The 72089-nt window shown below is 32.0% G+C and overlaps 8 protein-coding genes across 11 annotated transcripts in view; 6 read left to right on the top strand and 2 right to left on the bottom strand.

Moving 5' to 3' along the window:
* Positions 1-2963: 2963 nt before the first annotated feature.
* On the top strand, positions 2964-3371 carry LOC122597635 (auxin-responsive protein SAUR21-like). The gene has a single exon (XM_043770208.1). The coding sequence runs from the start codon at positions 2964-2966 to the stop codon at positions 3369-3371; it is 408 nt and encodes a 135-aa protein (XP_043626143.1).
* A 24841-nt stretch (positions 3372-28212) lies between these two features.
* Positions 28213-30858, top strand: LOC122596530 (pentatricopeptide repeat-containing protein DOT4, chloroplastic-like). The gene has a single exon (XM_043769128.1). The coding sequence runs from the start codon at positions 28413-28415 to the stop codon at positions 30378-30380; it is 1968 nt and encodes a 655-aa protein (XP_043625063.1). The 5' UTR covers positions 28213-28412; the 3' UTR covers positions 30381-30858.
* Positions 30859-30926: 68 nt separating this feature from the next.
* On the bottom strand, positions 30927-32331 carry LOC122596531 (spermidine hydroxycinnamoyl transferase-like). Its single transcript, XM_043769129.1, has one exon. It carries the CDS (start codon positions 32324-32326, stop codon positions 30962-30964), a length of 1365 nt encoding a protein of 454 aa, XP_043625064.1. The 5' UTR covers positions 32327-32331; the 3' UTR covers positions 30927-30961.
* A 383-nt stretch (positions 32332-32714) lies between these two features.
* LOC122596398 (omega-amidase, chloroplastic) lies at positions 32715-37456 on the bottom strand. Its single transcript, XM_043768967.1, has 10 exons — positions 37167-37456; positions 36594-36710; positions 36205-36429; positions 35544-35637; positions 35254-35328; positions 34982-35060; positions 34654-34669; positions 33624-33704; positions 33404-33486; positions 32715-33066 (listed from the first exon to the last, which is right to left on the bottom strand). The coding sequence occupies exons 1-10, from the start codon at positions 37401-37403 to the stop codon at positions 32988-32990; spliced, it is 1086 nt and encodes a 361-aa protein (XP_043624902.1). The 5' UTR covers positions 37404-37456; the 3' UTR covers positions 32715-32987.
* Positions 37457-44615: 7159 nt separating this feature from the next.
* Positions 44616-51194, top strand: LOC122597883 (methyl-CpG-binding domain-containing protein 2-like). Of its 4 annotated transcripts, none has more exons than XM_043770464.1 (5): positions 44616-44699; positions 48381-49067; positions 49701-49754; positions 50118-50290; positions 50765-51194. In XM_043770464.1, exons 2-5 carry the CDS (start codon positions 48400-48402, stop codon positions 50938-50940), a joined length of 1071 nt encoding a protein of 356 aa, XP_043626399.1. In that variant the 5' UTR covers positions 44616-44699; positions 48381-48399; the 3' UTR covers positions 50941-51194. The 4 variants fall into 4 exon arrangements, with proteins under 4 accessions (XP_043626399.1, XP_043626398.1, XP_043626396.1 ...); XM_043770463.1 differs by lacking the exon at positions 44616-44699 and adding an exon at positions 47765-47849; XM_043770461.1 differs by lacking the exon at positions 44616-44699 and adding an exon at positions 47789-47868.
* On the top strand, positions 45748-47786 carry LOC122597882 (pentatricopeptide repeat-containing protein At4g19191, mitochondrial). The gene has a single exon (XM_043770460.1). It carries the CDS (start codon positions 45816-45818, stop codon positions 47763-47765), a length of 1950 nt encoding a protein of 649 aa, XP_043626395.1. The 5' UTR covers positions 45748-45815; the 3' UTR covers positions 47766-47786.
* Positions 51195-69043: 17849 nt separating the features above from the next.
* On the top strand, positions 69044-70493 carry LOC122597633 (protein ALP1-like). Its single transcript, XM_043770207.1, has 3 exons — positions 69044-69574; positions 69647-69878; positions 69964-70493. Exons 1-3 carry the CDS (start codon positions 69044-69046, stop codon positions 70491-70493), a joined length of 1293 nt encoding a protein of 430 aa, XP_043626142.1.
* A 582-nt stretch (positions 70494-71075) lies between these two features.
* Positions 71076-72089, top strand: part of LOC122594959 (auxin response factor 19-like) — a 7936-nt gene continuing 6922 nt past the window's right edge. Inside the window, exons 1-2 of the mRNA XM_043767243.1 lie at positions 71076-71343; positions 71426-71544. Of these exons, the coding sequence (XP_043623178.1) occupies positions 71283-71343; positions 71426-71544 (180 nt within the window). The 5' untranslated portion in view covers positions 71076-71282. The remainder of the gene's footprint in view (positions 71344-71425; positions 71545-72089) is intronic.

Genomic DNA, 72089 nt, shown 5'->3' with positions numbered 1-72089 from the left:
AGTACGCGGATATAACAAAGACATATATTAATGTTCAAAATAGACAAGATACTAACAAATAAATTATTTAACTCGTACAAATATTTAAAAGATATTTTTAACGAACCAAATTATTAAAGATAAACTTTAGATAAACAAAGATTAATTGGAAACAAATATAATCATACGATCAAATCAATATTTTCGCATTTTCATTGGAATATATATCAATATTTATCGTTATAAAAAAGACTACAAAGTTTCATATTTTTAAATGATATGCCTTTAGTACCCCTATAAGTGTTTAGCTCGAAGTTTTCATATCAAATTCTCATATATCAAAACAACTTTGTAAATAGAATTATGAAATTTTTATCGTACAATATCTCAAAAGTAAAGGTGTTTAGCTCGAAGTTTTCATATCAAATTCTCATATATCAAAACAACTTTGTAAATAGAATTTTGAAATTTTTATCGTATAATGTCTCAAAAGCTTTTTATTTCGAATCAAATATCCACGTAGATAAAGGATGTAGAAATAACTCTTTCCTACATATATATCTAAAATCAAATTTTCTATAAGATCTTTTAAACCATAATTAACATGATCAACTCTTGTCCAGTATAAAATATTCATAGTAATTCACAAGCTTGATGTTTATTTCATTACAAACGCAAATATATGGATGTTTCTTCAATAATCCTTACTGAATATCGACCATAGTCCATAGCTAATCCAATTCAAGAAGTAATGGAAGATTTCAATACACAAAAATCTTATCCGGCTAAATTTTTATCTAAGGAAAGATGAAGAATATTGAAGAAAAATTAATGAATACTGAGATGTATTGATAGCATTAGAAACCGCCCAAATCCTAAGAATGCAATGATTAAAAAGAATGGTGCCACACAAAGAAAAAGAATCTTGATACAAACAACTCGATTCATCCAAACCATATGGATACAACAAAGATTATTCCTTGATGGAACAAACATATATGACGATAAGAGCGTAACAAAAGACACAATCGTAAAATGAAATATTACGTTTAAACATTAGTATGTGATATCACAAACTAAATTTATTTCATTTGGGTTTTGATAAACTTAACTATTAGATACAATAATTAGAAAAGCTAAAAATAGTGAGTCATTTTCATTTTCATATTTATTTTATATTTGTTTTCCTAAAAGACTAAATTATGTGGATGACTTTCTTCTATTTAAAGAAAAAGAGTAAAATGTTCAAGCAATTTTGATTTGCGAATATAGTAAATTGATTTTCGAATTGCGAATATAGTAAATTTGGACGGTTTGTCAGAACGTCATTAAAAGAAAATTTTTGATTATTTGTAGCAATTAAATCTACGAATGAAATGGTGTAATATCTTTACGATATGTTGTTAGAGACTTAGAGTTATGGTATTGAGATATGAGTTTTGACTAGACCTAACAACAACAACAACTGTACCTAATTCCTGAGCGGGGTATAGGGGAGGTGAGCTGTAAACAGTCTTACATTTACCCAAAGATAGAGAGACTGTTTCCATAAGAACCTCCGGCCAAAAAGATGTAAAGCCGTAAAAGTAATAAACTGTTTATATCTGTCAGTCGAGAACATGATAAGAGTTTTGACTAGACCTAATGTGTATAAAATACTAAATTTTTATCATAAAATAAATGGATGGTCTTTTAATATTTACGGAGAAAGTATCCGTAAGTTGTAGCGGTGAGATGGTGAGAGTGAATGGTCATAGAATGTGATAAGTTATAGAGTGTGATAGTCAAATGCTTTAGTTGTACGGGCTTCGCCCACAAATTTAAAAATTTGTCGAAAATATATCGAATGACATCTCTAATGATATAGCTTGAAACTTTAAGAACACTCATATAATTTTATAATTTATCGATATACTGTTTTTGAGATAAAATATTTTGAATAAATTAGAGGAATAAAATAACTTATGAAGGAAAGAGAAAATTGAGATTTGAGGAGAGTGAAGAAAATGAGTAGTTGAGAATTAAGGGTATTATAGGTATATTGGGTAAACATGTTTAAATTAGTGAATAAAGAAGATGTGTATATTAGGTACTTCAAATCATCTTTTGAGAATTTAAAAAAGTTGTTCCTCCTTTAAAATGTACGAGAGAAAATACCCGCGCGTTACGACGGTAAGATGGTAGGGTGATAGGTCATTGGAGGTGATATGTCATAGAGTATGATTGTCAAATGTCTTAGCCGTACGAGTTCCACCCTTGGATTTAAAAAATCGTCGAAAGTATATCGAATGACATCTCTAATGAAAGAGAACATAATTTTAAGAACACGCACACAATTTTTATAATATATCGATGTTGAATTAATTAGAATAATAAAATGATTTATAGAGAAAAAAAATAAGTGGTTGAGATTTGAAGAGAGAGAGAAAAAAAAATGAGTAGTTGGAATTTAAGGATATCATAGGTATATTAGGTAGAGATATTTAAATTAGTGAATAAATAAGGGAGTAATTTAGGTAGTTAAAATCATCTTTTGAGATTTAAAAAAAAAATGCTTTATAAGATACTAGTATTAGTATAGATATAGATAGATAAAAATAATAATTTACAATTTACTAATAAAATAAAGGAGATGCTAAATGAAATTTTGAGAGATAAAAATAATAATTTACAATTTACTAATAAAATAAAGGAGATGCTAAATGAAATTTTGAGAGATTTAATTAACGTGTATAAAATTTTATAGTAAATGTATAGTTACTCAATGTATCTGATGTATATGTTTATCAAATTGAATCAGTTAAGATATTGCCAAATCACCGTTAATTAACCAAAACTTATAAATTTAAATCAGATATACATGCAATGATATGTATATATATAAGCACTTCTTATTGTATCACAACTCTCCTTTCTCCCACACTAAAAAAATCCCACCACTTTCCCCTAACTGTATTTACCGGTTTATTACATTGAAACACACGATGAAAACCGGCAACAAAATCAGTCAAATCGTCCGCCTGAAGCAAGTCGTCCAGCGCTGGCGCCGCCGCATCGCCACCGCGGGATCACTCGCCGTCTACGTCGGAACCGAACGGCGTCGTTTCATCATTCCAACACGTTTTCTTAACCTTCCTGTTTTCGTATCCTTACTCAACAAAGCGGAGGAAGAATTTGGCTTTCAATCTTCCGGCGGCCTTGTTCTGCCGTGCGACGTCGTTTTCTTCACGAATTTGTTAGACGTTTTGGAGAAAAACGAGCGCCAGTTTTCTGATTTTGATTTTGATGATTTCATGGCGATGTTTTCCGATTTGGATGCGACTGGTTGTCGAACCGGCGTCGTTTTTGATTGCCGGAGCTTTACTCCGTTGTTGCAGAATGCCAGTGTTTGACCACCGGTCAAATTCATTACTTTAGTGTTAATTTGTAGGGGGTTTTTTTTTGTTAATATTTTTTCAAGGATTGATTCGTTAAGAGTTTTTTTTATTTATTTATTTTCGATTACCCTTGATTAATTATTAACTAGGTTTTAATTGGATTTTTTTTTTGTAATATCCAATTTTTAGATTATTATTTTTTTTAAATTGCAAAAGGCAATGTATCACTCATTGTGGTAGTGATGATTGATGAATTTTGATGATGTTTGCTTTTGATATAATTTTATTAATAATCATTTATAACTTGTTAATACTCCGTATATAATGTATTTATGTTTTAGTCTTTTAGATGTACCAAATGACTTATATTTTATCATTTGACTTATTAGCAATTTAGCATTGAATATTAGTGTCTATACCTCAAACGAATAAAGTTTTTTTCCCGAGTATTTAGTTATTTTGGACGAACATGCTATCCATGCAATACGGTGACGGTAGTGGGCACGACGGTCTAGTATTGTCGATGACGATATTATTTAATATATTCATTTTACCTCTTTGTTTTTCTTATTTACGACGGTCTAGTATTGTCGATGATGGTAAAGTTGATCACATCTTGACATTTGGATTAAAATTAAAGGTCAAGATTCAAATATGATTTTTAAATCTTGGTTTTTGATTTAGTCCAATGATCAATATACCAATTTTATCAATAAAGTTGATTTTAACTTAACTTTAAAAATTGTCAATCCTTATTTTGGTGTTTCACTGTTTTGGCTAATAAACAATATATCAACCATTTCTGGTCAATTGGTCATCCACTAAAAATAGATTGTTATATGGTTTTACCACTGTATATATAGATAGATAATGATAATGAAAACGTTACGTATGTCTTATTTTGTGCGATATTTGCAATATTGATGTTGCTATTTTTTGTACTTACGTTTGTGTTTGACATCATAAATGAGTATTAGCTATGAAGGAATCTTGACAAATTAGACAAATGGAGACAAGGATGTACACACACCTTACAAGTTACAACTTATTTTCCAAATTGTCTTCTCATGTAATTTGCTTCTCTCTTTCTGTCAAGTTCATGGAATGGTAGCGGTGGTGTGGTGACAACGACGTCAAATGATGACGAGGAATGTACGTTATTGATGTAAAAAAAATGTTGTAATTAGGAGTGTTTATCGAACCGTCAAACCGCTTAATACGAACCAAATCGTGCTATTTGGTGTGGTTTGGTAGAATTGAATTGTTAAAGTCTGGTCCGGTGATCTAAGTTTTAAAAAACCGGGTTATTGATCCGGTTACAGTTTGAGCAAAAAAAAAACCGCGTAAAACCGGACCAGACCGTACTTTATACTTTCATAACTCGAGAAGAAAATTATTTTATCAAAAGTTATAAAGTTTAAACATTTTACGAAAATAAACACTTTTATACTCCAAATTCCTTAGAGTTTCATTATAAAAAGAAACAAACTTTTATTTTAAATATATAATTAATTATACATTTCTAATATAAACAAAATCTTTTTCAATTTGTGGGTGTTATACCTGCTATTAACATATGAATAAAGTTTTAACACAAAGTTCAAATACATTAAAACAAATAGTTTGACCCGCTAGTAATTCTTTTAATTTGTACACTTCTAATTTTAAGTATTTGTTATGGATCTTAATACAAATCTTGACAATTATATATAGAATTATATGAGAATAAAAGAAAGAAAAAATAAACTTGAAAAACCGTCAAACCGTCCAAACTGGACCGGCTTACATGGTTTAGTCTGGTTTGGTCAGACAATATACTTGGTTTGGTTTGATAGATGTTAAAACCGTAATTGTCGGTTTGGTTTGAGATTTAGTCAAAAACCGGACCAAACCGGTCCATGAACACCCCTAGTTGTAATTATTTAAGAATTAATGGATAAATGTTGTAAATGAATTTAATTAAAAATATTATACACAATTCAATTTTAGTTGATAGAGATTAGAAATACAAAGAGGTAACTTGAATATATTAAATTATTAACCGCTTTTTTCAAAAATTTAAGAGGATTTTAATTTAATAAGTACTAGATTTTAGACCCGTGTTTAATATTGGACACGAAATTTACAATATTAACAATATTAGATCTTCATACATTTAATTCATATAAGCTTACAAATTAAAAAAAACACGGTTTTAAGTGTTATATTTTGCAAGTTGTAGTACAATAATCATAGGTTCCTCACTGTCATTATTAGCCTAGACATATTGATGGAATAGTTTGTCGTAGTCATTCCACAAGGCACATGTTATATATAATAATTTCTCAATTATAAAATATTTTGAAACATATGTACTCATAATGTGATATTATTAGGAAAAATAATTAAGAATTAAAATATAAACATATTTGTGATCCTGTATTTGACATTCAAGTATATGTATTTAATCATGATGCGCGTTCATAACACGCATATGTTTATTTTCAATCACTTGTTCTATGATAATTTGATATCAATTAGGATTGTTTTTATATTTTTTGATAACAATTAGGACTCTTCTAATATTTGTTAATAAGTCATTATGTTTTCAAATTATTTTTTGTAGAAAATATTTCACATGTTAAATTTTTTTAATTAATTAAATGATTGTGAATTTTAAAAAATTCTCTCAAGTTGATGGCTAAAAATAAATAAAAATGAAGTATTCAGCGCTAAAAAGTGTAAATTATTGATGGAAAACAAGAAAAGTGTAAATTAATATAAATATTAATATAATATATATTTGGATAATGATTATTCTGATTTTTAATTTGTAGTTTATCTAAATGATGATATCATCAAAAGTTAATTTGATGAAATCGAACGATGTGATTGGTTAATTAATCATTAGCTTAACTGTCTTATAGTATATATTAAGATAAGATTAAGATTATAGATAACAAATAATAGGATAATCCAAATAATAAATTAGGGAATGGCTTTGAGAGGTATATATTCTCTACAATCTATGGGGTATTGTTAAAGTGACTATGATTAAAAGATACATTAATGTTTAGATATAAAAAAAAGCAATGAAAATTATACCAAAGGATTTCTTTTACATACTTTAAATCTTAAATGGAAATAATTGTATAGTCGCCTACATCTAACTTGCATCAATTTTAAAATGCATCAAGTCTTCTTTGCTATTTTGTTTTACGACAAAAGGATTTTAACAAATTGTGTCATAAACTTATAACAAACGGATTCAGTTCCTTATGTTATCATCAACTTTATTGAATATTTTGACCATTAAATTAATATAAATGATCAAAATTTAAAGATAAATTTTAAATTGTGACTCTTGATTTTAAAAGTCAAGATGTCTCCAACTTTATTAATAAAGTTAAAAACAACTTAAAGTAATCTTCGTCCATAACAAATAACGCCATAGCTATGTAGGTTTCATTTGTTCATACCCAACCTCTAATAATAAATTGAGTGTGAGAGAATTCGATTTGTTGTTATTGTTTGTTAATAACTACTTAAAGTATCTCCACACCCTACCTCATGTTTTTAGGGAAAAATTGCATATATATCCAAATATACTATCTAAAGTACAAATATTCCCAACCAAAATAATAAAATGTAAATATACCCAACATTTTCTATTAAATACACATATTTACTCATTTACATTAAGTTCATCAAATAAATTTTATGTCAATATCATTATACTCTTTGATTAAGATTCTTTAAAGTTATTATTAAATTAATAAATGAAGTTGAGAGAATTTTAAACTTTTGATTAAAATCAAAGATTAAGAATCAAAATTGATATTTGAATTTTAACCCTTAATTTTTTATCTAAAAGTAAAAATCATCAATTTTACATATAAAAGTTAATACAAACTTTAGAAAATCTCAATACTATACCCTTTCTTCATTTATATACAACAAGACAGAATAAGTCATCAATGTGGGCCCTATAGGTAAGAGACGAGACGTTCCAGAAAATAAATATGGATCTTTGCCTTTTGCTTTTATCCATCTATTTACAATTTCTAATAGTGTTCTACTATAAAATTCTTTTATATATTTAATATTTCATGTGTCTTACTATCGTATTTGAGTGTGTGATTCTTTTTGAACATTATTTGAGTGATGGCTTCAAAGTGGTGTCAAAACATTAGCTTACTATTGTGTGTACGTATATAATATGTAAATAAAGATGCACAACGATACATGTTGGTGATGATATACATATATAGATAAGAGCATCAGGTATGATTCTACAACGCAGAACCATCCAGAATGCTACATCAGTTTTATTTACTTTATCAGTTTTGAGCCGTTATGAATGCAAAACCATATAAAACACAGAACACCAACTTCTTTTTTATTTACTTTATTTACTCTTGTAAATTACATAACTTTTACTTTTATAAATATAAATTACTTTTTAAACTTCTTTTTAAATTTCGTTTATCTTATGATTTTAAGTCTCACAATTTTTTTAATTAATGTTTGTTAAAAGGAAAAAAATGGTAGGTAGAACTAGTTAAAACTAGACTTGTGTTTAAGACATTATCTCGAGACCCATTTTTACCCTAATACCATAAGGTTGGACGGAGTGAGAGTAGGCACCGACCGGTACCGGGTCGGTACCGGAAGTAACACCGCTCCGACTCCCCGGTACCGGTGGGGAGGGGAGCAGCGTGGGCACGGTAGTGCCGGTTTGGGTACCCAGTTTTGTGACCGTTGCAAAAAAAATAAAAAATAAAAAAATGGGGCCCACCTACTTTTTCTCTCTTTCTCTTCTCTTTCTCTTTTCTTCCTCATTTTTCTTTTCTTCTTCTTTCTGGCCGAACCACAGCCCCCTCCAACTTTCTTCTTTATTTTTTTTTTTTCAACCAAATCATCCATTTAAACTCTCAAAAATGAATAGGGGGAAGAAACTAAAAGAACCCACTTACTCAAATCTACCCAAAAAACGTAGAAACGCGCCACCGCTAAACAATCGCGATATTATGCCACCTCCTCCTTCGCAAAAAAATACGGCCGAAGATGTGTATAGGCCTCAACGTGTTGAAGATTTCTTGAATATTATGGATTCTGTCACGTCAAGTGTGCAACTGAATACCGAGTTTTCGGGTTTTGCGAATGAAACTCAAACCGGGTTTTCGGGTTTCGCGAATGAAACTCAAACCGGGTTTTCGTGTTTCGTGGGTGGTTCATCATCACACTTCGCGACTCAGCAGGTTGAAGATGAAGAAGAAGAAGAACAAGAAGAATAAGAAGAAGACGTGGAGGAGGAAGAGGTGGAAGCAATATCCGAGACCCAAGTCTCAGTTAAAGGTAAAAGAGAGTGTCGAAATTGGGGGAAGGATGAAGAGGCGTGTTTGGCAAAAGCTTGGTTAAACGTTTCTGAGGATCCATACGTCGGAAACGCCCAAACGGCGGGTTCGTTTTGGAAGAAGGTGAAGTTTCAGTTGGACTCACACTTGAACCGTGAGTCGGGACGTACCCCTGAAATGTGTCGGTCGAAATGGAAGGATTTGAAGCATAAGGTGTCGGGTTTTTGTGGTATTTACAATGTGAAGAAAAGTAAGATGTCGAGTGGCCAAAGTGACGAGGATGTGTTTAAGGCGGCCGTGGCATTGTATATGCGGAAATACAATAACAAGTTCGGGTTTCCGCATGTAGAGGCGTGGCAGGTTTTGAGGAGAGGACCGAAATGGTTGGAGGTTCTTACTTTGGAGGGGATTTGTGAGGAGTCGGGTAGCAAAAGGGCAAGAACGGAAGGGTCTGTCCATGTACGTTCATCAGGGGAGTCGTCAGTCCATATTGACTTGAATGACGACCACTTGGAGCAAGAAGAGGAGGGAGGGTACGACATGGATGATGCACCAGTACATCAGGCTAGACCCGTGCCACCCCGCGGTAAAGCTAAGGGTAAGCAGGCTACTCCTTCCGCCTCTACTACATCTGAGGAGTTCTTGAAGATGGTCGCGGAGTTGAATGCGACAATGAGGATAAAAAACGAGCTCGGGAGGAGAAGATGCAGATGCAGAAGGCGATGATGGATAGCTATATGGCGGCGGAGGAGGCTAGGAGGAAACGGGAGGAGGAGATGACACGGATGGTCCAAAGTCAGCAGCGACAGAATGATATGGACTTCATGATCAGGCCACACGATCACCTCAGCGGGCCGATGTTGGAGATGGTTTTGGCGCAGAAACGCGCCCTTTGTGAGCAGTACGGATGGCCGGCGCCTTAGTTGTATGTTTATGTTGATTAAGTTTTATGATTTACTTGTTTTCGTATGTTTGAATAAGATTATGTGTTTTATTTGTGTTTTTAAGTTGTATTAGTTTTAGTTTATTAAATAAAATGTTTTAGTTTTAAAAATAAATAGAAATGAAATTAAATAGAAAAAGGTGGGGAGGGGAGGAGAGAGGTGGTGAAGTGCTCCTAGGTTTCGGGGAGGGGAGGGGAGGAGAAGAAAAATCAGGGAGGGGAGGGGAGGAGCGGGGAAGCTCTCCCCCACCCTAACTACCATCAAATAAAAATAGAAACTAGTCGGTGGTCAACTGCTCGTCTTGCTCCTTTATACATATTTCCTTTTCAACATCTATTCTGCTAAATCTATACTTATTCTTCAACGTCGATTCACACCATCACTCTGCCATCCCTCATGCTCGCACTACCATGAAGTTACGATGAGCAACACCGCATCAACACCATCACCGTATAACCGCCTCATCTTATATCTAGTTTGTCGGTGAGTTATATATATATTTATATATATATAATATAATATACAGAGAATACTTAATATATGTATATTATTAGAACAAAGAAAATAATTAAAGGTAAAGAAAAGAACGCCGAGCATCGGCGTGCAGACGAAGAACCCCGAACCAAGGGTCGGCGCCGAGAAGGAGGGGAATGGTGAGTGGTCCGGTGCCGGATTGCCATGTAGGATTTGGGGTCGGGGTCAGCCTCCCATACCCTATGCTCTAAAGAGTGTGTATGTATGTATATATGTATGTAATTTAGGTATATTTTGTAACTACGGGTTTAACCCGGGATTTTAATACAAATTTTACTAATCAATAATCAATAATGTTTATTAAAACAATAATTGTAGGTTTGTTTCATTATTATATATGAAAAGTTGATATGTCAAATACTGAATCAAATAATGCAATAATAATTGAATATGATGTAATAAAAAATTTTAGCATTGACTATATGTCACATAAATGAGTACACGTGATAAAATAATACACGAGAATGAGAAAAAAAAAGAAAAAATTATAAGCATAATAATGTATTAAAACCTTTAAATGGATATCGGACAATTAACTTTCCATTTGCTTTACACCTTCAAGTTAAAGAGAATGAAGTTTTTTATGAAAATTATTACTTACTCATACTGTTCAAGAAGAAAAATAATTATAAAAGCTAAAAATTTCATAAAATAAACACAATTTCATAATTATATTCCTCAGTTAAGTTGCAATTTAAAAAAAACTAATAATTAAGCTACAAATTAAAATATAATATAACTATATATTATTAATAATAACATTAGCATAATTATTTAATAATCATGAATAACTACTCGTATAAACGAAAATTTGACATATAATTTGTGGTGTTTTGATTTAATTTGTTATTTGTGAGAGATATATTAATTTAAAAAGTAATTTGGTTTCCATATTATATTAAATTATATAAAGATCAAAAGAAAAAAAAAATAAAAAGATTTATGATGTCATGAAATTTTAAAACACTTGTAGGAAAGAATAAGAAGTTGCCACATAAGATTTTTGTCTAAAAAGCTTCTAGAAACAATTGTCTTTTATTTATATAAGAAATATAATTTTTTGGTTAGGGATATTTGTAATTTAAATGGTGTATTTAGGTATATATGTAATTCTCTCTTTTTTTAAAGGTGTGAATCGAAAATTTAAAAAAATAAATTTTTTTTTTGTCATCTTAATCTTAATAGTATATAAGACAGTTGAGCTAATAAATTATTAACCAATCAAATCGTTCAATTTTATCAAATTGATTTTCGCTTATGTCATCATTTATATTAACTATAAATTAAAAAACCTAATAATCATTATACAAATATCTTATTATATTGGTATTTATATTAATGTGTTGAAAAAGTCTCATTAATTTATATTTTTTTGTTTTTCATCAATAACTTACACTTTTTAACCCTAAATACTTAATTTATATTTATTTTTAGCCACAATTTGAGAAGTTATTTCTTGATTTTTTTAAAAACTTTACAAAAAGTATTTATATTTAATTTTTTAAAGTTACAATTGTAACTTAAATCAAAAGTCTTAATTGTTATCAAACAATATGAAAACAATCCTAATTATTATCTAATTATCATATGAAAGTGATTGGAAATAAACATATTCATGTTGTGGGTCGTATCATGATCAAACACATATAATTGAATGTCAAGTACAGGATCACAAGTATGTTTATATTTTAATTCTTAATAATCTTTCATAATATTATCACATTATTGGGTACAATTGGTTTCAAAATTTTATATAATAGAGAAATTGCTGTAGCATGTGTCTGGTGGAATGACTACGACAAACAATCACATCAATATGTATCAGCTAATAATGACAGTGACAAACATGTAGTTATTTTACTACAAATTGTAAAATATAACACTTAGAACCGTATATCATCAAAATTATAAGTTTTTTTTTATTAATTAAATATATGAAAATCTAATATTGATAATATCGTAAATTTCGTGTCCAATGTCGGACATGGTTCTAAAATCTAGTAATCATATTATGATCAATGTTAATAAAAGTAAGTAATTATGTTATAATCATAACTGTCTAAAATAGTATTTAAAGAATATATTAATATATATCTAAGAATAAATTTATTTCACAAATGAATCAAACTCTAAACAAGTTCAAACCTCTAAAGTTATCATGATCGAGCCAAACTAAAAGTTTATTAATACTCCCTCCGTCACATATTAAATGTCCAATTTTGACTTGTCAAGTCTTTTACTTGCAACTTTGACCATAAACATGTATTTTTGTCTTATATAATAGTTTACGAAAGTTATATCAATGGAACGTACATTGAAAACTCAATCCGTCCATATATTTTATATGAAGTATTGTATAATATAGACAAATATTTTTACGGTCAAAGTTTAAAACAAAAGACTTGAAAAATCAAATTTGGACATTTAATATGAAACGGAGAGAGTAAGATTTAAAAAAGCACAAACACTTTGAAAATAAAAAAACTCGAGTCGAGCTCGATTGGACTCATTTACAAAAAGCATAGCACAAGACACTACACAAAATTAATAAAAATGAATTGAAAAATAATAAATACGTCCCTTATAACTATACTTAACTTGCGTAAAAAAAATATACATTTTTATATTAAAAGTTCATCCGTGAATTTTATAATAAATATACAATTATTTAATGTACTTTAACGAAAACCAAGATACTTGTATAAGCGGAATATAGTATCCTTCATTGGAATCAAATTGTGTTTTACAAAATTCATAATCTAATGTTGACTTAGTCATACTTGAAAGGAAATTTCGTTAAAAAAGACTCGACATATATCTCAAGATTCCCACAATAGTTCTATCACACACTTGTTTTATCCACCACCATGAGATATGGACTAGTGAATCCCACACAACTAGACTGCAATATCAATTACAAATGTAATAAACTATGCTGAAATTATGTTGTAAAAAAGAAGTTGCAACCGTTCCGAAGGAGAATAAACATACGTGGGGCTCGTTAACGTCATCTTTTGTTAGATGCTTTAACAAAAGTGGGATTCAACTTTTTTGTTGGTGACTTCGTGTGGATTTTGTTTGCCTGAACAAATTAAGTAGCGGATTATATTTGAGAACTATAAAATGACCATTCAAAAAGTAATTGCATATTTTTTAGTTCTTAGTTTTTTACAGCTAGTTAAACTAGATTTAAGTGGTATGTACACGTGCATCAAAGATTAAATTACAGTGTTTTTTTTTTTAAGAGACATAAGAATTGACAACACTCTTTGAAGTTAGTGTACACCCCAAGTTCGAATCTAGTTAATGCAAGATTTGAGCCCTTATGATGAAACCCTTTTAAAAAAAAAATCCTAACCAGTAGACTCAGATTCAACGGTAAATATTAAATCAGTTAATAATATTTTAATATTAGTTAGCATATACTTCCATGTCTTTAAAGGGGGGTCCACGTTACGTTTTCTTTTTAGTATCCATTAGATCATTCGTAACCGTTCACCTTTTCACCTACACTTTTTCATGTCACTTCAACATCACCTTCTCATTTCTTTCCCTTTCCACTTTTTTCCCTTTAACCATCACTTATCATTTGGTCCCCACTTTTATTTTATACCTCACAATGTAGCCAATCAAAATAAAACAAAATAACACAAATAGTATAGATAAATTAAAGTTGACCCACATCAATCCTTTCACCTAGGCTAAATCATTCACCTATCTCCCCTTCACCTTCTCCTATCACCTATGTGCCTTAACAATTCACCTATCTATTATCTCCATTCACCTATATTCTTTACATTCCCTTTAAGAATGGTCTTATTAAAATTTAGTCAATTGCAAGGACGATATTTTATTGGTGTTCGATAACTTATTAACTTAATTATATAACAATCAAACAATGAAGTTATGAAAGTTAATGTTAGCGTTATATTTTAGTGGTGTCGAATTGTAATTATCCAAGTATGAAAGGGGTATTAGTGAAATTAGGATAATGTATAAATAACCCTTCCCACCTCTTTTGTACTTCTTCCTTTCACCCATTTTCTATACATATGCATATTGAAATATCTATCAAATCTACCTTTTATACCTTAATTCCTTCACAAATCCTATACAAACCATGCTCATAAACTGATTAAAGCATAAATTTATCTATTACAGTTAAACTAATCCAAAAAAGTTTTAATAAGTTATAAATGATGTACACATAGGTAGCAGTTAGATCCCCGGCCTGTAAGTTAGATGGGTTGCAAGTCAGAATGAGTCATTGATCAACATGAATTAATGATGCCATTTCTTGCAACTGATTAGCTGCAGAGACGTGCTCGACTCCGAGACAATAAAATCAAATATTGAATTATTTAATATTCCATACAACTTTATATATATTTTTTTTGAAAGGTGTATTTCGCTTTGGAACTTCGTGTCGCGATTCGACAACGGGAGGTCTAACATACGTTGTCTTAACCGGGTCCGCGTTAGAGAGCTCTCTCGAAGTAGAAATGTCTATTTCAAATACCCGATGGGGGAAAACCCCCTACTAATCCGCTCGAAGGCACGACGATCAATAGGGGTAAACCCTGCCTCCTCAGACTTGAACCTGGGTATACCCAAGCCAAACCTTCATAAAAAGACTTCCTATATACTTCCCAAGTCTTGAACCCAAGACCTCCTGCTTGTAAGACAGGTGCTCAACCACTTAAGCTAACTAGGAAGTACCATACAACTTTATATATAACTGTTTTTGGTTACTTTTAATTCATGGCAATAATTTTAGAATAACTGGGTAATCTCTTGAGGGTTGAGCTAGTTTGAGTTTTGGCTGGTGCATCTAGGGAGTTTTTTTTTTCTCTAGAGACGATATTCGGGGCTCGTAAAAAACAATCTAATCTACACAAAATGATTTTCATCCTTGTTATTATTTGTAGCATGACTTTTTGAATATATTTTTTTTTCTTCATGGCAAATTGGCAATCAATATTTCATGATGAAAATATTAATATCCCACATTTATACCTATTCGTATATTTCATGTATTTATATTTAGGGTAATTGAAATTTTAGAGTTAATGTCATCGTGCAGGATTGTGAAAGCAAATATAATACAATTAATTACTTTATTAGGAAAATGTAGCCATCGGGAAGTACGGATTCAATGTTCATCTTTGTTTTACATGTATATATTTAAAGACGAGTGACTCACATTTTGGACTAGTACTATTACTGCTATTTTATAAGTATAAATCTATTATATTCAATGATCGTGCACTAACTTATTTCTTAAACTGTCAATTGGATTAATTATTCGTAGACAAGTTGCAAATGACGGAATAATATATAGTGACAAAAATTTGTTCTTCCACTCTTAGTGGATATAGCGTAGCTATAGCTAAGACCCTCTCATCAACTTTGTATTTGGAGCTCTCTAACAACAACCCGGTTAAGATAAGGTGAGATAAGAACCTTCATTAATTTGTATTTGGAACTTTCTAACTCCAAATTGGTTAAGACAACGTATGTTAAACCCTACGTTGTTAAATCACGACACGTAATTTCAAATGAAATTCACCTTTCAAAATAACACCTGTAAAATAAACATGCTACAAAGAAACTATGTTTGGATTTAATTTTGGTGTTCAATATAAGGATAATCAGATAATTAGGATTATTGTTGCTTGGCAAATCATTTAATTTGGAGACTAAAACAAATAAAATGACCCAAAAAAGAAAATTTTATATTAGTGTTGAACCATCTAGATTTTAATACATAACGTCACTTTATGTGACATATAACACAAAAAAATTTTATAAACAAAAAATTCATAAAAGAAAATGTGTTTGATAATATACAAACCAACTGTGAGGGAATAGTAAAGCCAATAAGATGGCAAACGTATCACTCAAAAATTATGAAACAAAGGTGAAAGGTGTAATTGATTTTACAGATGTATCGGACTTTTTAATAAGGGCAATTCAATAAAATGAATAGAGGAAAAATGAATTCTACTTTTCACGTTTTGTATCAGTAAGGGGTTATAAGTTGCTTTTTGATAATGGAGTTTGAGCTTCAATAAACACAAATGATTTATTTCTATTGATAGTTTGTCAAACATCTAAAAAAAAATTATTTATGATTTCAAAACACTAGTAATCTAAAAATCATTTTGAAATAACAATCCGAAACACATTTAAAATGATGTTTTTTTGTCCATCAGCATTAGTTTTTTTACTTTAGTTTCTAGTTAGCTAAAATTTGTCTATTCAGTGCAACTGATTTAAAAATATTTATGCAAAACCACTTTTTACGTGAACAAAAGAAACCATAAACACTTTAAGTTATAATTAATGTAGTAGACTAGTAGTAGTAGTTAATGTTATAAAAATATAGAGTACTGGAATTACCTACTAGTCGTATATGTTTAGCTGACACATGTGCCTGATCAACTCTGAACGCAAAGCTGATACCATGAGAATTTTGATTGAAGACAGAAATCTATGTTTTTCATATATATGATCGATCATACATAATAAGTTTATATAGCCACATTCAACTTGCAGCTAAAGTCACGGATACAAAATAGGTAACAGATAAACTAGGAAAATGTTATGTCCTACAACTAAGGAAATAAAATAAGACGTCGTTTCTTTTACTCCCCCTCAAGCTGGAGTGTGAAGATTCCGAACACCCAGCTTGCCAAGTAAATTCTGAAGTGCTTGTGAGCCCAAAGGTTTAGTGAGAAGATCGGCCACTTGTTGTTTACTAGACACACACTTCGGAAAAATTTCTTGAGATTCGACTCGTTCACGAACAAAATAACAATCCATTTCAACATGTTTAGTACGTTCATGAAAAACTGGATGATTGGCTATGTGACGAGCAGCTTCATTGTCACAATAAAGAGGTGTAGCTTCAACGATATCGATTGCAAAATCTTTCAGCAACCATCTAACCCAAAGAACCTCGCTAACTGTAGCAGCCATAGCTCGATATTCTGCCTCTGCTGACGAACGAGAAACCACGGATTGTTTCTTTGTTTTCCAAGAGATTGGAGCACCTCCTAACAACAATAAATAACCTGTCCGAGAACGTCTAGAATATGGACATCCCAACCAATCCGCATCACAAAAGGCAACTAGATCAAAAACACCGGTTTTGGGAATAAAAATGCCTTGGCCAATAGTTGACTTGATGTATCGAAGAACACAAATCACAACATTCATATGATCTTCTCGAGGATCAGCAACAAATTGGCTCAAAATATTCACCGCATAAGCGATGTCTGGTCGTGTTGCTTGAAGATAAAGTAGCCGACCAATGAGACGACGATAAAGTGTTGCATCAACCTTATGACTGTCACTGCACTGATCAAGTTTCAAATTTTGTTCCATAGGAAAAGCACTAGGCGACATCCAAGTTGTCCACAATCAGAAAGAATATCCAAAGAATACTTATGTTGGCTGAGTACTATCCCATCGGCTGTATGAGCAACCTCAATCCCCAAAAAATATTTCAAGCATCCCAAATCTTTTATGCTAAAAATATCATGAAGATATGCCTTGATTTTGTCAATTTTTTTCACATCGTTCCCTGTCACAATCACATCATCGACATATATCAAAAGCATAACAAACTTATCATCTTCGCGATGAATGAAAAGAGAATGATCCGCCTTTGACTGCGTAAAACCGACTTGTAACAAAGACTCCGTGAATTTTTGATACCAAGCACGTGATGCTTGCTTCAAACCATATAACGACTTTTTCAAACGACACACTCTAGTCTCTTCTTTGTTGGAAAAACCTTGTGGAATCTTCATATACACTTCTTCTTGTAAATCACCATGAAGAAAGGCATTATTTACATCCAATTGATGTAACGTCCAATTTCTTTTTGCAGCCACAGTAATTAAGGCTCGAACCGTGACCAACTTAGCCACGGGGGCAAACGTGTCATGATAATCAACTCCTTCGATCTGGGTAAAACCTCTGGCAACAAGGTGAGCCTTGTATCTTTCAACTTCTCCAGTGGGTTTGTACTTAACTTTGTATACCCACTTCGAATCTATTGCATGTTTTCCCTCTGGTAGCGTTTCCAAAACCCATGTTTCATTGTCCTCTAAAGCTTGAATCTCACGCTGCATTGCATCTTGCCAATTTTTATCCTGCATAGCTTCCTTGAAAGAAGTCGGCTCATTTATTGAAGTAATGGCCGCTAAAAAAACTTTATGAGAATCTGAAAATTTTTCATAAGAAACATAATTGGCAAGAGGATGTACCGTAGAAGAAGTATGATCACGCACGGGCCTTGCATGGTCGATGGATGGTGGTAGCTCAACTTCACAATTTTGTAACCTTGTTGATGGAAATTTAGTCCTTGAAGTTCTTTGCATGGGATTTTCGTCTAGAACTACTTCATTTGTTTCATTTGTGTTACCACTGAGAAGTTGATCATTTGTGGTTTCAAAAATAGATGACGGTGCAACAGGGGTTTCTTGTGGTATTTCAACACCAATTTTTGTAATAGGTTCATAATCAGACCAACTCATATCAAAATTTTCTTTTATTGTGTCATTGAATTTAGGATGCAAAAAAGGAAGATTGGTTTCAACAAATTTAACATCCCGGGAGATTGCCATTTTTCCATATTCAATATCAAAAATCTTATACCCTTTAGTTCCTTGGGGATAACCCATAAATACCCCCGGTCTCCCCCTGAATTCGAACTTATCGCCCCCCGTTTCTATGCTACTATAATAAACCAGGCATCCTAAAGTTTTCATGTGGTCATAGCTTGGTTTTTCTCCAAAAATCATCTCATATGGAGTCCTATTTTTAATGACCTTAGAAGGAAGGCGATTTATGATGTAAGTGGCGGTTTCTATGCACTCACCCCAAAAACGTTTTGGAATATTTTCTTGGAACATGAGGGCCCGGGCAGTCTCAAGTAAATGTCTATGTTTCCTTTCTACAACCCCGTTTTGTTGGGGTGTGTGAGGGCAACTAGTCTCAAGTAAAATTCCATCGTTGGCATAAAACTCCTTCATCCTATTAGAAGTAAATTCCCCCCCCCCCCCCCCTTATCACTCCTAATCCTTTTTATGGATTTCGAAAATTGAGTCTTCACCATTTTGTGAAAATTAATTAAACAATCACTAGCATCACTTTTATGTTTAATAAGGAACACCCAAAGAGCTCTACTAAAATCGTCAACAATGGTTTGAAAAAAATTGGCATGCATTGTTGACGCCTTTCTATATTTTCCCCAAATGTCACAATGGATTAACTCGAAACAATCATTGGTCTTAATGCAACTTTTAGGAAAAGGGGTTCGAGTATGTTTCGCTTTAACACAAGAATCACAAACATAATCTCCAAAATTAAAAGAAACATCCCTTAAAAAATCTATATGCGACAATTTAGAATGAGATGCATGACCTAATCTTGAATGCCAAACTTTTGCGTCAACCTTGATCGCCATAGCCTTCCTTGCTTGTGCTACCATCTTCATCCGATAAAGACCATTTTTGCATTTGCCCGTGCCAATCAACTTCTTCGAGTGTAAGTCCTGCATGACAAAAAAATCCGGAAAAAAACTTACTACACATTGCAAATCCTTCGAAAGTTTACTAACAGAAAGCAAATTGCAATTAAATTCAGGAGCATATAACACTTTGTTAATTTTGTGTTCAGCATCCAAGGCACAAACTCCTTTAGCATGAATGGGTACACTATTCCCATCAGGAATCATAATGGGTATCTCTCGTGCAACAGGCAAACTACTTTCAAGAAACTCAAGTTTGTTGACTACATAGTCGGTAGAACCCGAATCTACGATCCAATAAGAGGTTTTATCAATCTTACCAGCCATATTTGCCTTACGCGTGATGTCGCCTTCTTCTTTTTGCTCGTTAAAATGCTTCATAAGCATTTGGTATTGCACATCAGTAAGTCCAGCAACACCAGATTCCTTCTCTACATGCGCCACCTTCGATTTCGACTTATCAATTTTTCTTTTATCTGGCCACCATTCGGGATATCCAATGATCTCGAAACAACTTTCACGTTTATGACCATCCTTTCCGCACTTGCTACAATGGTCAACCTTATCGTCGCCGTTTCGCTTAAAATCTCTGAGGTTACCTTTATAGTTCCTCTGTGAGTTTGAAGATCCATCTCGCCACCCCTGTGTCTTAAACGCGACTGGTTCAACGACTGTTCTTTTAGTTGAAGTAATCAATCTTTGTTGTTCCTCTTCGGAGGCAAGACGATAAGCCTCTCCAAGAGTGGGTGTCGTTTTCATTGAGAGAACATGGGTCCGTATAGTCGAAAAATCAGCATCCAGGCCCATCAAAAACTCGTATAAACGCTCCTTTTCTTGAAAATCATTCAATCTTTTTCCAATATCACAAGTACAATTTCCACATGTGCACTGTGGAATTGGTAAAACAGATCGTATTTCATCCCATATGCTTCGCAGCTTAGTGTAATAAGACGAAACAGAGGCTCCTTCTTGATGCGAACAGGAAATCAACTGCTTCAATTCATAAGCACGGGGTGCACTTTCTTTACCAAATCGTTCTTTCAAATCTTTCCATATCTCTGAAGACGAATTGGCATATCGAATGCTTGCTTTAATATCCTTATCCATTGCTGTCGTGAACCATCCAATGATCATAGCATCGCATCGCATCCAGTGCATATAATCATTAGATGTTTTTTCTGGTTTCGGGATCGTACCATCAACGAATCCCATCTTGTTCTTTGCAAATAAAAAATTGGCCATCTCCTTGGCCCAATCATTATAGTTTCCATCAGTCAAGATATCGTTAACATGTATTTGTTTTGGTAAATCGGATGGGTGTATATAGTAAGGAGAATTTGCGTCAATGACATTGTTTTTGCAACTGCCGCTGCCCTTTTCTCCGGTCATGTTGGCTTATGAATAGCGGTTCTAGATCGACTGCTCTGATACCATGAGAATTTTGATTGAAGACAGAAATCTATGTTTTTCATATATATGATCGATCATACATAATAAGTTCATATAGCCACATTCAACTTGCAGCTAAAGTCACGGATATAAAATAGGTAACAGATAAACTAGGAAAATATTATGTCCTACAACTAAGGAAATAAAATAAGACGTCGTTTCCTTTATTATTAACCTTGTGGTGCTCGCATATGTCTGGGTAATTTGGAAATGCTGTAATGATTGCATATTCTCAAACAACCAACCATCGATCCATTTCACTATTAAGGGAATTAAAGCAACAAGTTTTTTCTGGCTTTCAACTCGGTCCAGTAAACTCCGGGTCGATTGGAAAAAATGCAACTCCTTTAATCTATAGCTCTCATGATTCTTGTCTCAATTTCTGAATTTTATAACTTTGTTTCTGTACCCGTTGTATTTCCTAGCAGCTCGCTAGTTTTTCATCAACAAAAGTAAGAGCCTTATTTTGAATGTAAAAAAAAAAAAAAAGACACATGTGCCTGGTATCTTCTATATATAAAAAAAAGTGTCGCTAAAATCACGGAAGCGTACCATGTGCCTCGACAGTTTCAAAGCACCTCTATGCCAATTCCGCAGTCAAAAGTTTATAGTTATTGTATGTAGCGTTTTGTTTGTTGTCGCAATTGTAACTTGCAAGTATAGGTAGTGTCGGTTCAAAATATAACTAATCAAATTTTGAGGCCTAATTTATTGATATATCAATTAAAGTAAAAAAAAAAAAATCTCCAACTATGTTGTTGAACTATTAGTAAAAAACAATATATATAGAGGTTGATGTAAAACCAATGAAGCTATAACTGTAATGAAATGTATATAATGATATTTAGCCCAAAGTTCAAATATTAATTTTACCATACAAAAAATTGAGGCATTTGATTTTTAAAGGTTTAAAGCGATTGCTTAGTCCATAATTATAATAGAGACGACTGTGAGTATAGGTTTTGATAACAAGGGGATATCTATGATTTCGTTTTAGAAGTGTTTTTTAGTATTAATTAAAATGTGTTGGAAAATTTATATCTAAGGGAATGATGAGTTATCGAACTAATCATGATCATGATTTATAATAAAACAAGTTTCAGAAAATGAGACCATTGAATAAGTCTTTAAACAAAGTTATTAATTAAAGAGTAACACCAAAGCTAAAAGCGTTTGGCCAATACATATGACCTGTGAAAAGTTGTTTGCAAATATAAAATCGAACTTAGAACATATCCTATTTAAATAATTTTGAAAAATAATTGCATATAAAATAGTCGTGGTTCTTATTAACATGAACAGAATTTGAAGTGCGTGAAATAGTAGCACTGATATGCTTTGAATTGTTGAAGCATCGAAACATTATTGTGGTTTGTGTGTAGAAAATCATGACCTTTTTAGAATAAATCTTAAAAAAAACTAAATGCCGTTCACTTTTGAATTGGTAACACTTTAGTCATTATTAATAGGGTTATTCGCGAAACATGATGATGGACAAGATATGGAAGGTGAGTAGCGACTGGTGGTGGTTGTGATGATGATGGCGGATGGATGAAAAAATTACATGTACCTTAAATGACATTAAAGAAAAAAAAGATGTATAGATATTTGAGGATGTACATAAATGATGTACAATATATAAGAAAAGTATTTTTGACATTTCAAAGTCTTAACTTTAAGACATATTCAGGGAAAATGATCTATACTGTAGATTTTACCTAAGCTTACGTACTGTCACTTTAAAAAAAATTATAAATTAAACCTTTGAATTTGATAAACATACATAGCCCTCCCTAAATTTTACATAATCTCTCTTTGAATTTTATATAATCCCCTCTGTTTTACCTAAGATAGGTATTGCATGTTTTACCTAACATTTCCCCATTTATCAAACCTCAAAACCTGTTATAATATATCGATAGATTTTAGATAAGTATACACACGTTTCAAAAGTAGTAGGTGATTTCTAAAACATTGTTATTCGCTCGAAAACCAACTGCCATGAAGAATTAAATGTGGTCTATCAGTTAAACGTCTTAAACACTATAAGATAGTCACGAAAAAAGGTTTAAAGACAATCACCGGAATATCTCAATAAATTTTACATATATTTGAATCAAAGATCAGTCATTCTAATTTTCAAACATCCGAGTAGGAAAATTCACTTACTTATTTAATTGAAAACCAGTTAATAGTTAATTAATTGTGAGATGACTTTGGTAGATATAAACAAATTATTCTACTTTTTAAAAAATTTCCATTCTAGTTGCACCTGAGTTGTTTGATAGGAGAGAATCATAAAGAATGAAATGTAATAAAGAATGAAAACAGTGAGAAAGAGAATAAGTATTTAAAAAGAGAATGAATTCCGTTGTTTGGTACCCACAGAGAATGGATATATAAAAAATAAAACTTTCAATAATAATAAATTTAATATATATAACATCTTGAAAACAAAAAAAAAATTTTTTTTTCATTCTCACCCGTTCTCTACAATTTGTAGAGAATGTAATTAATTCTCCTTTCCCCATTATCATTCTCTTTATTCATTATAAATAAATAAAGAAAATCTTTTTCATTCTCTTTCTTCCATTTCCATTCTATTATACCAAATACCCAGTCTTAAACTAAAAGTGATTATAACTTTACGAGGCTACCCACGTGGTCCATATTTCATATCTCCCTTTCCTACTAAAGGAGCTTAAGTGATGATTTCACTTTAAACTTACTTGTCAAATGCTTAAGACACTTTTAAGAGATTATACACCTTTTATACGCCTAATTGCTTATGTCACAATGTGTTTATTGTATAAAGGTTTGTATTTATATATGTATGTATTTAATATAATAATAATATGAGGAAAGAGGTAAGAGGGAATGAGCGGGACAGATAAAAGAGAGAAAAATTGGGTGGGGTTTTAAATTTTTGAATAAAGTTGTATGTGGTAGAAGAGAGAAGCACTAACTTCTCCCATACACTACTTTTCCATCAATAATTCATTTATTTTCATTCCAAAATTCAAAATTAAACCCAAATCTCCATATCTCACTCTTCAATCGGCTGCTTTTTTTTCAAGGTAAGTATGCTGATTCTTATCTCACTCTCTCCGATGAATCCAGGATGAACAAGATTTGTTTTTTTATAAATAGCATTAGGTATATTTCCATCGAATATGTGGGGGTTTAATCTATATTTTTAGAAATCTTTAATCTGATAAATCAAAAATCTTTTGTTTCTTATTTGGTTTATATCTAAAACTGTTTTTTGTGTGTTGTTAAATCTTTAATCTTTTGATTCTTATTTGGTTTATATCTATCGAATACAACTGTTTTTTGTGTTTTTTGTGTGTTGTTAAAATGGGGGATTCATGCCCCTTTTAAAGGAAGCATGGATGATCAATATTTTATTTTATATTATTAATTGTAATATTGTTGTTATTGATAATTGTAATCAGACTATAATTAGGATAATTATTGTTGTTATTAATAATTAAAATCAGATTATATTTAGGATACATATTCTTCGTATATTTAGGATACATCTGAGCGTTTTCCTGAATTACTTTTCCGGTCATTTTTAGTTGCTTCGTTCATGTTCGTCGTTAGACTTTAAGACTTTATCATAGAATAAATGGGTTTTTGTTTTATTTGAGCTTTACGAGCCTTTAGACTTAAAAAAAATTGTACGTGGACTCGAGAATAGGAAGAATACTAGTTGTCTTGTGGAAATGCCAAATTAAGTAAAATACTTAAAAATTAAATCAATAAAAGATTTAATAAATAAATATAGACATATTTATAGTCGTTGGAAAACTATTGAAAAATTACATTCAAATATATCGACAAAATAAATTAACGAGTCTCGGGTTTTCTTGAATTGTCGGGTCAAACGAAGTATTGTAGGGGCCAAGTGATGGTCAAACTCGGTCAAAGGGAGTGGGAGCATCAAAACCCTAGCCTACACATCCTATCTTCTCTCATTTCTCCCAAACACTCTCCCTCTTTTCTCTCTCTCTTTGGCAGCCGTCCCCCCCCCTTCTCCCTCTCTCTTTTGCAGCCACGAACCACCGCGAACCACCACGAACCACCACCGATTTCTTGAATCTTCATATTATTCTTCATCTCTTATTTAAATATTGGTAAGATATGGCTAGATCTAACGTTTAAAGGCTTGTTATTCATAAAAAAAAAATTAATTAAGAATCTCATTCATATATACTTATATATCTCGGCTATATATATATGTATGTATAAATCCGATTTTGTCTTTGTACATGTATATTTTCGTTTAAATCCGAAAAGTTTTATAAAAATATGTATAAATCGGGTTTTCTTTTTCTTCCATCTATTAAGTCCAACATGTCGTATATTATATATTTATATATATATATATATATTTTCGGCTAAATATGTATATATTTATATCTGTATAGATCCGAAATATTTAAGTATGTATATATATATATTTTCCGAATTGTTTAGTGATTTTTGGTCTTGGAATCGTGATCTTAATCTTTGTTCTAACCGGATCTAATTTTGTTCTTCATTTTTGACTCGGTCAAACCGGCCGAATTGTACATTTTGGCTTCAAAAATCGATTTGTCATGGGTTAGGTGTTTAGATCTCGTGTTGGTGAGTTTGTTTTCCGTCGGTCAAAGTTGGTCAACGCCGGTCAATAGCGGTCAAAGGGGCAGATTCATAATTTGGTATTTTTGATAAATTAGGGTTTGGTTTATTGTGGTTTTGGTTAAAGTCAAATTGATTTCACATTTGATAAAGTCAAAATTAATGTTTCTAGTCAAAAGTGAAAATTGAGGTTCCTTGGTCAAAGTCAGATTTGAGTTTTGTCAATAAAAGTGGTGTTTATAATCCAATTTAAATTGCATGGACATATGTATATATATATATATATATATATGTAACGATTAATCTAATACGGACATATGACTAAATATAAGACTTTGTAAAGACTATATAAATTATACATTTGTATAACAATTGCCAATGACTTGCCGGATTTAACATATTTTATAATGACATACCATATAAAAATAGTTGACAAGATATAAACATTAAAATGTGACATTATTAAAACAAGGATCTTACATGGACAATTTATAAGGACAAAACGCTTATGTTATATATATATATATATACATTATATATCTTATGACATTGACAAGACAGAATGGCATTTCCTAAGACAGTAGTATAAGTCATGGACTTGTGCGAATAAGTAAGTGATTACTGGGTGACTTGTGGACAATGTAGGACTTTTGGACAGATAGTGAGCTTATTCCAAGTGTACTTGATTGTTCGTATTCTTGTTCGTTCATCTAGGGTACTTATACTTGTGCTGCTTTTAGGTGAGTTTCGTAGCCCCTTTTTTTATAAGTTTTTGGGGTGAAAAGTATAATTATTCTTTTTAAACAGTTTTGTCGATTTCTGTTTATGTTCAATATTGAGCCTGTGCGTATAGAGTTACTTATGCCATTTGATGTGCTTCTGTCTTGTTGTATGTGTGTGATTATGTGTTTGTTGTTGTGCTTGATGTCGTGCTTATTTGACGTGCTTTATATGGAGACTTGAGACTATGGATTAAGGCAGGTACCGTAAGGCCAGACTTTGAGACATTGAGACTTGAGACTTTTGGACTTATTATGGCGTAACTCTGCTCGTTATATATTGAATTATTACTTGTTTAGACATAAAAGAATCGACAAAAGACTTATTTCTTTTACTAGACTTTTGACATAAAACCTACGAACTCACCAACCTTTGTGTTGACACATTTTAGTATACTTTTCAAGTGCTCAGGCTAAAAAGGGATAAAGACTGCTATGTTAGGCTGGACTTCGGAGTTTAGTGCTCCTTTATTTATTGTCAGACTTTAAGGCTATAAGCCTTGGATTATTTCTTTATGGACTTGGTTGTAATAAGTTATTTTAGCACTGTTATGACTTTGAACTCATGTTTTTGGGAATATATTTATTATATTCTATTTCATTTAGCAGTATCTATGTAATTCCATGTCGTGTTGTACTTTTCATGACACCTCATGTTTCCGCCAACGGTGGGGTGTTACAAAAACCTACAAATAAAATCATAACACATAAAATTATTGAAAATCCCACGAACTAGCTGTTACTTTTATTCCACGAATGAGTATTTAGCCTTGCAAGGTGGTCCTTGCTGATTCATACGCGATTCCACGTGCCCCATGCTACTCGGGTCAGAGTGTAAGCTAGTGATGCTTTAGGCTACTGGACTTTCGCCATCTAGGGTGCAGCATTTTACTGCTTGGGGTAAAACCCTGCTCCTTCTGCAGTACTTAAACCTGCTTCTGGAGGACTTTATTTATGATATTCCTTCAAATGTGTTTCTCATGTCTCGAACTCGAAACCTCCAACATGTAAAGCTGCCAAACTGGTGCTCAACCATTACGAATTATTAATTTAATACTTATAGGTTATGTATAGTAACTCGTAGTTTTTAGGAATATAATATAGAAAAACTTAATTTACCGATTAGCATGAGATATTAACAACACAAGATGAAGAACGATATATATTTCCAAATTTATAAATAAAAATATACTAAGTAGAAGAATATTATGTAGTTTTTTTTTTGGAAAGTAAGAATACTATGTAGTTATTTCTCGAAGTGGATTATTTTAAAATATTCAATTAAACAATAACATATTGGAAAATAATACTGTAATATTTAATACTACAAGTTTATCACATTTATCTTTTGAAATATCTCGAATAACTTTTTACATCATCAATTATTAATATCACTCGACGTCTCATCTACCACCAACAGTCGCCTTCACCACCATACCGTCGCCGCCATAATCACCGCTGCATTGCGCGGGTAACTTGCTAGTAATAGTTTGTGTAAAAGGTTAAAGTCAGATTGTATGAGTATAATTTACGTCTCAAAATTTATTTATTTCACGGATGAAGCGTTTTATTCTTTCCATTTGGATCAACTATTCTTGCAAAATCAGAACATGTGATGATTGGAAGGTGCCGCTATTCATAAGACACTTCAAAAATCATAGGAAGGCCGTGTTCGACCTCGGGTAGCTTGCCATTAGGCAAAGAGTTTCATGGAGGGAGTGGAGTAAAGATTTTTTAAAGTACATGGACCAAAATGCAAAAAAGGAAACCTGGCCAATTCTATCATCACAACTGGATATGATTTGTTCATATATGCAAAAGCTAAAATCACAGAATCTGCAAAAGAAATGGATATGATTTCATCATCAACGCATTTTTTAAATGTCCTTGGAAATCTTAACAGACCCAAATCAAACTACAATTCAAGAATCTATGCATTGAAACTTAGTGAACCTGCATTGACCCACCAACTGTTTGATGAAATGCCTCACTCAAATGATTCTTTAGTATGGAACACTTTTATTCAAACCCATTTAAGAAACGCCGATTACCACAAGGCGGCGATGACGTATTGTGAAATGTTAACGCGTAGTGTCCGTCCTGATAGGCACACTCTCCCTCGAATGTTATCGGTTTGTAGACTATCTGGTAGCTTGTCATTAGGCAGACAGTTTCATGGGCAGGCAATGAAGTTGGGGGTGTGTAATGATATGTATGTAACTAGTGGTTTGATTGAAATGTATGGGAATCTTGATGGCATTGATGCTGCAAAATGGGTGGTGGATAATTCCGAGAGGAAGATGAGTTGTGTAGCTTGGACATTGTTGGTTAAGTTGTATATTAAGGAAAAGAAACCTTCTTTAGCTATTAAGTTGTTTAATGAGATGGTTAAGTTGGGTGTTGAGATGGACGCGGTTTTGGTAACTACAGCTATTAGTGCTTGCGTGCTTGAAAGGTCGCTGAAGGATGGTAGGAATGTTCATCAAACGGCTAGGAAACATGGGTTAGAGATGGACGTGTTGGTGAGTAATTCTCTTCTGAAAATGTACGTTGAATGTGGTAGTGTAAAAGATGCTCGTGAGCTCTTTGATCAAATGGCATCACGAGATGCCATTTCATGGACGTCCATCGTTCAAGGGTATGTGAAGAATGGGGAGATAAATGAAGGGTTGAAATTGTTCAGAAAGATGATACTTGAGGACAACATAAAACCGGACGTCGTAGCAATTTCTAGCATTCTTCCAGCTTGCGCAAGAATGGCAGCCCATAAAAATGGAAGGGAGATTCACGGCTACTTGATTAGGAATCAAATTCCGATGAATCTTAAAGTTGAGAATGCTTTGATAGACATGTATGCAAAATCAGGATGGTTGGAGTATGCTTCAATGATATTTTCAAGAATGAATTTCAAAGATATTATTTCGTGGACTGTGATGATATTAGGCTACAGTTTACACGGTCAAGGTAATATTGGAATTGATTTATTTCAGAAAATACCAACAATGGACATAGATGAGATTGGTTATGTTACAGCCCTTTATGCGTGTTGCACATCCCGCTTGGTTGAAGAAGGTATGCATTATTTCAAGTGCATAAAGTCACCTAAACTGGCACATTATGCTTTAATGGTTGCACTTTTATCTCGTGCTGGTAAATTCGACGAAGCAAGAGTCTTTATTGATGAACATGGGATATCGAGGCACACAGAGGTATTAAGAGCATTGATAGATGGATGCAGAATTCATAGGAATCTAACTACGGGGAAAAGATTAATTGAGAAGCTATGTGATTTAGAGCCCCTGATTGCAGATAACTACATTATGATATCAAATTATTATGCACAATATGGGAAATATGATATGGTTAATATGTGGAAAGAGACCATAAGGGACATGGATTTGAAACCAAAGGTTGCATATAGTTGGATAGAGCTTAGAAATAAAATTCACGTCTTTAAAACAGGGGATGTATCGCATCCAAGATCAGAGGGTATATATTGGGAGTTAGAGTGTTTGATGAAGACCTTTGAAAGAGAAGGATTACAATGGGTTCCAGATTTTAGTTTCCATGATATAGATGAAGAACGAGAGTGTATTCCAATTGGTCATAGTGAGTTGTTGGCAATTTCGTTCGGCTTGATTAGTACTAAAAGTGGAGCGCCTGTTCGTGTGACCAAGAATCTTCGTGTTTGTCATGGATGCCATGAGGCTGCAAAGTATATCTCTAAAGTAGTTAACCGAGAGATTATATTGAAGGATCCAAATCGTTTTCACCATTTCAAGAATGGCATTTGCTCTTGCCAGGACTTCTACTAGTTGGCTTTTGGGTGATTTATGTGAAATATATAACCTTGATATTGGTCAAAGATTGATCCAGCACGGTTTGGAGGGATGAGGAACAGCTGAAACAGTTAACTGCTGTGGTCCATGGCTGACCATGTGAGGCAAGGGTCTCGAGGAGCAGCTAGCATACTTGGTATGTAACAAAAACACTTTCAAGTTTTATTTCCTGTAAAATGATGTAGGTGGGATCTAAGGGGAGCACATTGAATGTCGATTGAGTTGTGGGTTCACAGCACGTAGTTGATCAATGTTGGTTGTGACGTGACATCTAGCGAGGCTGGGTATACAGAATCCCCATCTGGTTTTTGGAAATAAAAGTTGAACCAGAGTGAGCTCGATCTTGTTTAGGATGGTCATAGTAAATTTTGCATTTGTACCATATCAAAATAAATGAAACAAGTGTATCTGTGTATATATGTATAAGACTATGTACATACGTGTGCATTTTTAAGTGGTTTTGCCTGTAAATTTGCAAATGAAATATTTGTATCAAGTTGGGACATAAAAGTGTTGTATGCGTTTCCAATCAAATATAATGAAATGAAATAAGCAAATCAATCTTCTTCAATACTTTGATATAACACTCTTCTGAAATCCTCCATATGTCTGACCTGCAAACACAGAGCTAGAATCAACGACCCATCTCCTTCTTCCCCACGAAGAACCAAGAAATCACCATCTTCGGCATCGTCAGTGCCTGGACCAGTGAAAATCTCCTTTCCCCACCCAAAATCAATACCATACATTGGCAACGTTATCCAGCTGATTACACCCAGGTTTGGGTTCCCATAAAATGGCCCTTCATCATCTTTAGCCAAATGCAAATCTTGAAACTTTGACAAATCTTCCTGGTTCTTCAAGAAATCAATCACTGAATTCACAAACTCATCGTTCACCTTCTCAATTGCGTCTCGTATCTTGCTTGAAACATACCCTAACGTCTCTGAGACTATCTCACAGGAAGTCCCGGTGGCGATCATGTCAATGATGGCATTTCCAAAGTACTTATCCGGCAATGGTGGATTCATCCGGCTTCTAATGTCAATGCAAACACCAATTGAAGTTGGTTGCTCCGGTTCAAGATTACGAATCTTGCATGCTGTTCGCCATGCATGTGCTGTTACGACTTCATAACGTGTAAAATTACGACTGGATTTGGATTTTTTGTTTTTGTTAGCTTGGTGTTGTAGTTTTCTTACCAAGGTTTCAGTTAACTTCAACATTGTTACGGTGGTTTCCTTATTGCGTTCATTTTCATTGCTAGACTGACCTAGAAGGTTTGGTGGAGGACTACTTTGTGCATGTTGTTCAATACTTTTGTTAAAACTTGTCGCCGGAGGATCACCAGCACGCAAAACTTTTCTGTCAAGATAGGGGGGTGGACCCAATGGTTCCCCACGACAAACTCTGGCCCATTCTGACAGAAAATGAAGCGCGCTTTGCCCGTCCACGACAACATGTGATATACAAAACCCCAAAGACCATCCTCCACATTGAAATCGTGTAACTTGTAAAAGCAACAATGGCATTTCTTCAAGGGATGTATGGCGATAATCTACACTGGGAATAAGTTGATCAAAGATCGGATGCCGCATGAAATCATCTAAGTCGGCTAGTTTTACATCTGCATAAGCTTCAGTGAACTGTACACCGGCCGCATTACAGTTGAGTTCCAGACGGCCACCAGCGGTAGAAACTAGCCGACCAGCTAGAGGGTAGAAATGGACAAGCGTGGTGGCGACAGAATTTATTAGGGTTTGTAGGAAACTCTTCCAGTTCTCAGAGGATCTGGCATAGAAGTAGATAGTAGGGACATGTGTGGTCATACCCGTCTGGTCTAGTTCAGATAATGCAATCCGACCAGACCATGATTGCTGGGATGGTTTGACCATGGAAGGAGGGTTGGTAGTGACTCTCATTTTGATTGAAGAAAGAATGTCTTAATGTTTTAAACTATTTATAAACGAAAACAGGGAAGTGGTCATTAGAATGGTGTGAAACTTGAGTTACGGCAGAAAGAAAGGAGCATGGTTTTTAATTGTTTAATCTTCCATGAATAGAGATAGTTCATTACTCTAAGCCTCTAAGGCAGATAGTTTTAAAACTTTAACCTGATCTACAAATCAATTTATGTAACTTCTTGTAATTTTATCAGAAAACGCAACCAAAGAAATGTACAAAACTTCGCTCTTTTGTGTCGAAAAATTCTCTATTTTGTCTGCTCTTGTAATGCAACATAAGAGCGTGCTCCATACGTTTGGCCGTTAGCCCGTTAGGATAAGTTTCCAATGTTCCATGCCAGTAAAATATACAAAATTTCAATAGACATTGAACTCTTTTCTCAGAAACCATTTGAACAATCATATCCAACCATTTTAGCAAACAATCCCCCCACATTAATGTGCTATTGGGGATCCAGCATTTGCAAAGAGCCCACATCTAAGTCAACAGAGGGAAATTAATTGCTAACAGATAAAAAACAACACGAATGTAATCAGTTACAACACACTAGTTGTTCAGATAGGCTACATGGATCAAAGCTCCGATGATCAGATATGGCCCATAAGATACCTGAAGCATTCATTGAGAATTTAACCTTTGAACATCAACCAAGTTGTAAAGGTCACCACGGCGTTGCTTCTGTAGTGGGAGATTCATCCTGCACGTTTAGAAGCAGATTATTCTGAACAGTTAACGGTGGATGTGGCATAATAGGTGGAGTGGTGGGTTTTGTTACGCGTTTCAGAGGGGAAATGGGTAAATCTTACTATTTTAGTGTCTCAAATGATCACAAAAGTATGTTCTTTCAAGAATAATCAAAACTTTTAAATAGAGAAGATTAGGAGCTTTATCAATCAATTAATTAAAATATACATTGGGAGCTTTCAGCTTGTCCAACCCATTTTCATAAAGGCTATATCTTTTAGTTTACAATTCGATCTATATATCCATAAAAAGGGTCAAAATTGCACTACGTCGTAGTAGTAAAGTCTTACCTTCTAAGATCTAATTGTGAATAATCAATTTCAGATATGATGGTTGCCTCTTCGTGTTCTGTAGTAGCCAATACCTCTCCAAACTGTGGCAGATGATATTACTTCATGTTAAACCATTGATATAAAACACTCTTTTCATTCATACAATAACACAAATCACCCATATACAACATATAGAAGATTGTTTATGGAACTTTGAAACTGAAGATGAGAAACTTACTGGTCCAACAAGGGTCGAATGACCCCAGGCCACATACCCAGCTCCAGCTTCTCGAGCAGGAGAGCAAGTTGCTACATATAACTGTCACAAAAATTATACTCCGTAGTATCTAATATTTGAATGAAGAACTAAGAACTAAATATAGTACTGGTAATGCACTAATGCATGAAAACTAGAGGTGGCACACCAAGAAGGTTGAGTAGCAGACTAACAGGTCAAAATGGGTTAAAGATTTTACAGGTTACAATGAGTCCGGCTGGCTTGAACTGAAACACTTCACTGTAAGTTTTTATGCAAATAGTGTGTCAAGTAATAATAATATTACTTCTGAAAATAATCTTCCTTTATTGAATAGAACAATTATAGATGTTTTATGCATGAGAAATATATTTTGGCTGACTTTAGGCCCATTTCCTTTGCCAGTTTGACCTGTTAGTCATTAGAGATAAACCCAAACTTTGACCAGTTATAGATAAATGGGTTGAAATTATGGGACGTCTTATGTAGTTGACGATATTTAATCAGAAAAAATGGTATCATCCAAGATATTGGCATACCACACTATTGTACTAGAACGCATTGTAAATTGTCCATCTCAATAAACTAAATTGACTTCTTTTAGTTTAAATCCTACATAGTTCAGTTCTATGTGTTTCCAATCATATAACTGAATACGTGCAACACATTATTATATATTATAATTGTAACTTTAAGATCATAAATCAAACTAATCAATATTTTATAACAAACGCAATGTATCAATTGACAAATTTTAAGTTTTACTTATAAAGACTTAAAAAAGCAAAAAGTAGCTCTTGTGGCATTAATCTTATGTGTTTCTTACTTTTGCATATTTTGTTAAAAATAATTTCTGTTAACTAATAGTCATTTACATTATCCACTCAGAACACTAATCAGCATTCAGTTTTCATAATTTAGTAATTCCAGACAGGCTTCTAACCAATTCAGACCTTTTCCTCGGTCAATTTCAACAAATAGTCAGAACTTACAGACAGAGCTAGTAGCATACCTGATTATCAGCCGCCCTGCATATCAAACAAAGAAGTAAGGGAACCACAATAGATAAAATTTATCGTTTAAAGGTGAAAAAAAAAACATCATACAGATTACAGAGATACAACTTGTAATCTTTTTCACAAAAATACACCAATTGAAAACTGAAAAAAAAGTTCAAGTTTCTCAAGGTACAAAATTCCAATCATACATGCTAACTAAAATTCTTTCCATCAATATATTCTTTAACCTAGAAAGTCATAACATAATGCAAGTAACAGGCCTAGAAAATAGTAAGAAACCATGAAACATAGATGAGTAAAAACTAACAAGATTCAACATACCTTGCCCTTTGTAGTAACTCCCAATGCAGTGGACCAGTAGTCATGTTGAAGGCCCCAGGATAACAAAGTAGGTGAGCGCCTAATAGAACATTAATTAAAAATGAAGCAAGGTAAAATTTTATAGATTTTGAACTTAACGATTTAATTCTGTTAATAATCTATCTGACTGGTGTACAAAGTTTTGTTGAAAGATATTCCTAGTATGACTATTTTGGCACGCAACAACATATTATCTTAATGCAAAAAATAGAAGCTTGTGAGTTTAAGCAAACCTCTAGCTGCATATAGCATGGCCAATTCCTGAAATCGGATGTCATAGCAGATACCAATGCCTATGCGTCCTACATCTGCATAAAATTTGGAATGAGGATCTCATTAATTCAATAAATAATATTCCAACATACAATGACAACATATAAGGAGATTTGAATCCGCCCACATAAAACTAGTAGCAGAAGTGTCATGAATAACTAACTATTGTGCTATGAGAATCCTATGTTATCAACATCAAGTCTCAACTAGATGCCTTGATACACATGTGCAATATTAATTATTAGCAAACCTGTATCCACAACAGTAGGAGTTTCTCCAGCAGTCAGAGTCTTTGACTCCTCAAATGTAATCTTTCCAGGAATATTGATATCAAAAAGGTGTATCTGTCATGCAGTCATATCAAACTGCTTATCAGGATTTTGTCTACAAACAATCATGAGCCATCATAACGTATGCTACAAAACCCTTCTATAACTTAGTAAATAGTATCTGCTAAAGCAATTTGATTATCATTCCTATTTTAAATCACAACTCAAATTGTGATCATGATGACCTCAATAAATATACATATGACAGGACTAATTAGTAAAACATAATACATATCTCTGCACTGAGTAATTAAAACTTTGTCCATCTTCCGGAATGAGATGGTGTAATTAAAGTTCGCATTGAGAATAGACCAAATTTAGACCCAGAGGTGGCAAAATGCGCAGGTTGGGTAAGGAACCAACATACAGAAAGTATATTATATTAGTTTTGATCTAATTTTAACATATAGCGATTTCTGAGGTTCTATAGAGTTAAAAGACATGTTTGAGCCATTGTCACCAATTCTTTTTAAGCAAAATCTTTACTTTGGACTATTTGACTCATTAGAGATAAAACATAACCCAAATTAACACATTCACCAGTCAAAGATATGTACTTGCCACCTCAAATTACGACATTACCTTTCTGTGTTTCGCTTTCAGCTTTCCTTCAGTATCAAAAACGCAACATGTATTGTACAGCTTGTCCCCACATCTTTCCGGTATAGACCCACCAACTATCGTGATCTTCAAAGAACGAGCAACGTCGGACAACATTGCAGTTGAAGGAGATGAGTCTTTCCCAGCATCAATGTCCTCCGCATACACAGGGAAGCTCTCATTAGCATACGGACTGTTCCATATTTCCTGACATGGGAGATCAAGATTATGCAACTTGTTAAGCTTTCTAAGCTGACGCAAACTGTGAAGTAAATTAACAAGCAAAGAAAAAAAAATGAGATAGCATTAGCCCTTGTGTTGAGTACTTGGACATAAAGAAAAAAATAGTAAAAGTTGATATAGAAAATTACAGGCAGAAGAACAAGTTTGGCGCCCTTTTCTGCTGCATCCTCGATTGCTAGACGAGCATGGCGAATATTTCTCTCCTTGTCTGCTGTCACAGACAACTGACATAATCCAATCTTGAACTACAAAACGAAGGCAACAGAAGATGAAAAAAATACATCACTACATAAGCCAATAAAGTATCCAAATTGAGTTTAAAAATTACTTTTGTTCATGGATACCAAAACAATGCCAATATCGTATAACCATAAGAAAATGTACGCACAAGTTCCAAATCATGATTATATACAAGTATTCCCAACACAACAAAAGGTTCAATTCTAACTGATTAACATAATAAGGCCAGTCGGCCAGATTCTAATTCTATTCTAGAAAGAGTAAAATACTCGACCACTCGCAATCTCAATTATGTAAAGGATACATGTTTGCAATTACATACTGTGGATGTATATTTCAAAACGACAGTTGAATATATTTCCAAGCACATAAAAAGTGACGTCATCACAGATTACAAGTCATATAGAGGAGGTTAGATACATACAATTCTCGTATAAAGAATAAGAAGTAAAAATGGAAACCTTGGAGATAGGAGGGAGGGGCAAATCAATGGCAGGCGGAACCCTAGCTTTCTCAGGACTATGTGATGACGCCATAATCGATACTGATGATGAGGCACGAGTGATTATATTATTATTAACTGGAATTTTGAAGTTGCGTAGCGGTGGTAGAGGTGTGGAGCGAGCGACGGCGGATGATGATCGGAGAGTAGAGAGAGAAGAGGTGGAAAAGAAGGAGGAAATTGATCCACTTCTCATCTCATTTCTTACCGTCTATCACTGGGTCGGGGTGAATTGAAATTCACTCGCTCACTTTACTCACTACTACTATTATTTTCTGAATGAATATCTTTTATCATTATTTGATTTGTTGACCAATAATTAATTCTTATTTTTTTTATTTATTCTTTCTAAACATGTAATTAATTAATATATATATTAAAAACAAAGGTACAGAAATGCGTGTAAAGAATAGTAACAGGTCATTTTATTTGTTTGGGCCCATTTCCATTTTCTTAATGGGTTAACTTCATTTTATTTTGGACCCATCTTATATTCTTAATTTTGGGCTTGACAAATTATATTTTGATCTTTTAAATTGCTTCTAATTTGTTTACAAAGATTACTTATTTTAATTACATATTATTATTTTTTAAATTTGTAACATTTTAAAGATTATCTCATGTTATTACAAGTGAATTATTACATAGTATATATACAAATAACAGTAGGGTGTATGTTTTGAATATATACACCTAACCATCTCCGAAAAATTTGTTTGCAATACTTATTAGTTTCAATGTTATTTCGGTTGATGTTTTATTATTATGGATTATTTTTGTTTCACTTTCTATTTTCAATGATTTGAGAAGTTAGCTCTAATTATGTTTGTATTATTATGTTTCTATTTTTATTTTAAAAATTCTACTTTTATACTTATTATCTTTTAGAATTTATCTAATATATTAAACTGTAATAAAATTTTACTGTCGATTTTTTCAAATTTATAATTGCTTACTTATTAAAAAATCAATATCAACTCAGGTTTTGAGCTATATAATGTTTCTAAAAGCATGTAATAATTTTTATACAGTACGGAACACAATAAATATAATGTCTCCCGGGGCAACGCCCGAGTAACATATCTCGTATATATATTAAAAACAAGTCTCGAAAAACGTGTAAAAAATAGTATACTTTTTATTTTTTTTTATTTTCACCACATAAGTTTCAATCTTTACATTTTTAGCACTAAACTATAATACTTTTTAGTAAACTTTTTGTTCTATTTATTTTCACTACAAAACTTTCAATCTTTACACTTTTATTTTTTTTTCTTTTTACTTTCACTACAGAAGTTTCAATCTTTACACTTTTAGCACTAAATTATAATACTTTTTAGTAAACTTTGTATTCTTTTTATTTTCACCATAATATTTTAACTCTTTACACTTTTAGCACTAAATTTTCATAGTTTTTAATTTTTCTTTCATTTTAAGGTACGGGAAAGTGTGTACAGAATAGTATATTTTTTTTTTTTTTTCACCACAATAGTTTCACTTTTTACACTTTTAGAACAAATCTTTTATAATTCTTAGTAAACTTTTTAATCTTTTTATTTTCATCACAATATCTTAACTCCTTACACTTTTAGCACTAAATTTTTTATACTTTTTGATAATCTTTTTTTTTAACTACAACATTTTAATCTCTTACACTTTAGCAACAAACTTTTTAACACATATATTAAAAAGAAATGTACGGGAAAAGTTGTAAAGAATAATAAACTTTCTATTCATTTTATTTTCATCACAACATTTTAACCCCTTATACTTTTAGCACTAAATTTTTAAAACTTTTGCTTTTCTTTTATTTTCACCACAACATTTAAGTCTCTTACACTTTTAACACTAAACTTTTACGCGAACGACTTTCACTTTCACACAAAACTTTTACAGTTCATTTTTTAACTGACAAATGTCAGTTTTTAATAACTTGAAGAGTTAATTGCAAGAATCATCCCTGTGGTTTGTCCACTTTCATGGTTTACGTCCCTCTCCATTAATTTTAGTGAAATTGGTCCAAAGTTCATACTTTTATTGCATATTACATCCCTTAGTCCAATTCTGTCAATTTATCTCCGTTAGAATCTATCACATGTCATTCACGTGTGGACATTTTGGTCTTTTTACACAAGCAAGGACCATTCTTGCTTAAAAAAAAGACATTCTTATAGCTAAAAAATAAAATAAATAAATAAACATAAACAAATGTATTCTTTTTTAATCCAATTGTCATCATCAGTCATCACCTACAAATGTCAATCATACACTTCAAATCTAAAACAAAAAACTCATTATGCATATAAAAAATTATGGGTAGTGATTAATATTGTCACTAGGCACAAGAAAAATTGCAATGGCTTGTGTAGATACAGACGTAACAAAAAGAGAATGTCAATTACCTAGTTTCAACAGAAGAAAGAGAACTACGTGAACAAAAAGTACAAATCAAAACTTAGACAAGGTCGTTCTCCTAGTGGTGGTGGTGTTGCTTTTTTGTTTGAATGACAGATGGTAGTGTTTGTGTAAAGGTTTCAACTTTCAAGTGGTATTGGACCTTCTTTCTAAAAAACATTGACAAAAAAATCCATTAGATCCCCAAATTAACAATCGATTATTTCTAAAAAACATTAATCAATCAAACCAAAACACAAACCACAGTTGCTTCACGCCACCGATCCCAAACACACACCACCACAGTTGCATGACCGGAGTTAGAGTGGCGATAGTGGGGCATGCCACATCACAGTTGCTTCCCACCACCGAACCCAAAACACACACCACCGCATGAGACCACCACCAAACCCATCATTTTTTACCCATAAGATCTCTTATTTATTTATTCACTTCCATTTCTTGGATGTATATTTATGTATTAAGGAATCAAATTTGGGGAAATTATTATTAGTATTGGAGGGATGGGATGGTTGGGGCAATAAGATTAGGATTGTGGTTGTTTGCGGTGGTGAAAATCGATGGTTGTAGGATTTGGATTTTGTCTTTTTTCTCACAATGCATGTGTGTTTTCTTTAAAACTTGAAAGTATCTGCAGACAAGTTTTAAGAGGTATGTTTTTGTGAAAAATAAATAAACAATTATAAATATAAGTATTATATTATAATTTATAAAGATGCAAGAGTGGTCCTACTTGTGTAAAAGACTAAGATGCCCTCATGTAAGGGTCTCGTAATGCGTTTTAACAGAGATACATAGACGGAAACAGACTAAAGGATGTAACATGCAACAAAAGTATGAAGTGTGGACCAATTTCACTAAAATTAATGGAGAGGGATGTAAACCACGAAAGTGAACAAACCATAGGGATGATTATTGTTGTTAACTTTAACTTGAATAATACATGTTTTCTTTAAAAAGTTTATGGCACATTATCTCTTAAATAATATTTTTTTTCTAAATCGTTAACAAATGTGATGTCTCCTGGGGCAACGTCCGGGTGACATATCTCGTTAGACAACTATATATCAGGTATTCGCACAACGAACCGACAAATAGTGAATTCAAAATAGGAAGAATCCATGGATTGTATATTTTTCTAGTGTCAATATCCCATTTTTTGGGATAGTAAATTAGAAATAAGCTCTTAATGGAAAGACGAAAAAACATAAAAACAAATTGAAATATAAGTATGTCAATTTTAGATAAAAAAAAATTTATAATCGGCAAAATCTAGAGCATTAGTAATTGCTATGAGTTGAACAAGGTGGAAATGTAACCACCACCATTAGGTGGGTTGGTGTGAACAAGGTGAGTGTGTTAATCTAGGAAAATGCATGATTTTTTAAATTGTTTTTCTATTTATTTATTTTATTGATTTTTAGAACGTGTAAAGTAAAATTTTTAAGGATTATGGTGTCGGAATGTAACAAACTATGACTCAATAGTTATGTAATGTAGTGACCTTTTAAACTTACTATCTGATGTAAGTACCTTCCATTTTTGTTCTTTTAATGTATCCAACCAGGTAACATCCTATTTGTAACCGGTAATTTCACGTTTAGCGTAAGAAAGAATAAGGATTAAGGCACCGAAGTGTAACCAACTATAAGCAAATGGTTGTGACCTACGAAAGTGTTAAATTGATATAAGAACCTCTCTGTTTTGTTCACTCGATGTATGCTACCGTGTTACTCCGACGACTTTATACCTGGTCATCTTCTCCGGATAATTTCCGATACTATCTTCGGTAACAACAACTTTTTCTGGAGAGCAAATGTGAAACTGTAACTCAATGTCTAACTTCAATCTCGAACACAATTCAACACTAAATATAGATATATGCATATATACATTTATTGATTTTAGAACACGAATCAATAATAATGCTATAACTTCCATTTCTAAACTTTGAAACTAGATATAGAATGATGTATATATATATTTATAAACGCACTGTACGTAGCTATGGTCCCATTGCTTCCTCTTCGAGAATAAATCCCAAAACTTGTTCCTAAATTCAGTTTAATTTTATTTCTTTCACTTTTTGATGGTGACAAACCCCAACTCCCAAATCGGACTGTGTGATGATCATCCCATCATCGTTAACCATAAAGATCCAAACATCCCATGCCCACCTCTATCAAGATCCAACAAGATTGGTTTACAATAGGGTAAAAACTGGGGATTTTGACGGATGATGACGATGGTGGTTGTCTGGGTAGCGGCTGACATTTGTTTTTTTTATTTGTGGCTGTCAAGGGTGGCACATGTTCAGCTGTGGAGACGATGGAGAGATTGTCGCACCTCTTGAATAGAAGAAAAAATGAGACCGAGACCACCCAATACAACCTCGTCGGAGTCTAAGACCATCCACCATCCATCTCGTCGGAGTTTACAACTCACTACCGTAACCATGACCGTGTAACAGGTCAACCGGTACATGAAAAAAACAAAAATGAGAGGTTCTTACAACAGATAGCCAGTTTTAAAGATCACTGCATAACATAACCATTAGGTCATGGTTGGTTAGACTCTTGTGCCATAATCCCAAAGTAAAATTAACATTGTTACCGGCTACTTGTACAACAGGTAAACCGGTACATTAAAAGAACAAAAATGGAAGGTACTTACATCATGTAGCCAATTTAAAATGTCACTACATTACATAACCATTGAGTTATAGTTTGTTAATCTATAATATTCATTAATATTTTACTTGTATATAGTTTATTAAAATATTATACAATATGGTGGGTTAGTAAGTACACATGATATTAGTATCATTTTTTAGTTATTTAGGTGAAATGTCAGTGGCAAGACAGTCTCCTAATGAAGGGGTTTGAGCCTTATAATTCTAAATTCGGATTTTGGATGAAGCAATGGTTTACCCTTGTTAATTGTCGTGCATTCGGGCGAATTAGTTAGAAACTTCCCCCATCAGGTATTTAAAATAGGCATTTCTACTTCGAGAGATCTCTCTAACGCGCACCCAGTTAAGACAACGTATGATAGACCCCCTGTTATCGAATCGCAATACAAAGTTTTAAACGAAATTCACCTTTCAAAAAATATCATTTTTTTATGAAAATAATGAGATTGTGGTGTGGTAAATGGTAATAAACTACTAATAACCATAGTTGTCAAACTCGTATGAGCTGAGTCAAAATTAAGTGAAAACGAGACGACTCGATTGATGACTCAGATTTGCCACAGACTCGTAGCATGACTCGTGTTTTGTTGTGTGAATCTGTCCGAGTCATGTTCCAAATCACGAGTCACAAAATAATTTTTTTTTTTTAAACAACTCCTTTACATACTTTTAAATTATTTTATTTTAATAATGTTTTATATTTTTAGCTTAATATATCAATACAATGCTATATATATATATCTACAATAAAAACTTATATATAGTTATAAAATATATATTATCAAATATCCTGACACTTACGATTCAAGTCACGTTTTGAGTCATGAATAAAAAAAAAATAGATTTTGAGACGAGTCAAAAATACCGAGTCGATAACTATGCTAATAACATGGTAGTTATAGTTTGGTGTTGCAGCATTAGCATAATAGCATTAGAGTATAGGAAAACTTGTTGTATCTTATACCTCATTAATATATATATTAAAAACAAAGTGTTGGGATTTGTGTAAGAGTAGTAACTTTAATTTTCTTTTTTTAGGCCCCACATATCAATTATTTTTTGCAAAAGCATATTCAACAACCAAGGTTTATGGGGTCTCACCGTTAAACAGCGTTGGAGGGTCGTTAGCTTGAGAGGAAAAATTACTCTATGGGACTAAGGGGTTCCTAGGCATCTACCCTTTTTTCCCATTATTTTTTAATTATAACTTTTAACTTACATTTTTTATATGCTTAATTTTTTTCCTCATTATACATTTATTATTTTTGTAAATTATTTTATTTTATTTTTTTAAAATACATTTACATCAAAAACTTTAACCTCTTATATTTTGTACTAAGGATTCCATTTAGGGATGGCAACGGGACAAATATTGTCGGAGATCTCAACCTCATCCGCGTACTCGATTTCCACTTGTAATCCTCATCCCCGTCGGGGAATTAGGTTACATCCCCATACCCATCTCCATCGGGTTTCGGGGATACCATTTTGAATGAACATAAACTTAACATAGTAGAAGATAAGTAGAAGAATGTATATTTCGACACTTTTTACTATATATAAACTAATATATATGTTAGGTAAATGATTAATAAAGTATAACATATAAAAAATATTAAACAAAAGCTCTAAACTTAAAAATGATTATAATATATAGGAAAAAACATAAAGTGATTCTAATAAATATATATATATATATATATATATATATATATTGTTTTCGGGTTCGGGTGTGAGGATCGGGGATTTACGGTTCCCCGTCCCATGCCCATCGTGGAATAGAACTATATCCTCATAGCCGTCCCCATCCCCGGTCAACTCGGAGATTCCCCGGTCAAATCGGTGCGGGTATCGGATTCTCCATCGGGTACAAATATTTTTGCCATCCTTAATTTCATTTTAAATTGTAGACACCCATTAAACCCTTTTTTATTTCCATACAAACTTTTTAAGGGAACATGTATTTTGGTTAGCAAATGGTAGAAAGAAATTAATATATCAACGTCATATTTTTTCTATTATTATTTGTATTATGATCGTAACACATTTTGTCATTCTTATAAGAGCGTTGTTTCTGCATCATATTTAGATAATTTTTTCAAAAGAAAGACATCCACAAACATAATGTCTTTCAGGATAATGCCCGGTTGACACAGGAGGTTGTGTTTAAAATAAGAATATCAGGTTGCGTTTAAAATAAGAAAAGAAACCAACATATTTCGTTTTCCTCGTTCCAACTCCCAACTACGTACAAAGCAGACCAAACAGCAAAACAAAATAAAACCCCACTACCATACATAAATACATCCAATCCAACATTCTCCAAATCTTCTTTCTCCCATATGTCTCTCTCTTAGATATCTTTTTTATTTTATTTTTCCCTTTGTAAGTATTCTCCCTCCCCTTATCCAACAAATCCCTGCTTAAAGAATATACTATACTATATATATATATACAGTCTTTATTTTTATTACTCTAAAGTATGGAAACTGTTGTTCTTTATGTTCTATATATATTTATTGCTATGCCATTTTCATTATAAAGATCATTTAATGTTTGATTATTGTTTATGAAAGCATGTAATTTTAATGTTGTTATAAGCAAGACTCTGACTTACTGCATATTCTTTAAGGATCTGACATTATTCATAGTTCAATTACTCATGCAAGACTTTCCAAGATTTTTTACTTCAATTTTCTGGGTTTTATTTGTTACCAGTAATTGAAGTGATAGACAAAATTGGTAAAAAAAGAAAGAAAAGAAAAAGAATTGTATCTTTTTTGTTGACAAAATTGGTAAAAAAAAACATTGTACCTCTTTTTGTGTGTTCATATAGTAAGAGGAAGAATTAGGGAATGTTTGTTAGTAGGGTTGGTATATCAAGGGCTGAGATGAAAGCAATAGAGAATCCAATGCATGACATCTAATATCTTGGTTACTTCATTTAAAAACATCGTCTTAGATATACATTTGAGGACCCCACAAAATATAAATGCTTTATACATGTTTTATTAATAATTTTTGATACTGTTTAGGGTTATGGCCTATGGGCATTATAATTATAAAGAGATTGATATTATTTGATATAGGTTTCAATGTTTTATAAGTGTTATATTAGCATATACAGTTGAGTGTTACGTTTGATAAATGAGTGTGCTAAGAGAAAACGTGTATATACATATAGATATAAGAAAAAGTATTTCTCCGTTTTGGATGGTTGATGAGGTCGAATAGGTTTTCTTGTGGTTTCGATCGTCGGTTTTAGTGTTAAACAGGGTGTTTGGTGACATTGCATTTTTAGTGATTGTCACATGGAATAATCAAATAATCAGTTCTAATAAAACTGACGACACGAGATAGTCGGATAGTGTTTAGATGATTATTTTTTTTTGTAGTTGTTATAACTTTGTTTTTGTTTTATTTTAGTGGTGGTTTAAGGTAGGGGCTAGTTTTTATTTTTTTCTAAATTTGGATTTGCAGAAAACTTGATTTTTGATTACAATGATAAAGGAAAAACTCTCTTTGATTTCCCACCAACTTTCGAACCTCTCAACGGTTACTCAATGGAACTACACCCTCCGAGAAGCTATAGACCAAACCCGATATCAAAAAGCTCTATTTCTCTTTTGTCAAATGATACAAAAGAGTTTAAAACCTGACCATTATACCTTCCGAATTGTTGCAAAAGCATGTGGGAAACTTAATAATATACGTCACTCTAAAATCATTCATGCCCACATCGTAAAATCGCCATACATTGAAGATAGATACGTGCAAACTGCAACGATGGATATGTATATAAAGTGTGACCAATTAAACACCGCACATAAGGTGTTTGATAGAATGCCTCAAAAAGACACTGCTACTTGGAATGCATTGCTCTCGGGGCTAGTACAGTCGGGTGTCGTTGATCAAGCTTTGTTACTTTTTAAGCAAATGAGAATTGAAGGATTTCAACCTGATTCGGTCACCGTGATTGGGATATCACAGTTGATCACGGGTAGGGAAGGTGTTGGGCTTGTGAAAGCTATCCATGGTTTTGGGATCAAAATTGGGGTAGAAGTAGATGTTTCGGTTTCCAACACTAGGGTTTCTTCTTACGCAAAAGTTACGGACTTGGAGTCGGCAGAGAAGGTGTTTTCTGAGATTAGTCCATGCTTCATTACGGTTGTTTCATGGAATTCTATGATAGCAGGATATGCTTATTTTCACAAACATATGAAGGCTGTTAGTTTCTACAAAAAGATGCTTTATGCTGGATTTAGGCCTGACTTAAGTACCAATCTTAACTTGCTTTCTTCAATTAGCCAACATGGATCACTTTTTAGTGGTAAGCTGATCCATTGTCATGGTATCAAGATGGGTTGTGATTTGGACATATCTATATGTAATACCCTAATTTCCATGTACTCTAAGTGTAACGACCTTGATGCTGCAAGACACATATTTGACAATATGTTGGATAAGACTTGTGTTTCATGGACGGCTATGATCGGCGGGTATGCTGAGAAAGGTGATTTAGATGAGGCGTTGACATTATTTGACTCTATGCAAGCCACTGGTTTAAAACCTGATTTAGTTACCGTACTTAATCTCATTGCTGGTTGTGGAGAAATGGGAGCACTTGAGATTGGAAGATGGGTTAGAAACTTTGCAGTTTCAAACGGCTTTTCAAGTAATTTAATGGTCTTGAATGCTTTGATAGACATGTATGCAAAATGTGGAAGCTTAGAAGAAGCTCGTGAGATCTTTAATGAGATGTGTGAAAGAACTATTGTGTCATGGACTTCAATTATTTCCGGGTGTGCTTTAAATGGAGAATTTGAAGAAGCTTTGACACATTTCTATCATATGTTGGAGTTGGGACTAAAACCAAACCACATAACATTTCTTGCTGTTTTTCAAGCTTGTAATCATGGAGGTTATGTAGAAAAAGGATGGGAGATTTATGATCTTATGACTAAAGTGTACAAAATTATTCCAGGATTAGACCATTATTCTTGTATGGCGGATCTTCTTGCACGTGGAGGTAGGATTAATGAAGCTTTAGATTTTATTCAAAAAATGCCTATGAAACCTGATTTTGGCACATGGTCATCGTTGCTGAGTGCTTGCAAAATCCATTGTAATGTGGAAATTGGTGAACTCGCGGCTCATCATCTTTTTGAAATGGACCCACAAGCCGCAGCCCCTTATGTAGAAATGGCTAATATTTATGCATCAGCAGGATGGCGGGATGGAGTTATGGATGTTAGAAGATTGATGAAACACAATCAAGTAATAAAGTACCCTGGAAAAAGCATTGTTCAAGTCAATGGAAAGAGTTATGAGTTTACCGTAGAAGATCGGTGTCATCTTAATGGAACAGTTGTATATGAAGTTTTAGATGGTTTAGGTCTACAGTTGAAAGAAGAATTGGATTTATTAACATTACAAGATGTTTTACCATGACAATGAGCTTGGTTTGCAGTTTCTCTTGATTCCCATACACCAGAGTACAAGTTAAGAAAAAGAAAGAAAGATCATTATAGAAAAGTAGGAAGAGAATCACTTGGTATTTATGCTTCTAGTTATATTTAAAAATATATATGAATTACTTGGTATATATGTATGATGTATCTGGTTATTGAAGATATAGGATGGCTTCTCACAACCGTAACCTGTGATTATTCACCTTGAATATATGTGATATACTCTAGGGATAAAAATTTTTAAATTCACATTGAGACATCAGGGCATAAATTTGAACTAGAAGTCATGTCCTATGCCTGTTAGATAGATAAAAGAGACACAATAATGTGCAAAAGCAAATTCCTCTTCTTTAATACGGAGTATTAGAAGTATGTGCTTACCGTATTTATCTTTTCTGTATATGAACTATAAGTTGATTATAGCCATTTAAATTATAGACTTGTATTATACACAACGGCGTAGAAAGGAAAACCTATCATTGCAAAAGGCAACCTTCCTGATAATTTTATATTTACAAATATACATGTTTCACTTTTCTTGATATGAAACGATCGTCATTATCTGAGTTATTTAATCATTGTTCTCTTTCTGTAGGAATTTCAGGTCTAGCCCGATGCAGGCTTGTGGTACTGAACTTAGTCTTAGGGTGAATGGGGGCACATGTGAAGTTGTTGGTTCTGCTATCCCTAGTCATCAAGCTAGAATAAAGGAAGAGCCTAATGACATGCATGATTTTTATTCTCTGCCAATGAGGAATAGGAAGAAAAAAGATCACGAAAACGTCAACACTTCATTTCACATGGACCTAAGCAACTTCAATGACAATTATATCAACTTATCCTCCTCTGAATCAGAAGATGAAAACACCCCATTTTCTGATGATTCCCAGAAACAGTTGGTACTTTATGATCCTTCTGTTAATGGTGAAGACCCAGTTGCATCTGTCCCACTTCCGATTTCGTGTCGACCTCCGCCACTTTTTCCAAGAGTACTACCATCTATAGGTGCTTTTACGGTACAATGTGCTAGATGTTTTAAATGGAGACTTGTTCCGACCCAAGAGAAATATGAGGAAATACGGGAGCACATTACAGAAAACCCATTTGTGTGTGAAACAGCGCTTGAGTGGCGCCCTGATGTTTCATGTGATGATCCCGCTGATATTGAGCAAGATGGAAGCAGACTTTGGGCCATTGATAAGCCCAATATAGCACAACCCCCTTCTGGGTGGCACAGAGAACTAAGGATCAGGGGCGAAGGAAGCTTAAAGTTTGCTGATATGTATGAATCTTTTCAGGTTTCCTAGAGGTGGCTAAATGGGTCTAGGTTTAGATGGGCAACTTCTCTCAGGATGGGTTGACTTGGGTTTACCTGAGATACTTCGTGTCCAAAAATTTCAACCAGTTTTATAATGTAGGGTTATTTTATTAATTATGATTATCAATTTATCACAACAGTTAGTTAATAAAACAGATTCGAGTCAAAACGGGTAATTTTGTGCACGGGTTGGAGCTGACCCAAAACACTTGTTATTTCCTTTCTAAACTAAAAAGTATTTCTATAGATAATTAGTGTGGCAAATATGATTACAAGCCACAATATCACAACGAGAATATAAATTTTTGATTAAAATGACTTTGGATATTCTATCCTTTAAAAGCTTTGATTTGGTCTGACTGCCTATCCAATGGGCTATTTCCTTAAAACCATTGTGTATCTTACCCTTAGAGATAGAACATACCTATAATTGAGCTATTCAAGAACATATAAATGGTTCGAAATTGCCACCTCTTTTTGTTTTTTTTTTTTTTTGCTCTACTTTGGTTATTTGTATTCTTTTAGAGAGGCTAATAAAGCTTTTATGATAATTTGTTATTTAACTAATTTTCGTGGTTTTTTTTCTATGGTAATCAGATATTATACATCACCGACAGGTTCTAAACTGCGATCAATACCTGATATTGAAAAGTAAGCTCTGTAACCATTTATGTTTGATGCTTCATGATATGATACTGTTCATTAGGTACATCAAAAGGGTACTTTTTACACTAAGTTAGAGTGAAGGTACATAAAAGCACTCTTCAATTTCTACGCTAAATCGACACGCTATCTTAGTGTGATAAATAGTAATTGCCAAGTTATACCCAATTTGGTGTAACACTATTCATCTTACTTTTCATGTATATAATTAAAGTTTTTTGTTTTTTTTATTACATTTTAAACTTAAATATTTAGTATATGCATTGGAAAAAAACTTCAATGCAAGTATTTTTTAAAAGTTTCCTTCTTTGAAGTAATCTAGTGTACATATTGGAAATTCTTGTTCTACAGGTACTTGTTTAAGCATCCAGAATATGTGGCACAAGGGGTGACAACTGCACAATTTTCTTTTCAAACTCCAAAACCATTACAGAAGAACTATGTGAGAAAGCGTACTGCTCGTGTGGCAGCTGTGCCAGATGGTAATTGGGTGTGGATGCCCAGTTCTTTTAAACCTTTCCCAGGTTAGAGTCTTAGAGAGCTCTTCTGCAGATGTATTACTCTAATATACGTGCTACATGTGGCGAGCTGGGTAATGGGTCTAAAACTCTAAATGACTAAATGGGTCGGATCAAATTGGTAGTTTTTTTTATACAGGAGTTAATCGAAACACTTTTTTGTCCTAATGTCACATGTGACAATAGCTATATTTATTTCAATGTAATCTGCTTGTCTAAAAAAATATTCTATGATGTTAAATAAATTAAACGTGCACTTCGCCCTTATTTGACCCATGTTCTTTTTAAGCTTAATATTTTCTTACCCACCTGTCCTTTTAGAGAGAACATAATCTGAACTGAGTCTATCAGACTTGAATAGGTCGATATTGCCACCTCGCTGCAACTTTTTTCGCATCTTCTTTTCAGTACCTCAGCATGATTAGTAGATATGGGTTTAGGTGATTACTTGTAAGTGATTTTTTTTTTTTGTTGTTGCAGAAAGTCCACTGGCATTACCAGATCCAGAGCAGAACACAAATTTGCAGCTCGGTATGCCAGGGTTCTCTACTCCATGTACGTCCAGTCCTGTGAACCCCTCATCAAAGAAGCCAAGGAAATCTCCAAGTAATAGGAGACACGGTTTCAATATGACATATAACTATCATGAAATGTAGGCTTGGAAACATGGGTCAGTATTAAAACCAAAACCACATAATTTTGGTATTTGTTTGGAGGATAGGTGTCTTACTGTCCTGTAAACAAATTTATGTGGAATCAGCCGACTTTTAGCTATGAAAATAGGTTATTTAGGTCACTGGGGAAAGATGATGCCATATTATTGATAGTCCTCGTTGGAAATGGATATCAGGATATGGAAAAATGAATCATGTTATCAATATTACATTTCAATGTTGCTCCCTTGATCTGATGTAGTTTCCCATATAGTCTACGCCTCTACGGTATTGTGTCTTACTGGATTGATTTTTGTGGGGTGGGGGTCCTATAAGCTTTTTTTTTTTTTGCAGGCCAAGATGGGTTAAACACGAAACACCCATTGTTAAAGTGTTTAATTTAGTAATAGGATTAAATGTTATTACATAGTTATATAGTCTTTAATAAAAGTGACCTGTTAAGTTGTCTGCATTTAAGTTGCGTAGTATGTGGCCCTTTAACTTGTTTGTTTTATTTTCTTATTAGCTAATATGTGAAAGGAAAATGCCCAGTTGACATGTTAAAAATAGAATATAATCTAAATCTACCCATATATTGACACCTCCGTCTTGCTAAAACCCCATGTATGATTTGCTTGAATATGTCAAAGGAACCTTTCATTTTCTCTCAACTTTTTTCGGTTTAAAGTTTCATGCTGAGTTACGTTTGATCGAGGAATAGAACAAGACTCAGTTTTGGGACAAGTGCTTTTATACGGTGATCATATAGCGCTTGTCATTAATGTATATGGTTCGTATGCTACATATCTTTTTGGGATCAAACTGATATGATTTGTTTTATTAATTTGAAAGCGCTTTCTGGAATATTATGTTATTTTGACTTCAAAAAGTGAATATAGCAGCAACAAAAAATAAAACTAAAAAGAGGTGGTCAAGAAAGTACATAAGTTGCCAAAGGCTAACAAGAAAGGGCCTTGCAACCACTCAAGATGGACCACTTTGTTTAGAATTAGGCCTGTTATTAGGGATATGTAACTCTCATAAATTACTCTCTCTTAAAAAAGTGTCGTTTGTTACTACGTAACTTGTGGTTATTTAAAGCGACACACTATAAACATGAAGATAAATCATTGATTACAATAAACTTTATATGGATAGAGCGAACCCATTACCCATAGTCGTATTCACTTCCATTTTTATTCTATTGAATTTGTTTCATCTCTATCTCTTCTTCTAAGACAGTTGAACTAATGACTTATTAACCAATCAAATCACTCAATTTCAAATTAACTTTCGCATATGTCATAATTTAAATAACTATAAATTAAAAATTCTAATAATCATTATCCATATATAATATTATATTAGTATTTATATTAATTTATAGAAAAAGTTTCATTAATTTATATTTTTTTTCCCTAATCATTAATTTACACTTTTTAACCCTGAATACTTAATTTATACTTATTTTCAGCCATCAACTTGAAAAGATTTTTTAAAAATCTTTTTTAAAAGTTACAAAAAGTATTTATATTTAACTTTTTAAAGTTAGAATTGTCACTCAAATCAAGAGTCTTAATTGTTATCAGATAATACGAAAACAATCGTAATTGTTATCTAATTATCATAGGACATGTGATTGAAAATAAACCTATTCGTGTTATGGGTCCACATCATGATCAAATACATATACTTGAATGTCAAGTACATGATCACAAGTATGTTTATATTTTAATCTTAATTAACTTCCATAATAATATATTTTAATCTTAATTAAATTCCATACTAATATCATATTATAAGTACAATTGGTTTTAAAAACAACTATAATGGAGAAGTTATTGTAACATATGTCTTGCGGAATGATTAGACAAACAATTTCATCAATATGTCTCAGCTAATAATGACTGTGACGAATTTGTGATTATTGTACTACAATTTGCAAAATATAACACTTGGAACCATATATCTTCAAAATTATAAACTTTTATGAATTAAATGCATGAAAATCTAATATTGATAATATTGTAAATCTCGTATCCAGTATTAGACACGGGTCTAAAATCTAGTTTATATCTATTTGAGGGTGGACTCTTATGGGGAAAAAAGTTACCCATTAAAAGTGTCTTTTTAAAATTTTCAAAGTTTTTATTGTCAAATTTTGATCGCAAATATATTTTTGTGTTATATTATTTTTGATAAAAGTCATTCCAATGAATAAATCCAACAATTAAAATATTATTGACTTAATGACTTTATAGATTATGATCATTAATCAATACTATCGAACACTTTGCAACAATTTACAAAAAATATTATACTTAACTAGGTTTGAGATTTGTATAGATATAACCATTTAATGTTTGAGAGACTAATATGTACTATTGAAGATTTTGTTAATTTAGAAAACAATAATTGTAATTATATAATTTAGTTATTATTTTTGTGACACATAAATCAAATTGATAGGTTAAAGGAAGTTTTTTTTTTTCTTTTTGAACAGTTGTGTTTAACTTGGAAGGAAAAATATTTTGTTATTTACTAAAAGAAAAAATAAAATATTTTTTTTATTATAATTTTTTAAATAAAGAGTTATTAACGGAGACATTTATTTTAATAAAATAAAGGGGTTATTAATAAAAAAAAATTAATTTATTTTTGGTTAAAAAAGAAGAGTTGATAATCATACCATTACTTTTAAGGAAAATGATAAATCCTCCTAAAAATCATTCTAATATAGGGTAGAGATTCCCTCAAGTTATCACAACTTGATTGGTAAAGTTGCAATGATATTGATCATTTGATCAAAATCAATGGTTGAGATTTAAAGATGAATATTGAATCTTGAACATTGATTTCAATCTAATGGTCATAATCCTCTTAACTTTACCCCTCAAGTTGAGATTAACTTGAGGGAATCCTCACCCCTTAATATATTCACTTATTATTACATGGAATCCACTAATTCTCTTTCCTTATTCCACCTCTGATTTTCCACATGTCACAATCCTATTAATTAGGAAGATTTTTAGTATAATAATTTAGAAGTATTGATCATTACCCTACTTTTAATTAATGTAACATAATATACGAGTTTACTACAAATGTTTCATTAGTTAGTTTAGATGCAAAGAAAAGAGTTTTTTTTTCTTTTAACAAACGAGTTGTTTTATTAACTTGATTAAAGAAAAAGAACTAAATGAATTTAGATAGAAAAGTTTTTTATTGATCATTTAGTTGTTTTATTTTTCAAAAATGCAATTCTTAAAATTATATTATTAGTTGAGATATAAAGTATTATATTAGGCCGGTGCTTATGGCATCTTTGACGCTCCGTCCCAACACACCAAGACGCAAAACGCTATAGGCATAGAGCGTCTAACTAGTTGGGTCCCAAACTTTAGTCCTCCTGACGACGATGAAGAACGCTCCTTTGTGGGCCACGAGGATGCTTTTTGTTTCTTTTTTCTTTTGTGTGGTTTATATACATATGTATGTATGATACAGATATATTTATGTATATATCTTTGTATCGTGTGTGTGTTTTGCAGGCTGAGGACGTCGAAGTTTTGCAGGTGGAGGCTGATTGTTGATGAAGATGAAGTGGGTGTTATGATATATTATATTATATATATATATATATATATATATATATGTAATTTTTAAATCTAACCCTTAAATATTAACACATTGACAATAAGTTTGCTAGTTTTATAAACTTTAAATATAACCTCCAAAATTAATTAGTCTTTTACTTTTTGTACTTTTAAAATTTTACTAATTTATATGTTATTTTATCATTTATAAAGTGTTTTAATGTTAAATAAAAATTTTGGTTAAATATATTTAGGGAAAAATAAATGATAAATTATTTGATGATGTGGTGAAAAAGTTTCAAGAAGCTTGTGTTATAGGCAAGAAGAGTCTTGAGGGGAGTCCTAAGAGGAGTCCTGCTAACGTGGCAATGAAGAAACTGGAGGACTCTAGTCCCTATAAGCACAAGCCTTATATTTTACGTATTACAACAATTTCATATCATTTATTTTCACTTTTTGCTGTCTTTTGGGATTGATATTATAAACTCTAAAGCAAAAAGTCTCTGGTTAAAGATGAGTGGAGATTTCCTCAAGTTACTATTAACTTGAGGGATAAAGTTAGGAAGATCCCAACCCTTGAATAACTTGAGAGATAAAGTTAGGGATAATTATTTTTGAATCTTAACTCTTGATTTTAATTCAAGGCCAAAATCATCTCAACTTTACCCCTCAAGTTGGGATAACTTAAGGGGATCTCAACCCATTAAAGATTTGGGGATCTTTCAAATAATGCTTTTGAAAATGATTTGGATATGCTTGAAAGTTTGTCAAGCGTTGCATTGTTGGCCAAATAAAAGAATGCTTCATCTCCAGTGATCCAGTCTATCAATGAGGTTTTTTAGACCCTTTAAATTAAAAAAAAAAAGAGTTTTAGTTATACATAAAAGTGCATGTAAATAACTAGTTAATTATTATTATTATATTCTAAAGCTTTATGCTGATTAACTTGTTTTTTTATTAAACACCCCAATAATCCATTTAAATGTAAGTTTTAAATTATGATAAAATATCCAAAGTTTAAAAAACTTAACTTTTGATCATCAATCTCATTGACTATTTAATTACTATTTAGTTAGAAACAATTGTTTTATTCCTTAACCTACATCTATCGACGTGTCATCATTCACCACCACCACGGTCTATATAAAAAGTTATAATCTATACGTAAAAGTCTAATTCCTGAAATTTTTGAATAATAACTTTTTTATACATGCGATTAATGATTACCGATTAAGACAAGTGTTTGAATAATATATATATTAATAATAGTCTTATTGAGAACCAATAATAATAAGCGGCATTAAAATGTAAGATGTTTAAGATGCCACCAAAGGGTATGTCATAATGCACAAAGGGTACCCTACTCGCAACATGAGTTGTCTTTATCACTAACACAAGGCATTATTGGATGTGTGTGTATCCATAATGGGTTGTCTTAGTACCCAATAAATTCAAAATTTATTGATAGCTTGTTTAGTTTAATCTCAATGCATCTTCAACTTTTTTTCTTTTTAACTAATTAGGCTTTTGCTACTCATAGTTTTTTTTTTAAAGTTACTACAAACCATATTATATCAAACACTTTACTGCACCTAATTAACCCTTATGAATAGCAAATTAACTTCTTTAATTTATTTATTATTAGTAGTAATCAACTACGGAGTATATAATACTTTATCATTTTGTTTCAGTTGTTACTTTTTGGGGAATTATATCAGAAAATCCCACCAAATTAAAGGATTGTACGCAGCTAGCTAGCTAGTTGATCAATTAAGTCACTTTAATTAAACAAGTTTTGATCATATAAACCAAATCTTTATTTTTGAACTCTATATCACCATTACATCAGTTTTTTTTTTTCTTTCTAATTTGGTATCTTTATTATCTAAGCGACAAAATGATTGTCGCGGTGTTGGATTGTTGGAAATGGCTATATATGTTGCGAACCTCATATATCCTCCCATATATACGTGTCTTCGAGCTACGGAAGGACCTACCTAATTTGCGAAATCTCTCGAAGACATTTTCGTCTTGAGGGGGGGACACTAATTAAACCAATTAGTCACAAACACAATATTAATTAATTAGGTATAAAATTATGTAACACCAGTGTGTGATCCATAATGCATTAATTCATGCATTATCATAGACAACCCATCTTTTCGATCGATCAACATTGTGATAAAAATGCAAAGGTGGTGGCCATATATATCTTTCTTTTATATCTAGCCTTACATTATATATGAATATATGGGTCCAAAAATACGCGTATACATATTATTATATTGAACAAAACGACATGTATGTATATATATAAACTTAATTAATTGTGACAGATATATACATAAATTATGGAAGTTATTATAAATATATTATTGCATTTAATGCTTAATTTGTTTGGCTTATATTTCCCATATACTAATGCCAAATCCACAATTAATGGTGTGATATCTCTACTCTACCTTCTTTGTATTTGTGTGGCTTCCTTTCTTTTCAATCAATCTTCTTCTTGTGGTTTGTGGATCCACTAGTTAGGATAGATAGAATGTGATGCTATCCAATTTTCATTTTCACCATAAATCTCTCACATTAATTAATTAAGGTCCTTTCAGCAAATGAAAAATGATGTCAAATCATTTAAAAAAGAGAGAGAGTAGAATGTATGGGTTTCAAGAAGACCAAGAAGATCAGTATTCTTGTTGATGCTTTTTTTTTCTGTTGTGATTTGTTGGATACTATATACGAGGTTTGATTTTAGATATATATTAAAGTTATTCCAAAGTCCAAACACATCTTAACCACTCGAAGTATATTGTCAAAATTAGCAAATTAATTGGAATAAAAACATATGAAGTGTGAATGTGAACTACTCATCATGTCTCCCTGCATTATGCCATATGTTATTTTCTATTTAATTTGTTTTTGAACTATCTCAATTCAAGTATTCGAACAATTTTATAAGCTGGTTAAATTGTGTTGTGAGGATATCACTTCCCATCAATTAATTAACTGCCAATAATAATAGTGTAAAGTTTAAATAAATGTTTAGGGTCAAATCTGTCATTAACATAAACTTGAGGTAGTTTTGGTACTAGATTCGTGGAATTAGGCAACTTTCCATTAATCAAACGACAGATAAAACAAGTGAGAATCCCTTAATGGGCCATCGAAATTTTATTTAATGTCGGCCATCGAATACCAATTTTTATCTGATGGTCATATCAGTTGTGTAATTAGATATGGCTAGCACAAAAAAACTAGTTGATACTAGTGTGGTGTCAAATTAATGGTTCGTGCACCAGGGTCGACTTCAAAAAAAAGTGTGCCGTGGTTATCAGATATGACCCGTCTCAACACCTTAAATAAGGATCGATCAATATATTTAACTATTCTTTGAAGTCTAATTAGTCTTGAACTCGTCTAAAAGAAATTATCTAGGTAGCTCTATATTTAATGGAGCTCGATCGACCAATATAACTAAATTTAATGATATAAAAAGTTTCTTTTTTGTTCAAGTTATCGAACAAAAACCTTTGACTCTTTTTGTGACTGTTTCCAAACTTCTTTTCAGACAAATTTAAGATGTTTATCTAAAAGATTTCAAGTTGAAATAATTAATCTCTTACGAGGACATTGACACATCTGACTACCAGACCAGTTTGATGGTGGTTTGTATAATTGAAGTATTTGTGTCTATTAAATATTTTCGAGCTATTTGATATTTTAAAAAGCTATTTTTAAAAATCTTTCAATGGTCAAACCCGTCAAACGAGTTAGGCATATAATTGTTGTTCATAATTTGCGTACTTTCCGCATTGTCTTTTAGTTTTTTGTGCTTGTATGCAAGCTAAAATGGTTATAATATAATCGTAGGTTATTATTTTGTATGATATAATAATACAATCCCATATGGAATGAAAATATAAAATTTCGAAGTGATATATTGTTGCTTTTAATAAGAATTAAACGTATAAAAAGGTTCCGATCATCTATACGGTTATACCATAGCTAGGTTGAGCATATCTTTGGGACAATTATTCTACAACAATTTGCTTTTGCTTTCAAGGAAATTCCTCATGTAATTAAACAAATATTTTTCACTCAAAAAAAGTCAAAGAAGATATATTAAAATTGAGTTTCAAATGACAGTGAAATAAAAACAAATATAATTAATTACAATGGCCCAATTGAGTGCCACTGCCCCAACTATGTTGACCTTTTATGGGACATAATGACCCGTTCAATTAGGACGTGTTTTTATGAAGAGGGGCATATTCTCCAAAACAATAACATTTTTATGAAATATTGTTATATATAATTATATGAAGGAAAAAAAATGTATAAATGCATTTTTATGAAATGTTGTTATTGTGATCTACATTGGACAAACATGCTCTCAACAATGGTATCATCAAGTCTACACATATAAATTATTATTGATGATATGATCTGGTCACTACGTACTCCCCCTTTATACTAGAGACGGTGATTGTGGACATGGGCGGTACTAAAGGAGGCAAGGGGGTCCAATGTCCCCTTCAAATTTAAATTTTATCATTTATTTTTAATATTTTTATAAAATTTTAAAAATTTTCTATAGGTTTTTAACATTTTGCTCCCTTTTAAATTTATTTTTCATAAGTTTTCTAAGTTTGCCTCTTTTGAAATTTTTTCCTGGTACCGCCTCTGATTGTGAAAGAAGACAATTGGTAAACTCCACTATTAGAAAATTAATTGAAGGTTTAGAGTTTTTCAAGTGGAGATATAATCTGTATATTCGAAACTTTTAATTGAAGTTTTATATTTTTCTCGAGTGGCGATATATAGTCTATAATATATAGGTACGTCGTTGTTGATGACAACTTGATCAATCGAGTATAAGTCGTAGACAAACGAAGAAATACTGATGGTAGTACCATCGGTATTGATGGTGAGGCAGATAAAGATAAGTAGCTAGTCTGAAACAACTTAAAATTATACATCACTAGCTAATAACCCGAATTCAACCCGGGTATATTAATAAAGTTTTGTAAAAATATACCGTCGTAACTGAATTTGCCACGAAATTGATTGAGCCTATTCATATATATATATATATATATAAATATCTAAAATATTTTTTAGTTTTGATAAATAAAATACATATAGCTATCTTTAAGTTTTTGTATCAAATATACTTATTGTGTGTGTAAACAACAAACATAATTATGTTACTCATAAACTCGTGATAGCGTACCTTATGATTCAAGTAAATATAGTTAGCTTATTAACCTGTATATTGTGAGGATAATTTAAAATGTGTTACAACAAAATTGTATGGATAACGAAAATGTAAAACACCGTATATGAATGCATGATTAAAGCTTTAAAGAAAGGGAAATGCTAAATACAGCCCTAAGGGCTGTATTTAACGTGCATAAAAACACTTGTACCTTCCATATTAAAAGCTCACCCCTTGATTTTCATGGTAAATGTACAAATAATTTATACACCTTAAATACAGCCCTTAGGGCTGTATTTAGCAAACCCCTTACAGAAAATATAACTATTTTTGTAAAGAATTATCACATCAAAAAATAAAAATTAAAAGTAAAACTAATTTTAATTTTAAAAAAATTGTTATGACATCATAATCAAATAAATGAGAGGAAAATAATTTTTGAGAGGAGATTTGGAAGAGCCATATAATCAATTTTTATAAAATGCTTATATCTTCACAATCATGTTTTATTTAATATCTACCAATAAATTAAAACAGGATCGTAACTTTCTTTTATCGACACATGGCAATATATTAAAGTGACAAATGTCTTTTTAATCATATATTTATTTTTTTTAAATCTATAAATTATTTACTTATTTGAGCCCTATATGAACTATCCGCTTCTGTAAGGATCAGTGATTATTATTCTACATAGCATATCCGTATTTAATTAAATTAAATATAATATTTGAATGAATCTTAGATGATAATCTTTTTCCGTTGCCAAAGGTACCTAACTCCGATCCGTCTAAAGTTTTCATGTTTTGAGATTTCCAAAACCTATCAACCAATCTACCAATAAGCTAAAACAGGATTGAAACATTTTTAAAATGACACGTGACGTAATCCTTGATCGACACGTGTCATTTTAATTTATTTATTTTATTATATTAGCTTTTTTAATTGTATATGGATTCAATTTTCTTATTAGACTTAGTATTAAACTCTAACTCTTGGCTTATAAATACAAAACACATTATAACCTTATTTCATTGATATTTTTTCATTAATAAAATTGTCTTTTTTTCTTTCTCAATTCTTTAACTTCTATTACTTAATTCCTTATAATAAGTTACTAGATTTTAGACTCGTGTCAAATACACGGGTTTACAAAATTATCAGTATAAGAATTAATATATGGAACAGGAAAAAGAGTTATACGTTAAATGTAAAAATATATCTAAAAAAAATTGACATGTTCAAATGTTAATACTGAATGCTAGGTCATATCAAGGGTGGATGGTGTAGCAGAATTTTTTTATACAAACTCTTTTAAATAATCAATACCATAACTTTTATTACACAATTGACCGAGATTTCATTGATTTCTTGCAAAAAAAATATTTTATTTTCGTTAGTCATGGTTATTAAGAACAATAAAAGTAACAGGTGGTTCGTGGAGTTTTCAATGATTTTGTGTGTTGTGATTCTATTTGTAGGATTCAGTTTATAAAAGAAGAATTTGTATCCTAAGTATAGTTTAATTCAATTACTAAAAAAATAATGATTAACCTAATAATAGTCCGATTATAATTACCAATAACAACAATATTACAATTATTTTTATTACAATTACTAATTGTAATCAAATTTGGTTAGATATTTTTTTTATATTAATTTAATCAGTTGGATATTTGTGATAAACATAAGTTTTATATTTTATCTATTTTATTTTAATAAAATTATTATTTTAAGAAAAAGGTTTAAAAGTGTAAATTGGTTATGGAAAATCAAAATGTGTAAATTAATTAAGACATGTGCCGATTTAATTAATTTTGAGAAATTGTGAGATTTGATTGGTTAATTGAAGCTAGGTTAGTTGCCTTTTAGTATATATTAAGATTAAGATTAAGATTAACATAAAAGCTTCAAAATTTTGAGTTTACGATATGAAATTATAAGACTATTTACCGTCATCCACTATGCTTACAAGTTTTAATTTTGATGTGATTGTATAAATTTAAGGTAATTCAAAAACTCTTACTAAACATATAATATAACCATCATTAGTGTTTATTATAATACAACTTCGATCATCAGTCTACTTTAATCACAATTTATTTTATACTCACGAATCATGTATGTGATATATTTAAATTTGTTTATGATACAATCTATATAACTATCATACATCGTACGGGTATTAGGACTAGTAAAGATATATATATATATATATATAGAGAGAGAGAGAGGCAAGATAATATGATACGTATTACATGTGTAGCTTGTTATGTTGGCAATATTAATGTATAAAAATAATCTTATGAACAAAATGCATTTTTAGTCCCTGTGTTATCACACCATTTGCAATTTTGGTCCAAACATTTGCAAAGTGGCGATTCTGGTGCCACAAATGAAAAAGTTTCACAATTTTAGTCCAGTTTTAAGTTTCCGTCCATTTGCCTCTGTTTTCTACCCCATGTGTGTGTCACGTGCAATAAAACTTTACGAAAACACCTGTTGTCCCAATCACCCCTATTTTCCCCCAAAAATCCAATCTAACTTCTTTTTCGTTCTCAAAAATCAATCGATCATATGTTTTCCCCAAAAATCAATCATTAAATCAGTCAATATACAACCTTAGATCATCTACAAGTACCATTGGATCCGTTCCCAACTCATATGCGTCTTTTTCGCCAAAGAAATCAAACGATAAAAAGTATAAAAATCTCATCATCGCCATTCATCAAACAACAATAAAAATTATTTTTTTCATAATCGTCAAACAGAATATCTATTTATTCTATCATCATCATCATCATTATCATCAAATAACATAAATTAGTATCCCTCAACCTTTTTTATACAGCCATCGTTTATTCAACTATCATCATTAAAGACCCCAAATCCAATCACAAAAACAAAAGACAATTTGATGTGGTGGTGTTAGTTCTGAAGGTGGCAGCGGTGGGGAATCTGAAGGGTGGCGGAGGTGGCGGTGAATGGTGGTCGCGGTGGCGGATTTGATGGGAGATGACGGCGGTGGTGAATGGTGGTCGCTGTAGCGAATCTGAAGGGCGATAGTGGTGTTGTAGCGGTGGTGTTCTAGTGGTAGGCTGTGATTTCAGAACTAACTGCTACTGTTATTCGAGTTTCTAGGCTGAATTTCGAGCCTTGTGATGTATAAAACTTATATAAGATGATACAAAGGGTAGAGGTTTATTTGCTAGCAAGGATCTAAGATGCAGTGTGTTTCTAGTTGGATTGTATTGCTTGATTTTCTATTGTGCTGGTGTCCTAAAATTAGAGAAAAGGATTTTGTTATTTCTCTTTTCTTATGATGGTGAAATTAATTATGTTTATGATTTGTGTTTGAAAAAAGGTTTTAGTTGCAAAAGTGGTCCTTTTTTGTGTAAAAAAGACTATATTACCCATGCCTAGCACATGGAGTGCCTAACGGAGCAAAATAAACAGAAAGTTAAAAATGGACCAAAATTGCAAAACTTTTCCAATTGTGGCACCAGAATTACCACTTTGCAAATGTTTGGACCGAGATTGTAATTGGTGTGATAACACAGGGACCAAAAATGCATTTTGTTCTAATCTTATTGTATGACTATACTATCAAGTGGATTTGTGTTAAACGACAAGTTATAAAATTAAAGATAATATATCTTCTTATTACATTACTAATTCTACTTTAAAACCAACAACGAATTAGCCTAGTGGCAAGACAAACATTTGATGACTTTAAGGTCTCAGGTTCGATTCTCGCTGGGAACAAAGTATAATTTATGTAAGGTACCCGTTACCAATGAAACATAAGCATAGACTCATATGTGAAGTTTAAATACGTGGGTTCAAAATCAAACATATATATATATATATATATATATATATTAGAAGATTTCCAAAAATATTATCGCTTTAAAAAAATACAAGAAAAGAAGTATATATAATCGGATTGAGATCCTCTAAAGTTATAGTAACTTTATAGGTAAAGTTAGAATGACCTTGACATTTGGATTAAAATCAAAGGTTAAGATTTAAAAAATGATTTTTGAATATTGTTTATTGATTTTAATCCAATAGTTCACACCCATCAAATTCACCTATAAACTTCATTTTAACTTTATAGCATCTCAATCCTATATAATCAGTCAACCAACAATACATCAAGTTGCATCCTATACTTAAATGCACATGGATGATATACATATATGAAAAAGATTTCTTTAAAGGTTTAAATTACAAGTTTGCTTACATAAATGAATTTTTGAAGTATATGACACCAACACATGCTATGTTTATAAGTATGTATCTATCTATAATTCTATCTATCTATAATAAAGATTCAAAAGTGAAGACTATGTATGTCTTATACTCTTATAGAGAATTAAACTAAATATTTATTAAGTTACAAATTTATATTGAATATAAATTATCGACCAATGATTTGTGGAGTTCAATTTTATATGACAACGTATAAAAATATACAGTAATTGATATCTATGGATATGTACGTAGATGATTATCTTGTTTTAGAAAAATCTAAAACTTAGTCTTACAATTAACTACTTTAATTACATTATAAAAACTAGTTAACCAAATTAATATATATAACACTACTTCAAAATACGATACGTATACAGAAACTTGATCAAACTCATATTTTATTTCATGTTTTTGCATTTTTCATATAGTTATCCAACTCATCTTGAACTTTATGTATCACTTTAACAAGACCATCGTTAGTGAATTTGTGACTTTTTCGTATTCATGCATGATGCTTGTATCCTACCTATTCGATCATATACACAAACTAAACATGTTAAAAAGCAATTTATTGATACAAATCAACTTTGAAAAGATATTTTTTTCAACTTTGTTTAGATTTGTAGTGATAATATAAGATATTTAACATATATGAAATAAATAAATAGATGTGTCACACATTTTCTTTTTAATAATACGTACACAACATCAATTAAGCAATTACAATATCATAAGTAGCTCTTTATCTATTTCCACCAACGAATGGTTTAAATTGTGAGTTCTCTTTCACAATACGATAGTGGAGTGTGTCATACTTTATTTCGCTAAACTCCATATATATGAAGGGTCATTTCTATCATCATAAGGGTTACTTCTTTGTTAATCAGAATGGCTACAAATTAAATCTGCATTATATATCTTGTTACCTTTATAACAAACATAACTTTGGTTATAATCAACTTTCAAGATCATAATCACTTTGGTTGCATGTACATCGGATCTACGTACCTTGTAAACACTTATATCGACCTTTTCCTTTACTAAAATGCACCTTAACTGTTTGATTACTGGTAGCTTTGCAACTTAATTTTTGTTTACTTCTCGCTATCATTAATGATCATAATCTAAAGATTATTTATCTACCAATTTGACATAAGGTTGATGATAATTGACATCTCAAATAGGTTTATAATCAATTAAATATTCATAATATGAAACATAATCATATATTGTACTCATTCAACGGTAGAGGCTATAAGTTACCTGTTTGAGTTCAGGGAAGATGCTCCCAATACTTACTAATTGAGCTACATTGGGATGAGCATGGTATCGGTGTCCCGTACTTGTCCCGGTCCCGGCAGTATCAGTTCTGAAATTCACAAAAATGTGGTATAGGTCCCAGTCCCATATAAGGGGGGTCAGGACGCCAGGACGGGACTGAAAAATCTCATAATTTGTGGGATATTCCAGGTCTTCTCCCGGTCCCAATCTCTAAAACCATCAAAAATCAAGATTTGTCCCGATCCCATTTGAGACTCGATATCACTTTCAAGTATCAAGATCGGGATGGTACCGAAATGAAACTCGTGACTTGAGATTTTTGGCTCATCCATAGAGTCACACACTATTGTCATTTGTTTACCTATTTTATAGTTGACAAGTATATATTTTGAGAAAGGAAATTAACTAGAGAAATAGATAAACATATATAATATGATTATTTACTTTATATCCCTTTAATTAATCATATTATTATCTGATATTATCTATATTGTCTTATATTAATCGCGAGATTAGTCGATAAAAAAAAGTTGACAATGACATCATTCATTTACATTACATTGGTGGAAAATACATCAAGCCTAAGCATCTGCATTTTACCCCTCAAATAAAACGTGATCTTATATTGAAAATTGAGTAGACCAAACTGGCGACGTCACCTTTAGCAAAGTAGGTGCCGACCACTTCATAAATATATATTGTGTATATTTACTTTTCTAGTTTCTGGTTAATATACGGTCCAAGTCAACATAAGAATATAAAACAAATTTGGACTGGACGTACGCCAATAGTTAATTACTAAGCAATTTGTAAGATTTGAAATACATAACACGTTAGTATAACTCAAGTTTGGATTTAACAAGTGGTCAAGTAACTAAGCTAAGTGTCAAATTAAATCATATACCTAAACGTGTTATAATGAACTTGTTAGTTAACTATAAACCTAATTATGACACTTGTCAATTAATAAAATAACAATAAAAAAGGGATAAAAAAAATTGCTAGATCATTAAACATGGTTATTATTCATATAGTTCTGCAGATAATAATACATGGGAAATGCTAAATACAGTCCTTGTATATATAAAAACTTGTATTATACCTTTCATATTAAAAGCATGCCCCCTGATTTTCATGATAAATGTACAAACAATTTATGCACCTTAAACACAGTTCTAAGGGCTGTACAAACAATTACCCTTTTCATTTCATTAATAAGATCGGATGCTTTCTATATATAAGCTTTCAGCATTAACACACTTAAACAATTCATTTAGATCTCATAGTATTACTGGGCGGTAGTAGTCGTCCTATGAAAATAAAACTTTCTTTCACCGAGTAGTTTATAATTAACTCCCTCTCAAGTGAGTATAATTTTTTAATCACAAAGATACGTATGTTATCCAAAAAGACAATATCTTACAATGTATTTGTATATTGCTATTAATTGCTATTACGAGTATAATTAATAAAATGAACAATTAACATAACTTTTACCGTGGCTTTAAAATTGGTAACCAGAAGTTTTAAAAAATATATCCCATGTAAATTGTTATCTACTTATCTTTGGACAACAAACCACAAACAACTATGTAAATTTTTTATTTTGCACAAAATGAAAGAGAGAGAAAAATAAAAAAAGAAAGATGAAGAACTAGCTACCTAACTATATTCGTTAATTCTTTAATAACCTTTCTTGAAGATATAAACAAAACTATTTCCCGTAATATGCTCTGCTAGTTTAATGAAAACCTTAATATAAAATTTGATGCATTGTATATATGTTCTTTTACATTATTATTATTTTATTTATTAAGGAAGGAATGCTTAGAAAAAGAAGTGATGTGATAGTGAAGTAATTATCATAAATACTACCACAAGAGGATTAGTTTGGCATGAAAACCGGAATGGATTAGATAATATATCATATCTACGTAAGTATTACGAGTATAAGTTTGAAAAACTTCCTTTATTCTTTGAGTTTACATACATCCATATATAAACGCAATTGTATTACATCCAAACTCACGATTATACAGATAATACATATATGACAAGAAATAAACTATTATATAAATTAATGAAGGAATTTAAGCATAACATATTATTATTATTATTATATAACACTAGAATAATCGTACACAATTAGGACAACAATGTACAAATAATCTTTTATAAACTTAAAAGAGATTCTTAAAAACATTTGAAGTTCATAATCCAAAAATACCTTAAAAATAACGATTTTGTAGCTTTTGAGGTAAGATTAGTGAATTTTTATGACTATTGTTAAGATAAGACTTGAAAGTGAATTGATGATGGTATAACAACATGTATCGTTAATGTGTTCATTTAATGCGAACAATGTACTAACATTAGTCATGTCATATACAGTATATTAATTGCCAATTATCTTTCACGTCATATTTAATCTAAGAATAATGATTAATAGGTCTAATTGATATTCTTAATGATAAGCCTAATAATATGATGATGACACGTTACATGATAAATGGTAAAAGATTAAAAGAAAAAAAAACTCATGATACATGTGTCAAACATTTAAAGCATTAGACAATCAAAGACTCTTTACATTCATGAAAATATTTCAGATCCTCTTTTGAAGTCCAATTACATTCATCCGCATGACCTTTAAAGCCAAAAACACACGAGGTCGGATTTTTGACTATATACTATATTTTTGAAAAGAAAAATGATTGTATACCTAAATAATAGGCCTAAAGATTTCCTTAAAAAATTAGTGATAACACATAACATGATTAAAGGTGGAGATTAAGAAAAATAATGAGTACATTCATGTGTCAGCCATTGAATGTTTTATGCATATTTTGATGCATCATTTATATCAGTTTGTTTGTTTTTAATAAAAGGGTTTTGCTAAATGCATTTCTTAGGGTTGTAGTTAAGATGCATTATATAGTTGTACAGTTACCATAAAATTCAGGGGTGGACTTTTGATAGAGAAAAATACAAATTTTTTTTGCACGTTATATGCAGCTCTTAGAACTGCGTTTAGCATTTTCCTTAATAAAAACCTAATATAGGAATTTTGTTATTGAATAAACCCTTTGTATTACCGTGCTTGTAATATGTTTAACTAAATTGGATTTGGATAAAATAAGGACTTGTAATAAATGAAGTAAACAGTTAAGTTAATTGCTTAATTACACATGAACAAAAAATGACGAAAATACTATCATCTAGGGGGTGTTTGGCCATTGTGTTAACCTTTCTTGGTTTTGAAGAAGGTTTAAGGAATTATTGTCACGCGCTAGACATTTTCTTGAAAAAGCAAGCTCGTGAAAATTTCATGGTTCAATCAAGTGACATGGCAAAGATGGAGTTTTTAAAATATCTTATGGATAAATGATTTCTCATTAGGCTGGTTCTTACCTATGGTCCTGGTTACCTGGGCTTCTCTTAGATGCATGTTTCCTTAGCATTCTGTTCTGTTTTTAGGCATTTTATAGTTAGCTGTTCAGTTTTTAGGCATTCTGTTGTGTCCTGTAATGAAGTTGCGTTTCAGCATGTGTTTCCTTAGCATCCTGTTCTGTTTTTAGGCATTATATGGTTAGATGTTCGGTTTTTAGGCATTCTGTTGTGTCCTGTAATGAAGTTGCGTTTCAGCATGTTTGTTATTAGTTGTGTGTTTACTTTGTGTGGAACTGCATGTTTACTTTACGTCTTAACTAGCAGCTCGTTTCCTTTTGTTATTTATGTGCTTTTTAACAGGATGGATACCGATAGTGATGAGACGGATTCTGATAGTGAAGAACAAAATGGGTTGGAAGAAGAGAATAATTGGCTTTTATTGTGTGGTTTAGCCATTGAAGGGATAATAATTAGTGCAAAATTGAGTAATCCACGTATGCTTTGTCACACATCTTCTCGTACAGGCCATGTATTTATTCAAGAAATACTTAATGGTCATCCGAGACGTTGTTATGAAGTTTTTAGGCTTCACGTACAGGTATTCAAATCGTTATGTTCGAATCTTTCAAAGCATTACGGGTTGAAACAAACACGTAATATTTCCGTTTACGAGTCAGTTGGGATTTTTTTGATGACTTTAGCACATGGAGTTGGAAATCGATTGGTCCAAGAAACATTTAATCATTCTGGTGAAACTATTCATAGGCATTTTCATCTTGTTTTGAACTCGGTACTTAAATTAAGTGGAGACATTATAAAGCCTAGTCCAAATTACAATGAAGAAGTACCCTCACAAATCTTAAATTCGAGCCGTTATTACCCGATGTTCAAGGTAGTCCATATACTCTACTACGTATTTAATTTATAACTTTGAGATAATGAACAACTATGTTTTTCTATGCAGGATTGCATTGGAGCCATTGATGGGACTCATGTGATGGCATCTGTTCGGGAACATGAGCAACCAAAATATATTGGTAGAAAAGGTTATGTGACACAAAACATAATGGCGGCATGCGATTTTAACATGTGTTTTACATTTGCGTGGGCTGGATGGGAAGGGACAGCACATGATACTAGAATATTCAATGAAGCATTGCGAAGGCCCGAAGTTAATTTTCCACGTCCAACGGGTGGTTAGTACCATTCCATGTTTATTGAAACTTTATGTTTTACTTAACCTTTTTATATAAGTAATAATATTTCTTTTATTCTTCATAGATAAATATTACGTTGTTGATGCCGGGTATCCAAATACTAGAGGTTATCTTGCTCCATATAAAGGAACCAATATTCGGTATCATATACCAGATTTTTGTCGTGGAAAAACTGCTGCTAGTCGTGCTCCTAGAGGAGCTAAAGAGATATTTAACCATCGGCATTCATCATTGAGAAATGTCATTGAACGAACTTTTGGAGTATGGAAGGCTAGATGGGAAATATTACAAAATATGCATGTCAATTACACTTACGAGACACAAGTGAATATCGTGCTTGCATCCATGGCGATTCATAATTATATTAGAAAGAAAGATGCATGTGATGAAGGATTTATTAGGGCGCAACGAGAATCTTACACTCCAAATAACGGTATTCATGGTCGAGGATCTAGTAGCATTAGCGAAATAGATGAAGACACAAGTGCACAACGTAGACATGATGATTTATATATGAGTGCAATTAGAGATATAATTGCAGGAGAACTAATCCAATCAAGAAGAATGTCTTTATTGAATATTGATGTATGTTAATTAATTTTGTACTCATCATTTGGAATATTATAAAAGTTTAAGTTATAATAAAGATAAATTCATCAGGGGATTATTATTGTTATGACTCATAAGTGAAAATTATTGTTAGACTTATAAATCAAAGAAAGTAAGAAAGAAAAGCTAGGCCTTTTTTTGGTCATTTTATCAACATAAGCCAACTTAAAAAAAGCTAGGCCAAACACTCTAAAATAGCTTATCAGCTTATATAACATTAGCTAATCTAAACACCATAAAAAAGCTTATAAACTTATGAAATAAAAGCATAAGCAAAAAAAACATAAGCCAAAAATCAAAAGTCAGGCCAAACACCCCTAGTCAACATTCAGAGAAAGTGCCCTCTCCTTCCTCCTTTTCCCCCCTTTCTATTTGCAAACAAGTTTCCCCTCTTTTTATTGAAGTACTGCTCCTAGAAAGAAAGAGAAAATAAATAAATAAAAAAGATTGCTTTCACACACACAAAAACAAAAAATCCAATAATAATAATAATAATAATAATATTAAAAAGTTTCAGACATAAAACTTTTACATATATACATTTACACACACAAAACACACACACAACAAAACATATATAATTATTTTTTTTTCCGCAAAGTTGCAGCATTTGGTCTTTCTTTCCGCATTTTCCGGTGTCTTTTTTGTTTTCCGGCAAGTCAATTCATTTTGACCTTCAAAAAGTCAAACTTTCTGTTTGATCTGTAATGAATCTCCGGCGTTAGCTATCTCCGCCCACAGATACTACGTCGTTTTCAGTATTTCCAATTAGTTATGAAGATTCCGGTTAACTCCTCCGGCGGATCCACTTTAACTACCACTATTCCCGGCGATGGTCAGCTCATTTTCCAATTATTTCTATATCTATATCTGTATATATAATTTAATAAATTTATTTACATTTTTGGAAATTGTAGGGGGAGAAAAAACACGGTTAATAAATCCGGAGCTATGGCAAGCGTGTGCCGGACCTCTGGTCAACTTACCGGCCGCCGGCACACACGTTGTTTATTTCCCTCAAGGCCATAGCGAACAGGTTTTTTTTTTCTTTTTGTAATTTTAACATTTTATAATTTTTTTTAATAAAGTTTTGCTATCTTGCGCTGTATTTGCTAACGTGAGCGCTGTTTAGACTAACGTGCGTTGTGTCATTAATACTAATTGGTGGTGGATTTGTTTTAAGTTGAGTAGAATCCAAGGAATGTACAAGTGCTGGTGCGTGATGTACAACTAGTTTAAGGAATAAATATTTTTGTGTATACAGTTGTAACGTACAACTAATTAATGCTAGTAAAGAAAAGATGAAAACAAAGATATTGGTTATCAGCTTTATGGTATATTTTGTACAGTTGGTGGTTTAAAAAATTTACATTGTTTCAGAATAATAAATAAATAATATTTTTATGTACTATGGAATCATATCCGTTTTTTGGTTTTTATTTGTTGTAAATTTACAACTTTTCGTGAAGTATTATAAAAACAGATAACCGACTAATTAAGTTGCGTAACAATATGATTAAAGGGACATCAGGTCAGGATTTGAACGTTTGTTCTCTGCTTTTATGCGTCCGTCTTTCACTA

The sequence above is a fragment of the Erigeron canadensis genome, chromosome 4 (assembly GCF_010389155.1).
Source record: "Erigeron canadensis isolate Cc75 chromosome 4, C_canadensis_v1, whole genome shotgun sequence".
NCBI classification, from domain to species: domain Eukaryota; kingdom Viridiplantae; phylum Streptophyta; class Magnoliopsida; order Asterales; family Asteraceae; genus Erigeron; species Erigeron canadensis.
The sequence above is the reverse complement of the archived record's forward strand: the minus strand, read 5'-3'. Positions and strand labels throughout refer to the sequence as shown.

What these genes read in the sequence shown, in the direction of transcription:
- LOC122597882 (XM_043770460.1), top strand. Translation starts at nt 45,816, where the DNA reads ATGATAAAGGAAAAACTCTCTTTGATTTCCCACCAACTTTCGAACCTC.
- LOC122597635 (XM_043770208.1), top strand. Translation starts at nt 2,964, where the DNA reads ATGAAAACCGGCAACAAAATCAGTCAAATCGTCCGCCTGAAGCAAGTC.
- LOC122597633 (XM_043770207.1), top strand. Translation starts at nt 69,044, where the DNA reads ATGGATACCGATAGTGATGAGACGGATTCTGATAGTGAAGAACAAAAT. An exon ending in GTTATTACCCGATGTTCAAG is followed by an intron (nt 69,575 to 69,646) that starts GTAGTCCATATA and finishes TTTTCTATGCAG; the next exon opens with GATTGCATTGGAGCCATTGA. An exon ending in TTTTCCACGTCCAACGGGTG is followed by an intron (nt 69,879 to 69,963) that starts GTTAGTACCATT and finishes TATTCTTCATAG; the next exon opens with ATAAATATTACGTTGTTGAT.
- LOC122596398 (XM_043768967.1), bottom strand. Translation starts at nt 37,403, where the DNA reads ATGAGAAGTGGATCAATTTCCTCCTTCTTTTCCACCTCTTCTCTCTCT. An exon ending in CCCTCCCTCCTATCTCCAAG is followed by an intron (nt 36,711 to 37,166) that starts GTTTCCATTTTT and finishes TTCGTTTTGTAG; the next exon opens with TTCAAGATTGGATTATGTCA. An exon ending in CCAAACTTGTTCTTCTGCCT is followed by an intron (nt 36,430 to 36,593) that starts GTAATTTTCTAT and finishes CTCCCATGTCAG; the next exon opens with GAAATATGGAACAGTCCGTA.
- LOC122596530 (XM_043769128.1), top strand. Translation starts at nt 28,413, where the DNA reads ATGGATATGATTTCATCATCAACGCATTTTTTAAATGTCCTTGGAAAT.
- LOC122596531 (XM_043769129.1), bottom strand. Translation starts at nt 32,326, where the DNA reads ATGAGAGTCACTACCAACCCTCCTTCCATGGTCAAACCATCCCAGCAA.
- LOC122597883 (XM_043770464.1), top strand. Translation starts at nt 48,400, where the DNA reads ATGCAGGCTTGTGGTACTGAACTTAGTCTTAGGGTGAATGGGGGCACA. An exon ending in AGCTTAAAGTTTGCTGATAT is followed by an intron (nt 49,068 to 49,700) that starts GTATGAATCTTT and finishes TATGGTAATCAG; the next exon opens with ATATTATACATCACCGACAG. An exon ending in TCAATACCTGATATTGAAAA is followed by an intron (nt 49,755 to 50,117) that starts GTAAGCTCTGTA and finishes CTTGTTCTACAG; the next exon opens with GTACTTGTTTAAGCATCCAG.